Source organism: Sorghum bicolor, chromosome 7 (assembly GCF_000003195.3).
Source record: "Sorghum bicolor cultivar BTx623 chromosome 7, Sorghum_bicolor_NCBIv3, whole genome shotgun sequence".
NCBI classification, from domain to species: Eukaryota; Viridiplantae; Streptophyta; class Magnoliopsida; order Poales; family Poaceae; genus Sorghum; species Sorghum bicolor.
The window spans coordinates 52,211,707-52,283,795 of NC_012876.2; the positions used below are offsets into that span (position 1 = coordinate 52,211,707).

At 44.7% G+C, this 72,089-nt stretch overlaps 3 protein-coding genes across 3 annotated transcripts; 2 read left to right on the forward strand and 1 right to left on the reverse strand.

Moving 5' to 3' along the window:
- LOC8070038 lies at positions 30,568 to 33,771 on the forward strand. Its single transcript, XM_002444256.2, has 2 exons — positions 30,568 to 30,637; positions 30,792 to 33,771. The coding sequence occupies exon 2, from the start codon at positions 30,827 to 30,829 to the stop codon at positions 33,218 to 33,220; it is 2,394 nt and encodes a 797-aa protein (XP_002444301.1). The 5' UTR covers positions 30,568 to 30,637; positions 30,792 to 30,826; the 3' UTR covers positions 33,221 to 33,771.
- On the reverse strand, positions 33,882 to 35,970 carry LOC8070039 (pre-mRNA cleavage factor Im 25 kDa subunit 1). Its single transcript, XM_002445413.2, has 7 exons — positions 35,487 to 35,970; positions 35,300 to 35,345; positions 35,056 to 35,149; positions 34,851 to 34,942; positions 34,628 to 34,714; positions 34,408 to 34,518; positions 33,882 to 34,313 (listed from the first exon to the last, which is right to left on the reverse strand). The coding sequence occupies exons 1-7, from the start codon at positions 35,684 to 35,686 to the stop codon at positions 34,242 to 34,244; spliced, it is 702 nt and encodes a 233-aa protein (XP_002445458.1). The 5' UTR covers positions 35,687 to 35,970; the 3' UTR covers positions 33,882 to 34,241.
- On the forward strand, positions 44,166 to 47,310 carry LOC8073524. The gene is made up of 3 exons (XM_021465668.1): positions 44,166 to 44,244; positions 44,313 to 47,099; positions 47,237 to 47,310. Exons 1-3 carry the CDS (start codon positions 44,166 to 44,168, stop codon positions 47,242 to 47,244), a joined length of 2,874 nt encoding a protein of 957 aa, XP_021321343.1. The 3' UTR covers positions 47,245 to 47,310.

Here is a 72,089-nt window from a genome sequence, read left to right on the forward strand (position 1 = left end):
CCAATCCTTTTCATTGTAACTCCTTTAACTAGGCTACACCCCTTATGAAAAGTCAACTAGGGGACACAATAAAGGTAGCTTGCATGTTTTCCAGACAAGTTAACATTGAGAACTTCTGACATCCTAAGGAACTTATGTGCAAGAGAAGAACAAATATCCTGAAATTTTCTCGTGATATGAAAACACCAGCGTAGTAGAATAGACATAACTCTTATTCTGTTAATCCAATAGAGTTGTAGCTTAAACCGTTAGAAACCTTATGAAATTCTCTACAACTTTCATGTATAAGACCTTCTTAGATTCTGTCTTTAAGCTTAGGTAAAATAGCCAAACATATTATCCATCCTGACAATATCTCAGCAAAGGTGCAGTAACTTCCAAAAGTTATATCTCGAGCTTCTTAATTCATCTGGAGATGATCCTTACATTTTTGAAAAGCTTAGTAAATCCTATACAACTTTCGTATACAACTTTTTCCCAGATTCTGAATTTAACTTGGCTGAAAATAAGGAATACCAAAACTGTTCAGACTTTGATACAGAACAGAAACATCCAATTGTAAATATCCTATCTCAGGTTCTACTTATCCAAATAAGTTCCAGCTTATACTGTTGGAAAGCTTAGAAAATTGTCTACAACTTTTCTATAGAATACGTTTCCAAATTCTATAGTTATATATGTCTAAAACAGTAAGCAACCGAAACTGGTACAGATTCTTGACAGAGCAGCTGCATCAGCTTGTGATTTTCATAACTCCAATTCCAAAATAGATATGGGGGTCATTCTTGAGGTAAAAGAAAGATCTTGGAGTCTAGTTGTTCCCAGAAAAAGGTGATAAATTTTGCACGATCAGAACTTGAGATATACCAATATTATTGCTAACTGCTCCAGAAGTCAGCAAGGGACAGAAACAGGATATCACCAAACCCAACTACTTATGTCATTACTCCTTATGCCTTAGTTCTATGAACTAAATGAAATTGTGAAGAACTCACAAAATCATTACAGTTATTATAAAGATCCAAATCAAACATAAACATAATAACAAGCAATTAAGCATTAAAGGTTCACACTTCACTCAACTTGCGATACTATCGTTCTCTTCATAGTAAGGGTAAAGATCCTAAAACTTATATTTCAAAGACGCGAGAAGGTGGTAAGAAAAGGTTCTAATAGCATACCAAATCAAGGAGTGAAGGTGAGAACAAGTATTTTTAAAATAAGCAACAAGGTAGAGACAAATAGCAAGGATAGGGATATAGTATGGATAAAAATATCAAGGTTTATAGAGCAAGGATTTTATGACAATTCCAAAACCTTAAGACGACCAATCTCTAACTAGGCTTGCGTCCTACAATCAGCATTGCTTTGATACCACTTTGTAATACCCGATTTTAAGGACAAAACCAGATATGCACCATATGTGAGTTAGAGAGACCAAATCTCACATATAGCTACAAATAAGGGGTGATATCAAAAGACAATGCATAAATATATAACGTACTTAGTATAAAAGAGATAACCTTTGATAGCAAACAGCGGATAGACAACTCCAACCTTCGGGTATTAACTTCTCTCTATAGGATCCAACTGCCTGGTTGATCACAAGCCCAAAACTTCTCCTGAGGTGTGGGGGAAATTGCAAGAGTGAGCACATATCGTACTCAACAAGTATAACCGGGGGTTCATGAGGCTCAATAAGCTGACTCTGGTTTGACTGCATTTAGCTTTTATACGTGAATAGCATATTTAATCATTGGATAGCAATATCAAGGTAGCATATTAAATCCCATAACCACATGATCAATGTATACAAGAATCAAGAATAACACATATAATAAACAACATAATAAACCATCATTTATCATCATTAGTTATGTTCATCAGTGTCCATCTATTCCGTTAGTTTTCCGGGCCGCTCGTATCCGTGGGCACGGCTAGTATACCAGATTTAACACTATGCAGAGGTTGTACATCTTTACCCATGAGTCATGATTTACGCTTTCGCCCGAGGCCCGTCGACCTCTTAGCTCACTTCCAAGGAAAGCCGGCAGGGTTCACTATGAAGTCTTTCAAAGATTCGTCTAACAAGTTAGGGCCGCAAGGTTTTCTTTACGCGCAGATATAGATACCCCCTTCCGAATGTCACAATGACGCGCAGCCTATACACATAAGGACAGAGGCTCGCACTATACCCAAAACGGTTCAGCCCCTCCGCCCTTTCGGGTAACCTCTAACAAGCTAGAAAAGCTTACTCATACTTGACTAAAGCCAGAGCCATATGGCCCTCATGGTTGTACGAGTTGTCCCAGCTTTTGCCAAGGGATAAGTCCTTATGGAGGGTCAAGATCAATCCAGCAAAAGCTAGAGTTCTTTCCACCCTTTATATTCAAGTTGCTAGAAAGCTTATTTTATTGTTTATTGTATATTCAAATATTCATGTTACAAGATCATGGATTAATAATCAAGCACTAGCAAGAACTACCCAAATGCATATCCAAAATAGTTAACAAGGAATTCAGGATAACAATCATCTATGATTTTGCTAAGGTCATCAAGATGGACACATGCATATGATAAATATTATATTAATTGTGTATAGGTAACAAGGATAATACCAGGTTATACTTGCCTTGATCAAAGTTCTCCTGAGCCTACTGCTGGTCGTCAAAAGCTTGATCTTGCTCACCAACGTACGGCTCACCGTCTATTCCCAAACATCAATCACAACACGCAATCCAATGTAGGCAATCATACATGGAGCAAACAAGCTATAATTAGAACAATACACCAAACAGTGGTAAAGCAAATATAAAAGTTTATGAAAATATTCTACGCAGCGCTACGATCACACAAACGTAAAGATCACGAAAATCGGAATTAAAACGGAGAAGTTATGAATTTTTTAAGATTTCATATAGAAAATAATTAATTAAATAATATCACGAAAATAACAAGTTTCAAACTGGTGAATTAAGTTTACTAACATGTAGAGCTCATTGATACGAATCCAACGCAATTTGAATGGACAAAAACGGAGTTAAAATGAATATTTTATGGCCAAAACAAATTCGGTGGCAAACTTGTAATTACAGAAAGCGTATTTTCAGAGTCAACCGGCGCTTTTACGTTTTCTGAAGGAGAAAGCGTATTTTTGAAATCTGCTTTGGACTGCGGGTTAATTCATAAATAACTTTGGGGACTCTAGCAAAGTTCACGGCCGAAGCGGTACGCTTCAATATGAACCGTTGATCGGCGATCCGACGGTGGGGATGGGTTCCATGGAGCCCGCGGTGGCCGGCGGTGCTCCTCACGGCGGCGCGCCAGGGCCAGGAGCTCGGAGCTCGCCGGAGTTCTCGGTTTGAGCAATTCCGGGCATGGTTTGAGGAACGAAAAGCATGGGAAGATAGAGGAGAGCAAGGGGATCTCAACTGGGTACTTTTCGTGAACGGGGTCGGCTCAGGGAATGCGGGCGACACGACGAGGCGGAACTCGGTCCCCGGCTCGTGTTCGGCGATGATTGGGACTCCGTAGAGGCCGGTAGAGAGCAAAGCGGCGGCCTCTGCAGCTTCGCAGGAGCGACTCGAGGTTCGGCCACAACTCAGGTTCGGCTTTATGGGCAAGGAAGACGAATTCCACTGCGGCGGCCGTTGTCGCTCCTCGGCGAGATCCAGAGCCACGGCTGAGCAGCGGATAGGGCCTCACGACTCCATTAGATGGGAAGGAGGGGCCGCACAGGGAAGGGCTAGGGGTTTATAGCGGTTCGGTGCGTGCACGGGTAAGAAATCCCGGGAGTATCGGGATTTTTAGAAACCGGAGTAGAGTCCTGCTCACTTACTGTTGCTGATACGCCTCCTTGCTGCATTGTTTCTACAACCTCCAAAGAATCAGATTGAATCATAATTCGATTGCATCCCATCGCCTGTGCCAACACAAGCCCTTCCTTGAGTGCCATCGCTTCAGCCGTAGCAGCATCAGCCATGTGTTCAAAGTAACATACCCTGGCACTTATGAATGATCCAAATGAGTCTCTAATGATTGCTCCTGTGCCGCCCGTTCCTGATTCAGGTTTATAGCTTGCATCCACATTCAGCATTAGTTTACCTTCTGGAGGTTTTTTCCATTTCCCTACTTTATTTTCTATCTTCTTCATAGCTCTCTAATAGTTTATCGTCAGCGTCGCTATTGCCAGACTTGCTCTTGTCGGATTTTGGACAGGCTCTCCATGCATCACTTTACGGCGTTCCCACCAGATGTACCAACCACCTGTTAAGATCAATTCTACCAAGCCAACCTAATTCAGCATATCCATTTGTCTTTGTGCTGTGATCATCTCGGCCACTACTACTGATCCAGATCGATGAATCGCCAAAACAGGGTTGATTTCATCAGATATTCCTAGGATGCGCCAGATTTCCTTTGCCCTTCGGCATGTAAATAGCAAATGCTTTATGTCTTCACAGCCTTCGTGACAGGCAGGGCAGCTGCTGTTGTTCTCAATATGCCGATTAGCAAGGATCCCTTTGCAAGGGATCAGGCCGTGTAGAACCCTCCATCCGAAAATCTTTATTTTTGCTGGCACATTTAAATTCCATAGTTTCGACCATACCTGATCATCGCCCACTCCACCTGCTTGATAATGTGCCAAATTATTCCCGAATTTGTGGGTCCATTGTAGATGGTATGCAGAACCCACAGAGAAATAGCCATTCTTATTATAATGCCATGCCACAAGATCCTCCCTTCCCTGTCTGAGAGGGATCTCTAGAATTCTGCTCACATCAATATCCCAGAACAGTGCTTTTATTAAATCTTCATCCCATTTTCCTGTTATTGGATTGATCAGCTCGTCTACCTTGGTAACCAGATTGTTCCCCCTTGGAGTCTAGATTTTCATATTATGACTGGAAGGGATCCAATGGTCATCCCAAATATTTATTTGTGATCCATCTCCCACACGCCATATATAGCCCTTTTTGAAGCAATCCAATCCTGCCAATATACTTTGCCATGTAAAAGAGCTGCCACTTTTCATCTTTGCATTCAGAAGCTTACCATCCGGGTAGTATCTTGCTCTTAGTACTCTGGCACATAATGAGTTTGGTTCTAACAGCAATCTCCCTGTTAAAAGTTTCAATGTCTCTGAATCCCATACCACCCTTAATTTTTGGAATGCAGAGTTTCCACCAAGCTTTCCAGTGCATCCTTCTGTGATCCTCCTCATCGCCCCACCAGAATTGGGATATGGCATCAGTAATCCCTTTGCAAATGTTTTTCGGGATCTTAAACACCATCATCGCAAAGACAGGCACGGCTTGAGCCACGGATTTTATTAGGACTTCTTTACCTCCCATACTTAGCAACTTCTCCTTCCATCCTTTCGTCTTCCCTCGGACCCTATCCACCAAGTACTGAAAGCAATCGCATCGATCAGCACCTACTAAAGCAGGTAGTCCAAGGTACTTGTCACTTATTGATTCAGTCATAATATTTAGGGCCTCACATACTTCAGCTTTGGTTTCGACCTCTGTATTAGCACTGAAAAATATGCTGGATTTTGCATCACTAATCTTTTGTCCCGAGTTCAGACAATATCTATCAAGAAGACTCTTCAGGGTGTCTGCATTTTCCTTATCTACTTCCATCAGTATCAGAGAATCATCTGCAAACAACAAATGTGAAACAGCTGGTGCTTCCCTGCACACTCGAATTCCTCTTAAAGAGCCTCTGCTTTCTGCTCCCCTTAATAGACTCGACAGTCCTTCTGCCACCAGTAAAAACAAGTAGGGGGACAACGGATCCCCCTGCCTTAATCCCCTTGTTGGACAAAAGATTTCTGTGTCCATTTTATTCACTCTAACCTTGTACTTTACAGATTTGACACAGGTCATTATCAATTTAACCCAACTTCTATCAAAACCCATTTTCATCATGATCTTCTCCAAGAAACCCCACTCAACTCTATCATAAGCCTTATGCAAATCCAATTTCACTGCACACAGCCCCTTCTTCCCTTTCTTTTTTTGATAGTATGAATGCTTTCATATGCTAAAAGAATATTATCAGTTATAAGCCTCCCTGGCACAAAAGCACTCTGGTGGTCACTGATAATATCTGATAGAATCATCCACAACCGATTTGCTAACATTTTTGAGATGACCTTATATACCACATTGCATAAGTTTATTGGACTAAATTGGGAAACCATTGTAGGGTTGTTTACCTTGGGAATAAGAACAATTGTCGTATCATTCCATCCCTCTGGTATTTTTGCTAAATTCACCGCTTCCAGTACCTCCTTCACCAGATCATCTCCCAAAACATCCCAGAATCTTTTATAAAATACTGCATGCATACCATCTGGTCCCGGTGCTTTGAAATCACCTATTTGGAACAAAGCTTTCTTGACTTCCTCGGGGGAAAATGGTACCATCAGCCCATCCTTCATGTCCTGGGTAACCGAACTTTGGACATCTGATAACACACTAGGCTCAGGATCCCCCACCTCTGATGTGAATAAGTTCTCAAAATAATTTTGAACAATGTTACACATTACCTCCCCATCTTCTTGTCTCACGCCATTTGTATCCATCGAACTCTTGATTGTATTTTTCTTTCTCCTTTTTGAAGCAAGATTATGGAAAAAAAATTGTATTTCGATCACCTTGCTTGAGCCAATTTGCTCTAGCTCTTTGGAACCAGTGAATTTCCTCCTGCTCCAACATAAGTTCAAGGCGAACCATGATCTCCTTCTGGGCTTCTGTGTTGGCATCAGTCATGGGTCCCCTTTTCAGCCTTTCTAATTCTCTCTTCAGATCAGAAATCCTTTTTGTCGGCGCTTTTAGGACCTCCTTATCCCATTTATGAAGCTCCTCATGAACGTCATTCACCTTATCTGAAAACGATGGTGCCTCACCTCGGGCTTTTGCCCTTGCCCAAGCCGCTTTAATCATCTCCTCGACTGTATCTTCCTGCAACCATCTCGCTTCAAAACGTTTCTTGCCCAACCCACCGTGCATTGGGGCAAGATAATGAGTATCCATAACAATCGGTCTATGGTCCGATCGCATACCCTCACTGTTTATTAGGGTGGACTGAGGGAATTTGTCTGACCACTGCACATTAGCAACCGATCTATCCAATCTCTCTCTTATAATGCCCCTTCTCCAAGTGTACAAATCACCAGTGAATCCCATATCATTGAAGCCACATTCGGACAAAACATCATGGAAAGCTTGAAGCTGTCATTGTGACCTTGGTCTTCCTCCTTCTTTCTCTGAATTATATAATATTTCATTAAAATCACCCATGAGTAGCCTTGGTACAGTTACATCTCCTTTAATCGCTCGGATTGTTGCCCACGACAGTTCCTTCCTGCGCCAATCTGGTTCACCATAGAAGCCTGTGAACCTCCAACCCCCTTCTTCCTCTATGATGACATCAATATAGTTTTTTGTCACCCCTTGCACTCTGATGCTCGTTTCCTCATTCCACAATAACAGCAAACCTCCGCTCCTCCCATCACTCTCGTGTACAGCCATATGATCAAACCCAGCACGCCTTTTGACCTTTTCTGCCTTAGCAAAATCTAGATGTGTTTCAGACAGAAACAACACATCAGGGTTTATTCGCCTCCGGACATCCAGAAGCGCACGAACTGCCCGGGAGCTCGAAAGCCCCTGGCAGTTCCAAGCTAACAGTTTCATTGCACCCGGTCACTCTCCTCGAAGGAGAGCGCCGATCTTAGATTAGGGTTTGCTAATTCCACTCTCTCCTCTTAGCCTGATGTGCATGGCCTTTTCTTATCCTGTTCAGCTAAAGGGCTAATATTAGCCGTAGCTGTAATCACCGGAGCTGCTTCAATTGCTAGTGCTCCCCTCATGGGCATGTCCCCATCCTGATCTTCTCCAGTCTCATTTTTTGTAGGTATTTCCATACCATAGGCTTCATCATTCATCCCATCTCCCCGTCCTGCACCTCTACCTCGTCCTCTTCCTCTCCCACGACCTCTCCCTCCTCTGTCATCTTTGCCAATCACCTGGGCCACAAAGGGAACTCGTAACCAGTCCCCCCACTCGCAACTTTCTCTAGGGTGGACACCATCCCCGCATGCAGCAGCTTCATGACCCAGACAGCCATAGAAAAAACAAAAGCTGGGTATCTTCTCGTATTGGACCAAATATTTCATCCTCTCTTTTAGCATAATCGGTACCATGCGCACCAAAGGTTTATAGAGATTCAACCAAACTCTAATCCTAAGAAAAGGAGTAGAGTTTATCTTACCATCCGTCACCACCACAGTGATTACATCTCCAACTTTTTTTATGACCTTCTCTGCCAGTTCCCTTTTCTTCATCAAACCCTCTGGCATGCCTTGGATTCGAGCCCATACAGGGATCCTATCCACCTTGATCGTATTAACATTAGAGAATCCATCATATTCTTCCATCACCACGGCAGCACCTCAGAACAGCCAAGGTCTCCCCTCCATCACCCTTTGCCAGTCGCCTAAGCAATTGAATTGGACCACAAACAGGTTTGATTCTCTTGCTTTGAAAATTACTTCCTTTGCTGGAGCCCAGGCGTTCCTCATGGCACTGAATAGAGCCGCATGACTAAACAGCTTGGTTGTGAAAACCCTAAACAGGGCTAGCCAACGTGACTCCTTCACGAGCTCCTCGAGTTCTCCTGAGAGATTGAGGTCCTCTTCTTCCTCCCCTTGCAGTTTCATATCCTCCAAGTGCTTTTCCAGGTCTGCAACATCCTCCTCCCGCTCCCATTGAGCCTCTTTACCCTTCATCTTCTCTTGACTCGCCATGCACGCCTCACCCAGGGGGCGCCGGGTTAAGCAGTGATGGAGTCGTGGATTCTATCGAGGATCACATCAAGGTTTACGTGAGACGATGTAGACTCTGGCGGCGGTGCCAGAGGATACGAAACCCTAGATTAGGGGACTTCCAGAAGCAACTTCTTATCAGGCCACTGTTGTAACAGAACCGCCCAAATTACAAGAGATCAACTACGAAAAACTCCCGCCAAAGCAGTTGCTTTACCGTAATCGAACTCTCATAAACCCGGTAGTCCGTGAAATCACAAGGGATTTCAAACCAACCAACATACCAGCCAAGATCGTAGTGATTCAACATAACAAGTCACATGTTACATCCATTTCACAAATAGTTTGACATACATCTGAGTTCAATATAGTTATTACAACTTAAGTTGAAAAGTAGCGGAAGCAAAGTAATTTGAAACTAATATTGCCCTCATTTCAAATACATGCCAGTATCCAGGTCAACTCCAGCAAAAGCAACATAGATGAGGTAACTAAGAAGGATCATGCCCATGATCTTACTCCTCTAATATGGTAGGAGTCATCCAACTCTTGCAGTAGCCATGATACATCACAACCTGCAACAAGTGGGAATAAACCCTGAGTACGAGAAGGTACTCAGCTAGACTTACCCGTCATAAACCAGAAATAATATGACACCAAGGAGTATGCAAGGCTTTATTGGTGGGGCTAGCTTGACAACACTTTTTGCATAAAAAGCTTAAGTTGCAACTAAGTAACCTTTCAGGTATTTAGCTCAAGTTGATAATCATTACCTGTCATCTATATTAGCACCTGTACTAGAGCAATCACTTGATTAAGATACAACAGTAGTACCCATATTTGATGTGGCATTTCTAACATCATCATACCATAACCATCCAAGTGTTCCATAAACATTACTACGATGACGAAGCTCAAGTCAAGTGCTCACTGTCCAGGAGCGATGGCGATTCGAATCGATTTCTAACCAGCTGGCGAGTTTATTCCCCACACAAACCACACTCACCGGCCAAAGTGAGCTACAGGTCACCATATTGCACTATCCAGGACCAATTCGCGGGTTCGGCAGGCACCGCCAGTACCCGAGGACCGTTCCGGCGACCGAGGTATCCAAGGTATACCAAGGTTGCGCGCCGCGCCCTCGTCGTTCTCCTCAACCATCACCAATACAGCGCATGGCGGCTCGACTCCCGGCCCGGATAGTGTTCAGGCTTCGCGGTCGGAACGACTTATCCTTCCAGCTAAGTGTGGGGCATGCGTTCAACATGACAAGAGGGCCGTCAACGATCGGTCCTTAATCGACACAGGCGGGGATAGATAGGCACCCAAGACCTCCATGTCTTGTTACTTCTCTACCATCGTCCCGCCCGGTCTCCAATTATTCATCCTCATCACTTGGTTATTTCCATGATAGCATATATAGCCAACCTTTTCAGGTATCCACCTATCTCGCTCAGGTGATAGGACATCACCTGGCTTCTACCGGTCTAAGCATGACTAAGCATTTAGATTCGATCCTGAATCTACATAGGGTTATAGGTATATTTGCTGGACAAGGAGTGTTATATGCAGCAAGGGTTTCACCCAACTCCTATACTTAATGCAACAATACATATATAACATATATTCTCAACTGCATTCAAAAGTAGTGGGAGACTTATAATGCTCCGGGGCTTGCCTGGGATCAACACTGAGTCAGTTCAGTTAGTTGCTCCGTCTTGGTGACATCTAAGGTCACAACGCTTGCTTAGTCCTTCCACCTTCGGGGTGGGTCCATCCAACACCGTCTTCGAGTTTGTTCCCACACCAAGACCTTCACGTGATTCATCTAGCGCACCTAGATGAGATGCAAGATGCAAGTGCATGAATATAAAGAATAATAACACAACATGCATGACATAAAAGTATGCAAGACACAGGCATCTAAAGTTATTTAGCTAACATCACACAACCAATTATATAGAGCAAATATATCAATCATGACACAAGTTTAACAAGTTTACAAGTGTATTACTTAAATCACCATTAAAGACATGAATCATACTTAGATCACACAAAGTAAAGCAATCAAGCATTCATGTATTTCAGCAATTCTGGACATACATGCAACAACTCAGTAATTAAATCACAACTGGAGTTACACAACTCCAAAAACTATGCAATAGGACATTCTGGAAATAATATAAAATTATCTACAATTCATATTTAATCATCTCAGTATGATTAACAAGTTAACCAAGTCAAACATGCATAACCATAGAATCTGGTCCCGGAATTTCCAGAGAACAAGCATTTCAAAGGATGAACTTCATACTACTGTAACTCATAAACCACTTAGCCAAATGATATGAAACTTTACCACAATATATACTAGTAAATTATCTACATCTTTTCTATATACAAGTTTCACAGCAAACATCATTTATATCATGGAATTAGTTGCATAAATAAAACTGCTCATGCTGTCCAAACAGTAGAGGTACATTTACAAACAGAAAACTGATAGACAATTCAAAGCAGCATAACTGGAGTTGTAGACCTCCAGAAAACATAATTCTTATATTTGTGGAAAGATTATAAAGTTTCCTACAACTTTCTTATTATCATCTAAATATGATTCCACAGTTATCAAGGTCAATTAATCCCATGAAGGCATCTCTGTCCAAAACATAGACAGAATCTGCCATGCTACATTAAACAGCTATAACTTGAAGTTCATATGTCCATAATTTATGATTGTGTACTTTCTAGAAAGCTTACGAAATTTTGAACAACTTTGTTATAAACATCTAGAGCTAAATATACCACTAACAAGGTCTTACATTACAAACAATGCAATTCTGTCTGGGTTTAGACAGAAACTGGAACAGTACTTTAAACCACTATAACTCAACATGTGCTCAACCAAAAATTGTGCTATTTATCTTTTTGGAAAGCTCATGAAAAGTACTAAAACTTATATATTTTCATTAAGGCATGATTCACAACTGAACTGAGCCAAACAATACAAACATGCAGATCCACTCAGAATAGGAGCAAAGCAACACAGGGAATTTGATATTTTTATAACTGTTAATCTGTCATTCCTAAATTCATGTAAATTTTACGAGACATCAAATATTATATGTAAAGCATGCCACAATATTTTTACATTTATTTGAGCAGTAATACAGTGGTTATGAAAAAGACAAATATAACAAGCAATTAAAACCAATCTGCACAGATCTATTTTTACCGTTAAAACATCAAACACAAACATGTCATATTATAGATCTACTGCATAGAGAATTTCACAAGGATTCCAAAAAGTCCACATTTGCTATTTTACGACTTTTCTACGAATTTCTATGCATTTACAAAGTTCATCCATGAAATCTGCAAAAACAAAGGAAAAGGAAAACAGATCTTTCACCGGGGACCCTGGAGTTTCCAAGAATCACGCAACAGCCCACAAACACTATTCATATGAGTCTTGGCTTCGCATCTGGAACCCTGGGTTGTTTCTTATTCGAACACGAGGCCCTTTTCCTTTCTCTGTTCGAACAGAGGACGGAGGAGGATCGCCGGCTTTGCGCTTTCTGGCCAATGATGGCCACGCCGGTGGTGAGGGAGGGGTGGGGGAGCACCAGGAGACTTCCCCGCATCCATAAGACCACTCAGATTGGCGCGAGGAGGCTCGTGGTGGCTTGGCCACGCTCACCCCTGAGGCATGGCGGCCGGCCATGGTGGCCCTGCTCTGGAGTGGCCATAGGGCGAGGGAGAGAGCGAGCCGGGGGTGGAGATGGATGAGGAAGGCGCTGGGGTGCTTCTCCACTTCGACAACCGGGCGTGGGGGCGCCAGGGCGAGTAGCAGAGGAGGAGGGGCGCGCTCGGGCATGGATGCCACGTCCGGGACGCGTGTTGTCCGTTGAGGCATTTTATCGAGCACGTGTCGGGCAATGAAGTGGCTCAGGTGGGACGCGTTTTTGGACTCCTTACGGGCCGATTTGGACATTGGGCCAAAAAGGAAGTTTTCTCACGTCGGCCTGCTCTCCAACTTTGATTAAGGGTGCTCAGTCATTAGACCAACAGATTAGGAGATAACTTAATGCCAAGTCACGAGTGTCAACTTATTGACGGTGATTAGCAAAACCAAGAATTGATGGTCCAAACCATGTCAAACATGATGCAACTTTTTACATGACCTTCTCCAAGTAATTGTCCACCACTTTTATTCTTGGACCAACTTGAGTTGCTTAACAAAAACACGAGAACGCGGCATGCCAACGGGTCGACGTCCGTTTAGCGATAAATTAATCTTTTGCTATTTTGTGAGCTATTTTTGAACATCCAAATGAACTCCAAATTTGATGATACTTAACCCATTGCTTTCATCAAGAAGAGTACTCCAACTCATATTAAGGAATATAATTGAGTTACCATATGAATTTGCATAATAAAACGTCACGAAGGAGCTAACTCACTGCTGTCCTTCTAGGGACTTAGAACTATTTCTCAGGGCTGAAAAACAGCAGCTGATTCGAACTTCGAGCCTCTGTTTGAACTATTTGCCAGCTGATTTGGTTCTTGACCTTTGAATAAAGTTTCTTCTACAGAAGCAAAACCACAACTTTCATTTAGGGTCAAACCTCATAACTGCAACCGAAGTCAATCTTTCACCTTGGTCAAAGTAGTAACCCGATAAAGCTCCAAATAGGATTTTAGGCCAATTGAAGCATTTTCTTGACATAAGCTCAACATGAACCCTTCATGACTTTTATTGTATAATTCATCTAGAGTCATATGAACATGTTTTCAAGGGTTGTTTGATGACCCATGATTCTATTTCCTTAATAGAGCCATTCCGGCAAGGATATAACTTATCATTTCATGTGACTTCTTGATTCCAAACTTCACCAAACTTTTCCATAGACCAACATAGATTGGGATGGATATAAGGCACATGGAAAAGGTTCCATTAGCATCATCAAAGCATACCTTTTAAAAAGGCATATATGCAAGCAAGGTTGCATCCACCAAGCCCAAGTTGGGGTTTACTTTCATAGATTGACTTTGACCTCTATATTACCATTGAACTTGTCATGTTTGAGCTCAAACCTAGTACTTAGCAAGTGACAAACACCTGGGGTGTTACAACTGTGGGGGTATAAACCCTATACCCTTATGGCTAGACTTGGGCCAGGAGGCTTGGCCCATCACGAAGACAGTCCGAAGCTTGATCCAACTGCTCGGAGTTTCGCGTAAGGAAACAAGACGTGGAGATCAAGCCAGATTCTAGTCGGTTAGAATAGGAATTGATATTGTGCTATCTATGGCAATTGTAACTGACTAGGATTAGTTTCTAGATCTGTAACCCTGCCCTTCAGACTATATAAGGAGGGGCAAGGGACCCCCTAGGACAGATAATCTCAAGTCAACACAATGCACAACAATACAATCAGACGCAGGGCGTAGGTATTACTCCCGCACGGCGGCCGAACCTGGATAAAAACCTTGTCCGTGTCTTGCGTCATCATCAAGTTCGTAGCTTGCGCATCGTCTACCGATAAACTACTACCATGGGTATACCCCAAGGTAGATTGCCGACTAGCTTTCGTCGACAGTGGCGCGCCAGGTAGGGGGTGTGCGTACCGCTCTCCCGACGAACAAGATGGTCATCGTTCCAGCTTCCGCGGTCGTGGCTGAAGGCCTCACGTTCACCATCGGCTAGATCACGTGGACAACTCATGGCGGCGGCCTCGCGACCACGACTTTGGAAGAAACCCAGATCCAATCTGAGACAGCAGAGGCGTCGACTCCAATCACGCCGACTCCGAGCACCCAACCTCCACTCCCTCGTTACAGGGCAAAAAAGGTCGACAACTCGGATCTTCTTCGAGCTCTTGATCACGCCAACCTCGGGCTCCTCGAAGCTTCCAAACTGGTAGATTTTATCTCGTGCAAATCTGATCAGGCGGCATCGACAAACCCTTTCGACTCCCACCGGCCAACTCATGTCACCACGCACGAACAGCCGGAGACGTCCCTAACGATAACGTCGACCCCCACGGGACGATCTGCCAAGCTCAAGACAGCTCAAGACCAGAATTGCCCTTATGGTCTAAACAACTCGGCCGACCAGTATTCAAGACATACCCGGTCTCTTTTCAGCAGGGCGGGCTTGTCGCCGGGACAGAGCAGCCGAGCAGCTCGCCACTACGTCAACATGGTATCCATCCAAGTACTACCGGATGATAAGGCTACTAGTACGAACTCCAGCACAGGGTCTGTCCCTACCGAGGTTCTAAACTCCGAGGATGAAGACTACGACCTGGATTTACTACCATACCCTCTGGGTTTTTCTCGTTTCCCAGTGTTTCCACCTCGGCGAGGAGATCTTATCTTTAATGTCAGCAACGATGAACCGGTTGTCGACGGAGAAACAGACGAGCAGAAGCAGCTCCGCGAGCAGCGCAATGCCGATCGTGCTCGGCGGCGCGCGGATGAGGAACGACAACTTGCGCCACATAACCTCAGCAATGCTTTCGACATGGTCAGAGATCAGCCAGTCTACAAGGCGCCAAGCGCTAACGTGGCTGTTGCTATGGCAAACCTGGACCGACTCCCTGATACTCCTGAGTGCCAGGGCGTCCGATCTAGTATACGAGCACATCTGATCGCCGCGATGGGACAGACAGCCACCTTACTCAGAAGGGTCCAAGCCGTCTTCGACACAGAGGTTTCTTCCGACCAGACTCATCGCAGCCAGACTTCACCACGACCCAGCGAGCGCCATCATAGCCGCTCCCCCAACGACCGTAGGAAGGACATGGGACGCGACATCCGTGGTCGGGACACCGACGGTTACCACGAGCAGAAGCGGGGGCGTGGTCAGGAAGTAAACCAGGACAGGGATCTACGATACAACATCCCTCCCAAGGACGCCCACGACCGCATCAACAGGCGTGCTACGGAAAGAGCGGTACACGAAAACTTGCGATGCATTGAGTACGATGCCGCACACGGCCCTCCCGGCCTAACACCTTCGCCAAGTCGTATGGCCCCGCATCTTTAAGCTCGAGAAGCTTAAAAAATATGACGGCAAGGAAAACCCTGAAAACTGGATCACTCTCTACGAGATCACAGTTCGATCAGCAGCAGGAGACGAGCACGTCATGGCAAATTACTTCGTAGTCGTCCTTGACCAGGCTGTCCATCACTGGCTCCTCAGTCTGCCCGAGGACTCCTTTGACTCTTGGGAAGAACTGCGCTAGGCATTTATTGACAATTTCATCGCTACCTGCGAGCAGCCTGGGAACAAATACGATCTCGAGAGAATAAGGGACAGGAAGAACGAGCCTTTGCGCGATTATATCCGACGGTTCTCAGATATGCGCCTTAAGATCCCAAAAATTTCTCACGACGAGGCCATATCAGCCTTCATCAAAGGGCTACGCTTCCACGAAGCACTAAGGAATAAGCTACTGTGCAAAAGGCCGACCACGGTTGCTGAGCTCCTCGCCACGGCAAAAAACTATGCTGACGCCGATAACGCAGAAAAGCTCATCCGAGAAGATGCGAGAGGCGCCGACCAGCCTCCTCGACGAGACGACAGTCGTGGACGCTTCGACAACCGGAACCCTTGCCGCGGTGACAACCGCGACCACCGAGAAGGTTGGGACAGGCGACGTGACAACCGCGACGATTTCAGGGGCAAGCGACCTCGTGACCACGACCACGAGATGAACACAGTCAAGCGCCCCAATGGGCGACGAGACTACCAGGAAGACTACAACAAGACGGTGAAAGGGTCATGCCAACTCTATCCCAAGTCCTATCACACGATGGAAGAATATCATGTTCTCAAAAGCATCTACACACAGTGAGCTGCTCAAGGGGATTCCGCCAAGAAAAAAAGGAAATAGGACGGACATGGTCACGAAGACGAAGACGACGACTAGGACAGGGACCCACGACACCAGTATGTCAGTCCCACTGATGTGGTGCACTCTATCTTCGGAGTCAAAGTTTCCATCGAGTCTAAACGAGAGAGAAAGCTTCTGAAGAGAGCCTGTCTCAATGTGGACAGCGCAGACGGCCTCGTCGCCGACCCGAAGTTTCCTCCCTGGTCGCACAGGGAGATCTCCTTCAACAGGAAGGGCCAATGGGCCGCCATCCCAGAACCAGGACGCTTCCCTCTAATCCTGGACCCTTGCATCAACAGTGTCAGATTCGAGCGCGTGCTCGTTGACGGGGGCAGCTCCATTGACATCCTTTTCTGCAACAGCTTGCCTGCCCTCAGGCTAACCCCGGCGCAACTAAAGCCGTACGATGCTCAGTTTTGGGGCATCCTACCAGGCCAAAGTTCAGTACCCCTCGGTCAGGTAACGCTACCTGTTCAGTTTGGAACACCGGACCACTTCCGCACAGAGTTTGTCAACTTTGTGGTCGCCGATTTCGACGGCACCTATCACGCAATTCTAGGCCAACCGTCGCTCACCAAGTTCATGGTAGTTCCGCACTACTCATACCTGGTCCTCAAGATGTCAACAGAGAATGGTGTCCTAACCATTAGAGGCAACATCTACACCGCGTACACTTGCGAGGAGGAAAGCTTCAAGATCACTGAGGCAATCGATCTCTCGATTCGCATGGCAGAAACTGTAGAGTTCCACTTGACCAGCTCTAGCTACCCGAGCAGGAGACTCCGAGGAAAAACTCAAAGTCCAAAGAACACAAGGAGGTACAGCTGGTTGACGGCAGCCCCGACAAGACGGCTCTCATCGGGGCCAACCTGGACCCTAAATAGGAAGACGCGCTCGTCAGGTTTCTAAGGGACAACATAAGCGTTTTCGCATGGAAACCCGCGGACATGTCAGGTGTCCCACGAAACTTGATCGAGCACTCCTTAAACATCTCGAAGACCGTAAGACCTATCAAGCAGAAGCTACGACGGTTCGCTCGCGACAAAAAGGAGGCTATTAGGACAGAAATAACACGGCTTCTAGCAGTCAGATTCATTAAAGAAGTGTATCATCCCGATTGGCTCGCCAATCCGGTTCTTGTAAGGAAAAAGAATAATGAATGGAGAATGTGCGTTGATTACACTGATCTCAATAAACACTATCCTAAAGATCCTTTCGGTCTCCCTCGTATCGCCGAGGTGGTCGACTCAACGGCCGGATGCGAACTCCTCTCTTTTCTAGACTGTTACTCTGGTTACCACCAGATTTTACTAAAGGAAGACGACCAGATCAAAACATCTTTTATTACTCCTTTCGGTGCATATTGCTACACCACCATGTCCTTCGGACTCAAAAACGCTGGGGCCACTTATCAACGAGCCATTCAACAATGCCTCCACGACGAGATCCGTGACGACCTCGTCGAGGCTTACGTCGATGACGTCGTCATCAAAACATGACACGCGAGCACTCTGATCGACAACCTAGACCGAACCTTCAAAGCACTGAATACATACAAGTGGAAGCTTAACCCCAAAAAGTGTATCTTCGGGGTTCCATCTAGTCTACTACACGGCAACATCGTCAGCCGCGACGGCATACGGCCGAATCCTTCAAAAGTTAAGGCGGTGCTCGATATGCGACCACCCAAGAATGTCAATGATATTCAAAAGCTCACCGGATGTATGGCCGCTCTCAGCCATTTCATCTCTAGACTGGGAGAAAAAGGCCTTCCCCTCTTCAAACTTTTAAAGGCGTCGGAAAAATTCTCCTAGACAGAGGAAGCTAACGCCGCGTTCACCCAGCTCAAAACTTTCCTCACCTCACCACCCGTCCTCACAGCACCTCAACCTAATGAGGACCTGCTCCTTTACATAGCAGCAACCGATCGGGTTGTTTCCACGGCAATGGTGGTCGAGCGGGACGAACAAGGCCATGTCTACAAAGTCCAGAGGCCTGTTTACTTCATAAGCGAAGTCCTAAACAAATCAAAGACCAGGTATCCTTAGATACAAAAGTTAATCTACGCCATCTTGATAACCTCAAGGAAGCTGAAGCATTACTTCGACGGCCATCGGGTCTTAGTAACTACCAGTTTTCCTCTGGGGGACATTTTGCGCAACAAGGACGCCAACGGTAGAATTATAAAATGGGCAATGGAACTCGCCTGAGCCGGACCCTCCTCGGCAGTCTCCGCCGCAGTCACTACCGAGGGCTGTTCCTCGGTTTGTTCCTGGGTGGTCTGCTGGGCGATATTTTCGACGACAACCGCCGGCTCAGCCGTTTTCTGGCCAACAACGTTGCCCGGATCAACATCCGACGCCGCAAGACAAAAGAAGATATCATGCTGACGTCACAATGTGAAAAAAACAAAAAGGGGGGGAAGTAAGTGCAGAAAACAAGTTGTGAAACTCACAGGTCGGAGCTCCTGTGCGTCGCTGCAAAGAACCTCCTCCTGGTCCTACCGGTCGCCGCTGCAGCTTCTGCCCCCCTAAGTCGCGTTGGCTCGGCGTGCGGGGCAGGAGGATCACTGGTCCTTGGGCCAGAAGTGATCGGCGCAACGTCAGGCCGACTGTGAGGTCTTCGGACCAAAGATGGTGCAGCCTCCTCCTCATCATCGTCGTCATCGGTGATCCTCACGAGCCGGCGATGCTTTGGAGCCTGGCTGGTCTCCGCCGGCAATGCCTCCGTAGAGGTTCGCTCTGCGGCCATTGGCCTCGTCCCCGCTACCCATTCTTCAGTGGTCAGTGCTCCTCTTCACTGCTGGTGTATTGAGGACACCGAGCAGCATCCTTTTCCGGCGGGTCCATCCCTATGGGATTCTCCATCCCAGGTGCCAGTGACACATACACTGTGCACGGATCGACATCTCTTATCTACAAAGTAAACGGCAAGTCATCAATGCAAAGACTACAGTGTTCACGTAACAATGCAAATCGAAAAAGGAGCTCGTTTACCTTTGGAGCTGGTCGTCCCAGCTTGAAGGCATGCATCCGGTCGTCACTTCGAACGAAGTTATCATCTGACAAGTTGAATAACTCGTTCATCAGTTGCTGGACTTCTGCCTTCTCCAGACCATCCGGGCACATCCTGGTCGGGTCTTGGCTCCCTGCGTACTCGTACGCCGAGTGCATCCTCCTCTGGCAAGGCATCACCCGACGCACAAGGAAGTTCCCGACCACTCCTGGCCCGTCTAAGCAGGACCAGTCGATCAGGCTCATCAGATCTGCCACTTGCCCAGTGAATTCCGGACGGTCTGTCCAGCTTACCCTCTTCTCGGGGATGTAGCCCACGTCGCAAAACGTGGCGCTGCCCAGCTCTTCTCTGATGTAGAACCACCTCTTGTACCATTCGGTGAGGGAAGTGGTCCACGGGCAGCTGAGGTACCGGTTCTTCATCCCATGGCGCTGATTGAGGTACACTCCACCTGCAATCTTGGAGCCTCCAACTGTTCCTTTCTTCCTCAGACAGAAAAGATAGCGGAAGAGATTGAATTGTGGCTCTATTCCAACATAGGCCTCGCACAGATGGATGAATGTGGAGATAAGAAGAATAGAGTTCGGGTGCAAATTGCAAATCCCGATTTCATAGTAGAGGAGAAGGCCTTGGAGAAAAGGGTGAACGGGAATCCCAAAACCCTTTTGAAGATATCCTCGAAGACTACAATCTCACCGGCGCGGGGGTCGGGGTAGCTCTCCCCCTCCGGTGCCCTCCATCCTCCGAGTTCCTGATTGTGCAGGAGCCCCTTTTCGATGAGGTCGTTGAGAGACCTTGTATTGCTCCGGGACTTCTTCCATTCCTTGGCCATCATCTCGGCCCTCTTCTTGGCATCACTCTTCGCCATTTCAAATCTCGCAAAGTCTCGAGCTCGGTTTTGAGGTTTGAAGGTGCTGAGAAAGATGGAGGCTTGGCAATAGTATGCAACTGCTGGGTAAAGAACAAGGATACGACTTTGGGCTTTTATAGCAGCAGCTCCACCTCTACCACTTCCCGTGTTATGGGGAAGTAGGCGGATCTTGCGGCGGCTGCGGCGCTTCGGTTTTCAATACTTATCACAGTTAATATGGTGTCTTTTCTGCATAATTGATGGTCTCTTTTTCTTGGGCCGCGCAAAGAGCGGCTGCACAGTTACTAGGCGCTCCTTTTTACGCAACAGCCTGACAATGCGCCAGGGCGTTCTGTCACATCACATATTAATACGGTGCTATTTTCTTTTCAAAAAAGAGAAGTGGGCCTATTGGTGGAACGGACGTGATATATTCGATTGACTGCACCGACCACCGAGTATCATAAACTCGGGGACTGGTCGACTAGTCTACTCGTTGACATTTCGATGGACTGCACCGACCACCGAGCATCACATGCTTGGGGACTGGTCGACTAGTCTGCACATTTGATATTACGATTGACTGCATCGACCACTAAGCATCACAAGCTCGGGGACTGACCAACTAGCACACTCGTTTACAATCATATGTGTCGATCACCGAGCACGTTTATGTTTCCAACCACGCTTGGGGATCGTTTGGTTAGTCTACATGCTGTGCTCGGAGACTGTACTGACTGCCGATTGTGCTTGGAGATTCATCAATCAATTCTAGTTTCGTTCTTGGAGACTTGCTTTGATTACTCTCCAACCAAAGCTTGGGGATTGGATGAGATAATTTTAATTTTTTAGACCTTGCTACAAGGCTCTTACTTCGCCTTCCAGCAAGCTCGGAGACTACATCGGTACGATGCATCTGGCGATGCATCTCATTTTTAGAACCTCTATAAAGACTTTTTTGACCCTGCCACTACGTGCCTGCGTCACCTACTACCAGGCTCGGGGACTAAGTGGGCACACTTCACCTTGCGGTGAACATGCTTGATTTTTTGAAAGTCTGTACTTTTCAGAAAAAGTAAAGTGGGCACACTTCACCGGAAAAGAAATATTTTTCTTAAGAGCACCATGCATTCTTCGAACAACCGGCTTCTTCGATGTTGATATTGGTCAATTGGTTGTCAAGATTGGTCAAATCGTTCGAGCGACTTTCCTGGTTGTCAAATATGTCAAGTCTTGCTGGTCGAAGAAGTTCAAGATGGCGTGTTGCATCACAATACATGGTGCTTGGGGACTAGCTGTGGGGGTATAAACCCCTATACCCTTACGACTAGACTTGGGCCAGGAGTCTTGACCCATCACGAAGACAGTCCGAAGCTTGATCCAACTGCTCGAAGTTTCGCGTAAGGAAACAAGACGTGGAGATCAAGCCGGATTCTAGTCGGTTAGAATAGGAATTGATATTGTGTTATCTATGGCAATTGTAACTGACTAGGATTAGTTTCCAGATCTGTAACCCTGCCCTCCGGACTATATAAGAAGGGGCAAGGAACCCCCTAGGACAGATAATCTCAACTCAACACAATCCACAGCAATACAATCAGACGCAGGACGTAGGTATTACGCCCGCACGGCGGCCAAACCTGGATAAAAACCTTGTCCGTGTCTTGCGTCACCATCAAGTTCGTAACTTGCGCACCGTCTACCGATAAGTTACTACCGTGGGTATACCCCAAGGTAAACTGCCGACTAGTTTTCGTCGACAGCCACCTATTGTAGTTTGGATTTTATTTGTTTATTTGGCGTAATGCTTTTTAGCAATACAAGTAATTTCTAGAAGCTAAACGAAAAACAACCCTTAATAGCTCATCCGAGCCCTTTTGGCGCTTTTATTTTGTTTGTGACAAACACTTTTAGCGCTCATGAGTGAATTGTGTTTATTTGAACTTATCAGCTATGATCAGTATGGTTTTTTCTTATAATAAATCAGCAAATAGTACTTACTGTCATAGCTTTGGCTGGCCAAATTTGGTAAGGATATTGAAATTTGGCGTATAGGAAAATTGACACATTTAAATTTATGGACAAATCAAAAATTGGCTTGACTATTTAGAGATAGTATCCAAACGCGTCCTAAATATTTCGTAGGAGAAAACATAAAGAAATGTTCCCGGAACAAAAAAGGAACGAGTTGTTGGGTCAGGCTCAGGTCCGTTGCGTCGCGTTGCTCCGAGCGATGAGCCGATGACCCAACGCGAGCTGGTCAGCTGGCGCAGTCCGTGCAAGTGCGAGTCCAACCTGGGCCGTGGCTCTGGCTCGGGCTCGGGCCTGGCTCGGCACGTTCCATTAGACTTAGGCCTTGTTTAGTTCAAAAAATTTAAAGATTCTCCATCACATTGAATCTTGCGGCACATGCATAGAATATTAGACGAAAATAAAAACTAATTATACAGTTTGCCTGTAAATCGCGAGATGAATCTTTTGACCCTAATTAGTATATGATTGGACAATATTTGCCACAAACAAACGAAAATGCAACAGTATCCAAAATCGAAATTTTTTGCCAACTAAACAAGGCCTTAGGTCTTATTTAGTTTCGAATTTTTTTAGTACTGTATCACTTTTGTTTTTATTTAACAAATATTATACGATTATGGACTAACTAGATTTAAAAGATTCATCTCACGATTTACAGGTAAACTGTGTAATTATAAAATATTTTAATTTTAATACATTCATAACTTTATTATACATTTATATATATATATATATATTAAATTTAGATAAATAAGTAAAAGCTATGAATTTAGAAATGTTAAACTAGGTATACCCGGATTTTGGCTAGAATGGTGATGTTTGGACCGTAACCACACGTCCATACCAAAATACTAATGGTGATGTTTGGATTATATTGCAACCACGCACCAAAAAACAAACTGTTAGCTCCGTGTGTAGCACGCAAGGTCCGTATATAGTAAGAATTTATTTATTTATTTATTTTGGGTCAAAGTATATTCAATATGGATCCTCATACGTTGATTTAGTTACAAGCATTAATATGGTATAAACAGATTATAATTAGCAATCACAGCTTAAGAGTTTTCAGTCCAATTAAGGTTTCATTGAATGGTATCGCGGGTAACATGTACTCCCTCTGTCCCGCATTGACTGTCGCTGGGGAGTAGAATTTGAATGTCTAGACTCCTTGTATTTGCCATGCATCTGGACTGCTCCTCTGCCTACATTCAGAGAATCTCTAAGAACCCACCCAGAAGCTACAACGACAGAAATAAAGGGACAAAAGGAGTAGGTGATGAAATGAAACAAGATTCTCATAAATATAGTTTTATGAAATATATTGCATAGTGTTATCGAATGAAATGGTCAAAGTGGAGTTTTACTCAATTTCCAATGTCCGGAGATGAAGCAACCTATTCTAGTGTCTCGATTTCAAGTGCCCCGCTCTCATGCTTCTTCTTTCCTCCTTGTCTTTTGAAACGACCTACATTTTTTCATAAAGGAAAAAATCCACAGATTCAAATTATAATGTGATAATTCAGAAATTGAGCCATCACATTATCATATATCAGCTGTTATCATAGTCATACATCGTGAAAAACAAGATTACAACACATTTACTTTACAACTCTTGGTCAACAAGCCTATTACATCGTTTTTCTAGCGGTAACACGCTCAGGTCTTTATCAGAGTCGATGTAGCGCGTCAGCGGTGAAGGCTCCTCCTTCACGGGCAATCATCAGAGTCGGCGTAGTTTATCAGCGGACGTAGCCTTCATCTCCGAACCAAACTTGAGCGCAGGAACGAGACCACCTAATCCTTCTATTCTCCGTAGTTATCATCATAGACCACGTTCAAAACCTGCTAAACAACTTTCAGTACGATTTGTACTGGTCACTGGCTCCCACCTTATGCTTTTGCGTAAGCTTTGTGGTAAGTGGAATGCAAAGGGTAGATCAAGAGGCCTATATATGGCTGTAGTTTTCCTATGCAAGTTCATCAATATTTAATAATAATAATTCATCAAGTTTTAATCCATCTCATCCACACATCCATCCATCCATCCATCCACCCCATCACACACATCTCACCACACTCTCACTCTCTAGGCGGCAAGTACGACTCCCGCTCGTGCCTTGCCTCAACGGCCATCGCCGGATCCAACACAAACCCAGAGGAAGGTAGAAAGAACTCCTCTCACTAGTCAAGCGAAGCGGAACATAGGAAAGGTCCATGGCCGAGAAGACGGCATATGTATCGATCGATCAACCAAACTCTGCAGAGGTTTACAGTAACCACAAGATCACCATCATCGACGATCCGGCTCGTCTAGGCTGATACCGGGCTGCCTTCCAACTAAATACGATGCCACCCTACCACTCAGGACTGGGGCCATACCGGAGTACCACCGGCATGCTGAGACTGTGAGGCGTAGCACCGGGCCCCCAATGGTCACTACGCTGTCTTAGGAGGGTGTGGGTCCTCATGCTCGTACCTCCCTACACTATCCGCTATCAACCTAGTAGTAGTGGCACCGCACTAGCTGGTCGTACATCCGTCCCGCACCATAATAAGGCGAGTGGCGTGTAAGGCTTCCTACGAACCGGTTCTCAGAACATCTCAGTCCTTAGGGTAACCGAACAGGACATCTTCACGAGGGGCCAACCGATGCCCCGCTCGACGGGACACCCGGCTACCCCGTGCTAAACAGCACCTCCCATCCCGGTGCTTCGTCCCACGAAGACACTCCACCCCGAGACCTCTCCCTGTCACATGTACCCGCCACAGGTATCTCTCATGGAGAACGCCCAGCTAGCGTCCCCCGGCAAGACTTGTCCCAGGACTCGTCGTAAATCCTGCTCGGTCGACTCGACCCTCACCACACACCCAAGACACACGCCAAGATCTCCCCAAATCAATTATCCAATTCTTAACCAGTTATCGGCACCACGTGCCTTATCCACTCACATCCAATCCTCCACAATGCATCACATCACAGATATAATGCGTAGTAGAAGTAGTAGCAAGTAGTATGCAAGCATCTAACCTAACAGCGGGCGTGCGAGGTTTATAGGTTGTAACAAGGCAATGGCTCTCAAGCATTTCTACCATGCATCCTATCTCAGTTCATTTGCATAAAAGTAAAACACTAGCATCTACAATATTGCATGGCTAATAGGATTCTACGAGGTTGGGTGGGACGTGGCACCTGTTGAGTGACATTTCCAAGATCCTCAGTTCACTTGTAGTTGTACTCATCCAAGATCCTTCTTTCCGCATGTCCTTCCTTTAACGGGTCCTGATCCGATCAACGCTAAACCCAAAGCAACTACCTCGTAAGCGACAAACAAGGCAAAACAATCAGACCACTAGACCTAGAAGGACTGCGAAAAGAGGCGATAGAACACTACAGATCAACTATACTAAGAGAGCACTTGAAAGGATAACGTCCTAGCCCTCTCGGCGGATGTCCGATCCCTGGGCTAAAAGAAAAGGGAATGGCTGTTCACTAAGTACAAGTCAGAGTCTTAGCCTAGCCGGTACTTCCCGGGTCAACTGAGTCAACCTGTACGGCTTTAATAAATGGCTTAGACTCTAACTCATTCTAAGCGAACACCATAGCTTACGGTCTTTCGATCCAAGTGTCATAGAGACTGACGTGAACCAAACGGTTGTAAGCACAAGAGATTCTGATCTCTCTCAACCCGTACGCCATTATGATTGACGAGAGTCAAGAGAGGGTGGAACAAAGAGAGAAGAAAAGGGGAGTGGTCTACTCCTTCCAATCCACTTGCCATGGCAAGAGACGGGGTATCAGAAAGAGTGACACACAAGAACACGAGTGCTCAAGCTACTTATAGGGTACCACGACCTAGGTACACTAAATGCACTAAGACATTCCTAGGGTCCATAGCAGTGCGGTTGTCACCGCGAGAACCAAAGAAACGCTACGGTCGAATAGGTACAAGCATACAAGAGTTTAAGTACGAAGAACCAAAAAGGCGGGAAAAGACACGGGATCCACCTTCCTTTGATCCGCTCGCCATAGCAACGGCGGGAATCGCGAGATTGGAAACAAAACATAAAACAAGCAAAAGGGGCTTAATCCACATCTTACTGGATTGACGGGGATTAATAGCACGGGAGAAGAAAAATGAAATCACACTCTTTCAACCAACTCGCCATGGAACAATCGACAGTTGGAGAAATAAACACGACCCCACGAACTACACCAACTCATATCACTTCGCGACCTAGGTGCTTCTGAATCGGCACAAGGTCATTTCTATATTTCCAGGCGATGTGGTTGTCACCGTGGGAACTACGGGAAATGCCCGAGTCTAGGTAGCATAAACATATAAGACAGATAAGATAAACGTACAAGAAAATGGGTTAAGCCCGATGGCCATGGCGAGGCAAACTCGCGTCCATGAGCTCCACCTACGAGTTGGCTTTCAACTGTCCCACGAGAGTTGTCCCCAAGCTCGTCTCTACGGACTAGGTCAAGATAGGCTTGTCACGTGTGGGTAGGAAGCACACTAATATCAAACCTAAGGTGACCACATCTTAGAGCCGTTCGGGAGGACAACAGACATGGCACTACGAAGTCGACTAGAATGAGAGTTCGAGCTACGTACGACATCATAGCCATGGCGGGAAGAATCCCACGACCGAATGTTCAAACGTACCACGATTCCCCGATCGGCTCGAAGGCACGGTCCACAGCGACAAGAACCACACACAAACCGCAAGTACCACAACTTGACAACGATGACAAATTGGAGTTGCACATTTCCATAGCACCAAGAGAATATACATATACAGATAGACCGGCACGAAGGCACGGCACAGGCATAGAATAGATAGATCATGAATCGACGAGTATGCACAAGGATAGATGATAACAAGGTAAAGTTTTTTGTCAACAGAGATTCAAAAAGGTTCGACCTTGCAGTTGACGGCTTTGGGTCACGATCGTGGTGGTTCGGTGATGAACGGCGCGAGGACGACGTAGCAGGGTGACCGTGGTCACCGCGTCCAGCGTCGCATGGTCAGGGTGACGACGTCGCGGTCACCACGCTGTTGCCGGGGTGGTGACCGCGGCGAGCACGTGGCCAAGGGCTCGGGCGACGTCGGGGTGGCGCTCGGTGCTAGGTGGCTGCGCGACGCGCGTGGTCGAGGCGAGGTCGGGGTCGCTGCCCTGCTGCTGCTCGGCGAAGAAGGGATCCGCGGCTCCTGGCGAGGTCCGGGACACGGGCGATGCAGAGCTTGACGGAGTAGGACTCGCCGAAGTCGGCGTCGCCGCGTCGGGGCTTCGAGGTGCTCGGCGTCGGGATCGGCAAGGGGCTCGGCGAAGCTCCTGCTCGGCGTCGCGACGGGTTCCCGGGGTCGAGGGCGAGGGCGCACGGCGTCTTGGGCGCGGCGAAGTCGAGGGCGCGGACGCGTCGGGGCTCGACGTCGCACTCGGCGAGGCTGTAGATGGGGAGGTGCTCGGCGCTCGGGTTCACAGCACCTCTCCATGTCATCGAGGTAGGGGCTCGGAGGCATCCATGGCTTGGAGCAGAGCTTGCCGAGGCTGGAGTTGCTGTGGTGACTCGGACGCGGGGACGGGCGAGCGAGCAAGGTGGCCGGGGATGGAGCAGGGAGAGGCGGCGGCCTAGGAGAGCTGGGCGGTGGCAGCTTGGCTCTTATAGGGCGCGTCTAGGGCTCAGAGGGGGGCAAGGCGTTGTGGACGGCGATCCTCGACTTCCGCACCATGGCTGGGCACGTGGCGAGCATCGACACGGACGTCGAGGGGGAAGGGCAGGCGCGCACGGGCTCCGTCCTTGGTGGCATGGCGGCGGCTCTGCCTGGGGGCGGGTGCGCTAGGGTTGGGGCGCAGGGGGCGCTGCCTCCCTCGTGGGCCACGGCCTGGGCCCTGGCGTCTTGGGCCGTAGGTGAAGGGGGACGAGCGGGCCGAGGTGCTGCGTCATTGGGCTGGTTAGGGAGCTGGGCCGCGCGGGCGGGGAAGGGGAGCGGGCGGGCTGGCTCCTATCTGCGAGCTGGGCCAAGAGAGAGGGAGGCTGGCCCAAATGAAAAGGGTTTCCTATTTATGGATAAAGGAATTTGGGATTAGGTTCAAAGGATTTTTAAAGAGGGGATTGAGAATGGAATTTCGGGAAGAGTTCGGAAAGATTTCAAAGAAGTTGAGAAGGGATCTACTTTGCCTGGGAGATAGGCTCAGCGAAGATTCGAGAAAACTCTGCTACGGACTTGTGCACTCCAAAAGAAACTCAAAACCCTAAACAAGACTAAACTCCAAACTGACTCACGAACAAAAGCACTCGCCCAGAAACAAATCTACATGTATGCCACGATTTGTTAGCGGGTCAGGATCGAATTAGATCTAAAAACTATATGCTTCACACGATTACAACAAAAATTTTAAAAAGCTCGTATTTTTTGTTTTTGTAAAAATCCGGGATGTTACATCTTTCCTCCGCCGCCCCCTCCCCCACCCTCCACCATCAGTGCCTGCGCTCGCGTCAAAGAGGAAGAAAGAGCTAGGTTTCCGTGAGGCAAGCCATCTCTCTCTCTCTCTCTCCTTTTTCCCTAGCTTTGACAGCCTAAAGATAGAAGGACTAGGAAGAGGTAGGGCAGCCAAGCAATGGAGACAGAGGGAGGGTGATGTTAGGGTTCTGATGGCGGTGGAAGCAGCTGAGATGATGGCTAGGGTGACGACGTGAGGGGAGGAGGAGAAGAAGGAGGCCACCACGAGCGCACTAGGCTCTTACTAGCCGCGAAGCTCTACGCGAGACACTATTGCGCTGTGGCAGAGGTGGGGTCGCGCGTTTTGGGAATACAGAGAAGGTGAGACCAGCTTGCTATCTAAAGGATGAAGATGTCTTAGCTGTTGAATGAATATCACATGGATGAGCTTCATCGTGTAATGTTAACCATGAAAACAGATGACTCATATATAGCAGACCTCTTTTTTTTCCATTGCCTCTTAGGCTTGTTTAGTTCCACCAAAAAGCCAAAAAAAATTCAAGATTTTCTGTTACATCAAATCTTGTGGTATATGCATGAGTATTAAATATAGATGAAAAAAGTAACTAATTGCACAATTTATTTGTAATTTGCAAGATAAATTTTTTGAGTCTAATTAGTCCATGGTTAGAAAATAATTGTCAAATATAAAAATAAAAGTGCTAAAGTGTCAAAAAAAACTTTTCACCCCCAACAACTGGCCTTGTTTAGTTCCAAAAAATTTTACAAAATATAAATAGTACCACGAAAAATAAATAGTACCACTTTCGTTTGTATCTGACAAATATTATTCGATCATAGATTAACTAGGCTCAAAAGATTTTTGTCTCGCAAATTACATGTAAATTACGTAATTAGTTATTTTTTATTTATATTTAGTGTTTCATGCATGTGCCGTAAAATTCAATTTGATGATAAATTTAAGAAATTTTATAAAATATTTTGGGAAAAAAAAGAGATGAATGGCTCGTCGAGTCAACCTCCAGCTGAGATCAGCTAGCCGTTGCGTCGCTCCGACTCTCCGAGCGAGGAGCTGGCGCAGTCCGTGCGAGTGCGAGGCCACGGCTAAGGCCTTGTTTAGTTCGCAAAAACTTTTAGTTTGGGTACTGTAGTATTTTCGTTTTTATTTGATAAATATTGTCCAATCATGGAGTAACTAGACTTAAAAGATTCATCTCACGGTTTACATACAAACTGTGTAATTAGTTTTTATTTTCATCTATATTTAGTGTTTCATGCATGTGCCGCAAGATTCGATGTGACGGGAAATCTTGAAAATTTTTGAGTTTTTTTTTAACTGAACAAGGCCTAAGGCCCGGCTCGCCACGTCCCATCAGACTTGACCAGACCAGGCGGTAGCCGAGGCGAGACCTGGACGACCCTGCCTTTTCTCCAGACTGCAGTCCTCTCCTCCCAGGCTCCCACGTGCTCGTCGCCTCGCAGGCCCGCCGGCCGCCACCTCGCCATCGCCGGCTCCGAAGACCAAAGGTCAGTCCTCGCCTCCGTGGTTCCGCGCACCCGTCTCCTGCTCCCGCTTCCATTCTGTCTGTTTTCCCCGCCGTGGCGGGTTTTTGTTTGGAAAAAATAATGGCTGATTAGTGGGGTTTTTGGCTGTGGTTTTGTGCTCGCGTCGCCGTCGCAGGCGGGGGCGATCGACCGATCGATCAGGGGTCCGAGATGGACTCGCAAGCGATGATGCTCGATGCAGCGCGCCACCGGGTGCCGCCTACGAGGGCGCCGACCTCCGCCGCGCAGGGGCAGCCTCGGCCCCAGCAGCTCGGCGTCGGGGACCGCCGCCGCGGCCTTCCTCCTCGCCCTCCTCCGCCTTCAAGAAGAGGCGAGACCCGCAGCGGCGGCGCGGGGAAGGCGGACGAGGTGCGAGGTACTCGGGACACGTGCCGCGGCAGCGGCGTGGCGACGCCGGGGGCCGCGGACGCGGCCGCTGTTTCTGCGGGCGACAGCGGGCCTGGGGTGGCGCCTGATGAGAAGGGAAAGGGAGTCGCCGAGTTGGGCGGCAAGAGGTGTCTCGACTCGGCGGAGGAGAAGGGAGGTGGCGACACGGGGAAGAGGGGCCTGGGCTTGGCCGCGTTCCCGCCGCCGCCCAAGCGGAGGCTTGTGTCGGCCACGCGCCTTTTCCCGCCCGGCTACGGGAGGGACGCCGCCGCTCCGCTCGCTGCCGGGGACGACGATTCGAGCCTCATGGGTGCACGCGCCGAGGGTGCTTCTGATGCGCCGCAGAAGACGGCACTTCCTCTTTCGGTCGGCAAGGCTGGTTCGAGCGTCATGCAGCAGGTGGAATCGTCTGCTGATTTTGTTTCCGCTCCAATTGCTGACAATGGTCATCACGGTCTGGAGGCTGAGCTGCAGAGATCATCTGAGACTTTATGCAGGAGCGGTGTGCCTAATGCAGATGATTTGCTTGACACCGATGCACAGGGTGATGCTGGGAGTGTTGGATTTGTGAGGAAGGAGTCGGTGCCAGCCACACGGCGTTTGCTACCCAAGCCAAGGATGGTTTCTGCCGTTCGCCGCTTCCCGCCTGGTTGCGGGAGGCCCAAAGCGTCTCTAGTTGCTGGAGGAGGCAGCACTGAAGTGCGTTTGCCATTGCAGGAGAAGGTGGTGGCTACAGATTGCTCTACTTTTGCAGCAGACAAACAGGCCATGCAGATTGCAGCTGTTCCATGCAATGCAACTATTACTAATCGGGCAGCACAGAAGGAGGAATTCGTAGGAGGCGAAATTGCTGCACCCAAGGTACAGCAGCCTCAAGGATCTGAAAGTTGTACCAATGTTACTCTGCATGAATCTTCAGCTTGTAGAGATGGGCCTTCTCTTCCGGCAATCAGTTTGCCAAGACAGGAGAAGATACCATCGCGTGTGGTTGCGAAAGGTATCAAGGTGGTGATCAAATCTGCTGGGAGTTCCTCCAATGCTCTTGCTGAATCATTGTCTGAAGGTCCTTCCAAAGAACATATGGTCAGTACTAAGATGCGCAGAGCATTTTCTGGTGTTGCACCAAGAGCATCTGGCCAAGGTGCTATGAGGAGAGATAAGGTCATGTCAGCAGCTCAAAAAAAAGTTAGGCCTGCCAAAATGATTCAGAAATTTGCTCAGCCTAGACCATTTTCCAAGATCAAGGTGAAAGAGACTGAGCATAGAAAGTGTGTGACCACGAATGTATCTGAGGACACTGCTGGGTTTGCCAAACATCAAGTTGTGCAGGCTCCCACAGCTAGGAAGAAGTGCCTCCGGACAGATACAGAGGCTGCTGCCACAAGTAGGAACTCCTTTGGTCCCAAGAAGAAGGGAGATGTAAAACAGAAATCTATGCTGCCATCTGATGTGGAAAATGACATTCTGAAGGCACTAGCTGCTCATGAAGAAAAATATGGTGCTCAGAATGTGGATGCTAGGAGCAAGGTCAAGATGATGCGTGGGAGGTTCGAGTTTATACGCAGGGCTATAATACGAGCTGTGAAACAACAATCATTGAAGTTACCTAGAATTGACCTTGCAGCTGCTGATCTAATCAAGAAAACGCGAGGATTTACCCAGCAAGGGCCTATTGTTGGAAACGTGCTTGGAATTGAAGTTGGTGATGAGTTTCTCTACAGAGTTGAGCTGAACATTGTTGGTCTCCACCGCCCATACCAGGGAGGCATAGACACCACAAGAGATAAATATAATGTGCTTATCGCAATTAGTGTCGTTGCTTCTGGAGGTTATCCTGATCAGCTATCGAGGTCTGGTGAATTGGTATACACCGGTTCTGGAGGAAAGATTTCTGGTAAGAATGGTGTGGGGGATCAAAAGCTTGAGAAGGGTAACCTAGCCTTGAAGAATTGCATCCGAACGAAAACTCCTGTCCGAGTGATTCACAGATTTAATGGTCTGAACGGAGAAACCCCAATGTTCACATATGATGGGCTATATAATGTTGTGGATTGCTGGAGAGAAGGCCAACCAGGCTCCAAGGTGTTTAAGTACAAGTTACAGAGGATTCATGGGCAAGCCGAACTGCACTACGGTAGTGAAACTTCCCACAGAAATAAAACTGGGATCACGGGTTGAATGTTTGGCCATCGAGCTCACTCATACCACTATTCAAACTTCATCGTGACTCCGTTAGTTTCACAGATACACTGGACACCATGTTATCTTGGCATTTCATCCTACCCTGTAAATAAGCTAGCAGTAGTGTTATCGTGTTATACACGTCTATTCTGCATGATCAGTTCACCTTGCAAGAAAAAAACTGCTAAAGTACTCCCGAGTCCAATGTTAGTCGTTAAACCTGCTGAAGTTTGTCCAAGTTCTTTGTCAATCGGATCTAGTCGTTGTTTCTGGGTGCACTGAAGCAGAGGGGCCTTGAGGTGGTGTCGTTCAGCTCAAGAGAACCAGCCTAAACTTGGTCAGATAGTGAACGAGCTTCAGCAGCACAAAGGTCGTCGTGCTACAGATAGTGTGATTATCTGTAGATGAGTACTGCACGTATGTTGTTCTGCTCAGCGGGTGGTTCTTGTGTTACTTATGGTGGTGGTATATCTTGTAACTGACCTGTGTTGTGAAAAAGAACTAGAGAAGCCTTGACGTTTGTTTCAACTTTCAGTGAGTTGTGTGCTGTACTGCCATGTCCAGATTGTAAGACACAGTAATAATACAACTATTGTACGTAAGTGATTAACCTCTATATGGCACGTAATTGATTAACCTCTATATGACAAAAAGGGAAAAAGAAACAGTAGAAACACTGTACAATACATATCAATGTACAAGGCTTACAAGCCATACAAATTTTAGAAAGGTATACACAACATAAGGGACAAGCGGTCGGCGAGCAGCATAACTACTTGAGATATTGTACAGAACCGAATCATCCTCTCACGGTCGAACACATGTCGCAAGAAATACACACAGTACATCTCAATGTATCAGCGAGGGGGTGGGGGGATACGCTATACAAACACACAGTACGGATAAGCTACTTCTCAATCGATACATGCTTCCATCGGTATCGCATACTGCTCTATGACTACGATTAGCCAAATATGCACGTCTGTCTACTAAACCCTCAGATTCCGGTTCCCATATTTCAGTCACTGATGACGTTGAAGGAGAACTTGGACAGTAGATTCGGAATGCCAGATATAATTGGACCGTAAACCTGCAGATGGCGATCATTTGGTCGTTACAGAGGAAGTTTGGCCCAGAAGCATATGTAAAACCTTTTGACCGTGGCGCAGAATTCCTATACATACCTGAGCATTGCCATGAACCTGGGACAAAGGCACGGCCAGGAGCTTCATGTTCCTGGGCACGATGAACTGCCGAGACATCGGCAGCCTGACCAGGAACAGCTTGATGCATTCCTTCAGGGCAAAGCAGGACTCACACACTCAGGTCCGCAAAATGCTTACGAAATTAGAATTAACTAGTAGATTAGATATTTCTAGTTCTAAATGTGCCAAAATTTTATACCTTCGGTGCACGGAAGCTTGGAGGCATGTATGGAAATGGGATGGCCTCAAATTCAGATCTCCACCACATCCCGATGCACTCTCCAATCTAGTCAACCATGCATCAACGTGTCAAAAGGGTTGTAACATTTCAACCATCCTAACTTGGCATAAGATCCATAGCAGTAGTTGATATATCACTGAACAATTGGTAGCATTTCTGTACGTACAGCATGGTTACCTACCTGCCAGTCATCCTCTTCTTCAATGGTCTGATCATCATCTGCATCGACAAAGGAGAGCTTGCTGGAGAGTTTGCGCTTGAGGCCTTGGACCTCTGAAACACAATCAGCATAGGAACAATAGCAAACCTGTCAGCCTCCAGTGCAAGAAATTCCAGGGTACAGTAGACAAATTATTAAAAATTGCAACTGTATGAACGACGCCTACCTTCCTCGCCAGGCCTGAGGCGGCCTCCGGGGAGCAGAAAGGAGGAGTTCCGGACCTGCAGCAGCAGCAGGTGCGGGTGATCGAACAGCTCCACCTGCAACAAAACCAACAGCCAAAATTCAGAACAATGGGCGGGTCCTGTTGTTGCGGGTGTACGGCCAGGATCAAGATCATGCGAACGATCGAGGCCTGTGTGAAACTGCTTAGAGCTAGTCAGAGTTGCAGAGGCAGAGATTGGAGGTACCAGGAGGACGCCATGGACGCTGGTGCGGAGCCCGCGCGCCGCGAAGCTGCATGAGCAGCGAGGGTTATAATCTTTTTCAGTAATTAGTTATGATCACTTGTCAGCGGTCACTCGATTCAGCGAAATCCAATTGCGTTGCGAAGACAGAGAGCGGGCGAGGCGAGGCGAGGCGAGGCGGGGCACTCACTTTGCCTTGAGCCGTAGCGCGCGGTCAGCGGCGGTCTCCAGGCCGCGGGGCACGGCGGCGGCGGCGTCCCTGGCGCCGAAGTAGTAGCGTGTGAGCGGGTAAATATCCACATCCACCCCCGGCTCCCTCGCCGCCGCCGCAGGCACAACAGCCGTCGTAGGAGCAGCAGCCTCAGACATGACCTCCATCTCGAGCCCCATCGACTTGGGTCGAATCTCACCGGAGCCGGCGGGTTATATAATATACCGGGCCGGGAGTGCGCCCTGCGCAAAGGCAAAGCGCGGCGAGGCGAGGCGAGGCGCGGGGAACCGGCTGGAGAGAGGTGGGAGGCGCGAGAGGGGAGGGGGGCAGAGGAGAGGAGAGGATTTGGGAAGCTTCTGCAGTCGTGCCGCCGCCGGGACCGGGGGGTTCGGGGTTGGTGAGTGGTGTTGGGGGGTTGAGGGGAGAGCGAGGTGGAGAAGCGTCGGGAGCAGCGGGAGGTCGGCGGTCGGCGCGGCAACGTGGCCACCGGAGCGACGTGGCGTGGCGCGGAGGGAGCCAGGGAGGTGGAGGTGGCGGGTCCCGCCCTGGCGCTTCGCTTTCGGACGGTCTGGCCCCACTCGGCACTCGCTAGTTTGTTTTTTTTTTTTCAAACGGCACTCGCTAGTCTTCCCTGACGAGTTCGACGTCTCCGTTCGCGGTTTCTTTTGTCCAACCATGTGGGCCTTAGTTCTGAATTTTTTTATTTGATATTGTAATATTTTTATTTATATTTGATAATTATTATTTAATTATAGATTACGCAGGCTCAAAAGATTCGTCTTGTAAGGTACAGACAAATTATACAACTAGTTTTTGTTTATATTTAGTGTTCTATACATGTGCCACAAGATTCGGTGTGATGGGAAATCTTGAAAAAGTTTTTAAATTTTGCGTAATCTAACCTTGAACCGTTGACTCCACACGTCCACGAATATTGAAGTCTCAATCAAAGGTGTTACACTCAAAATTCAAAAAATAAAATAAAATTCTTTATCATATCAAATTTTATAGTACATGCATGAAGCATTAAATATAGATAAAAAACTAATTATATAGTTTACTTATAATTTACGAGATGGATATTTTAAATCCTAGTAAATTTACTAAATACAAACGAAAATGCTACGGTAAAAAAAAACTTTTGAACTAAACAAGGCCAAAATAAAACTTTTAAACTAAACAAGGCCAAAATCATAGGCACCCGCGCTCGCATAGCATCGTGCCTTTGGTTTGGATGCCCTCACGTTCACTGCAATTTATACGTGTTAGAGTGCAGTAAAGTAGAATTTAATTTAATTTCTAACTCATTACAGTTGTATCAAACAAGCATACTATGCTTGGTAACTATGTTGTGTTTCTTGTGAATGACTTCAGCGAGTACAGGACATGATTATTATCGTAAAAAAAAGAAAGTTATATTGTACACATATGAACCTCCAAATTTAAACACCATGCACCTACATACATCTCAAAACAAGTCCAACAGTCAGAAATTTAGGTGCCGTTAGGGGAAAAAAGCACTCGAACATAATATAGCGGAAGTATAACTTTTTATTAAACATTATTTAATTCGATTCATTCTGCAATAAAAAGAAATAGTATTTTTCGTGGGTAAAAAAAATAGTATTTTAAGCATTATGTTGCTCACGAACATTATTACATGCCTTGTTCGTAAAAAAAAGAACATTATTACATGCCTTGCAACTACAATGAAATTGTATTTGTTTGTATAGCAGAGAACAGTGCTTTCTTTTCTTTTAGATATTTGGTGTGTCAGTATTATTCCTTTATGCAGAAAAGAATGCAATCTAGCGTAATACTAAGTCAAAACATTTGTGCTTGACAAATTTGTATACAAAAGTATTGATATTTATGGCACCAAATAGTATTTATTTTTTTAATTAAATGTATCTTTTATAGTACATTTATTTAATGACAGAAATATTAAATTATTTATAAATTTGGTTGAACTTTAATGGATAAATTTTTCTTTTCTCTTTTCCATAGTGCTACTGCAGTCGCTGTGGCTGCTACTATACCTGCCGTTGCACACGGTGTGGATACATCCGCGTTATCCAATCTTTACAACCCCCCCGCCCCCCCCCCCCCCCCCCCCAAACTTCTTTACTTGTCTCCAAAATCTAAAAACTTTTCAAGGCCTTATCAAAATCCATCTTTCCATAATCATTGGATAATGGGAATGATCTGGATAATCGTGTTTGGTTGACATTGTTAAACTTTAACTCGTATAAAATCAAATGTTTAAACACATGTATAAAGTATTAAATATTGATTATTTAAAAATTAAAAACTCAACTAGAGAATAATCTGTGAAATGAATATTTTGAGTCTAATTAGTCTATAATTAAACGTAATTCAAATAAAAATAAAAATACTATGATACCCGTTAAAGGTAATGGGGATGATCTGGGTAGTCGTGTTTAGTTGGTGTTGTTAAACTTTAACTTGCAGCAAATCAAATGTTTAGACACATACATAAAGTATTAAATATTGATTATTTATAAAACTAAAAATATAACTAGAAAATAATTTGCGAGATGAGTCTTTTGAACCTAATTAGTCACCTCCAACAGTTTGCTAAACCTCACTTGGCAAATCTATAGTTTTGCCAAGTCTCAAAATCAAATGTCAAGTGAAAAAAGAAGTCTTCTTCAATAGTTTGCTATTTGGGTTCGGCAAAAGAACTTGACATCCTAGGATTTTTGCCAAAATCATAAAATTGAGCCTCTAACAAGTTGGCAAAATGGAATACACGTGATGCCAAGCGATGGAGGACTTGGCATATTTGCCAAGTGAAGGGGAATTTTACCAAGCTCATAAAATTGCTAAGTAGTTTTGACAACTTGTTGGAGGCTGTTTTTTGTAGTTTTAGCAAAAATTCTAGGATGCAAAGTACTTTTAGCAAACTGTTGGTGTTGATCTAATTAAACACTAATTTAAATAAAATAAAAATACTATAATACCCATTAAACTTTGACACCTCGAGCAGGCTGCCCTCTACCATCCATCCTCTCTCTTGCTAGCTTTCGTTGCTTCTATCTCAGGCCTTGTTTGGAACCCAATTTTTTTTGGATTTTAAGACTTTAGTATTTTCATTTGTATTTGACTAATTATGGACTAACTAGGCTCAAAAGTTTTATCTTGCAAATAGCTAAATATGTGCCGTAAGATTTGATATGATAGAGAATCTTGAGATTTTTTTAGATTTTGTGATAAACAAAGCCTCATTTGATTCCGTTTTGTCCAAGGGAAGAAGAAAGGGAGACCATGGTAGGACCTGCACATAAATGGATAACGCGGATGAGTGGAGCAACTTCAACAGTTCGCTAAAACTCACTTGCCCCAAATCTTGTGATTTGGCAAATTGTTAAAATATACGGCAAGTGAGATTTTTTTCTATCTCCAACGGTTTGCTAATTAGACTTAATAAACTTAAAAAGAAGGCCCATAAACAACATGCGCGGAAGAAAAAACAGCTAGTGCATGTACTAAGGCCCTGTTTAGATTGGAGATGAAAATTTTTTGGGTGTCACATCGGATATGTCGGAAGGATGTCGGGAGAGGTTTTTAGATACTAATAAAAAACAAATTACATAGCTCGTCAGAAAACTGCAAGACAAATCTATTAAGCATAATTAATCTGTCATTAGCACATGTGGGTTACTGTAGCACTTAAGGCTAATCATGGAGTAACTAGGCTTAAAAGATTCGTCTCGTGATTTTCAACCAAACTGTGTAATTACTTTATTTTTTATGTACATTTAATGTTTCATGCATGTGTCCAAAGATTCGATGGGATGGATGAAAAAATTTTGGGTAGAAAACTAAACAGGGCCTAAACAGCTACATGCGCACGTGATGTCAAGTCACTCGGCTGTGCACAAATATGTGTGCGTGGTGCTGCTCGATGACAAATTGTCAAAAGATGGCAACTCATTTGTTAAACTGTTGGAGTTTCTATTTTCTAATTTTGCCAAATAAATAAAGAATAAAAAAATTATTTAGAAAAATGTTAGAAATGCTACCCTTATCCAAATTTAATTGGACAAAATATTTTTACTGCTTGGAGGCAGCCAAAAAGTGGTCCAGTGCTCCGATTTTTTCCAGAGGCGACAGGATTAGGTGGAGGCAGTCCAATTAATTACGATGATAATAACATCTTAGTCTTTTAGGCCTTGTTTAGTTCACCCAAAAACTAAAAAATTTTCAAGATTCTCGGTCACATCGAATCTTTCGGCATATGCATGAAGCATTAAATATGGACGAAAACAAAAACTAATTGCACAGTTTACCTGTAAGCGAGACGAATCTTTTGATCCTAGTTAGTCCATAATTAGACAATATTTACCACAAACAAGCGAAAGTGCTATAGTAGCGAAATCCAAAAATTTTTCACATCTAGACAAGGTCTTAGTTGTAGAGATAATACATTTGTTTCAGTAGTACAATATTTTGAACTGTCATTCTGATGCATGGTCTGTAAAAGTGCAACATAGAAAATACGAGTGTAATTAATGATTTTATCATTAAAAGTAATTATTTAGTTTAAGTAGCCTCGGCTTTTAGGATGTTCGCAATGGTAATTTACAAATAACTAGCTAGACTAAATATAGAAATAAAAAAAATAAATATTGCAGTGGAGAGTTATGTGACCTGTCAGAAAAGTGTTTGTGATCATACTGGACTAGCTATTTGAAAGTCACTAGCTATTTGGGCCGTGTTTAGTTCCCAAAAAATTTTGGAAAATTTTTCACATTCCCCGTCACATCGAATCTTTAGACGCATGCATTGAGTATTAAATATAGACAAAAATAAAAATTAATTGTATAGTTTGGTCGGAATTGATGGGACGGATCTTTTAAGCCTAGTTAATCCATGATTGGACAATATTTTTCACAAACAAACGAAAGTGCTACAGTACCTGTTTTGCAAAATTTTTTGGAACTAAACAAGGCCTTGATCTTTCTCTTTGATAGTCAATAAAGTTCTTTTTAGCCATTAGATGCCCTTATCATCCTCTGTGGTTAATTTATTGACTCGGCCAATTTAGTGGCCACCTAATGATTGGTTAGAGCATGTTTAGTTTTTTATTTAGACCGAATTTTTTTGAGTTTTTGTTCAATTATTCTATAGAATAAAACTACACACCATCCAATTTTTTTGACAAAATAGTTGCCATTTTAGATTCTAGATTTTGGCCTCAAAAATCCAAAAAAAAACTCAAAAGAGCAGCTTCGTATATTTTAAACCTTGAAATTTTTGGTATTTTAGATGAAACTAAATACACTCATAAAAAATTAGCATTTTGTATTTCACCATTCCAAAGTACTCCATCTGTCTCAAATTATAAGTCATTCCAATAATCTTAAATAGTCAAAGTTTTTCAAGTTTGACTAAATTTATATAACAAAATAATAACATTTTTGATACCAACCAAGTATCATTAGATTCTTTGTTAGTTATAATTTCATAGTGTACCTATTTTATGACATAAATCTTTATATTTCTTTCTATATTTTTTGTTAAACTTAAAAATGCTTTGACTCTCAAAGATTCTTGAAATGACTTTTAATTTAGAACGGAGGAGTACTTGGCATTTTATATTTTGTATTCCACGAAGAACTAAACACACCCTTAATCTGGCTATTTACACGGGGTATTTAATTATGGGACGTTGGTTTCATTTGTCAGCGGCAACGGTAACGGAGTACTGCCAGAGAGCTAGATTTTCGTGAGAAGAGCAACGAGATCGTGGCCTTGCGCGCCGTGTGCGTGACGCTCTCACGTCGCACCAGTCCGCCGGTCTCGTGGGGCGAGCCAGGGCCTGGCCTGGCCCCACGACCCCACGTCCCCGCGGCCCCACCTGCTCCTCAGTCCTCATCCTCCTTGCTTGCTCCTTCTCAAGCACGCGTTCGCTTCGCCGGTTCGCCCCCAACTTCAAAACTCGAGATAAAAGAAAAGGGGCTATTGTGTTTATACCCTTCCTGAGATAGCTAATTGTGATTCTATCCTCGTTTTTCGCGATCTTGTGTTTTTACCCTTGTTTTGTAAAAACGAAGCTCCAGTTTACCCCTACTCTGTTATCAGGCAGTAACGGTGTTAACTTTGCCTTTTTAGGACAACTTTGCCCTTGCAAAAATACCCCTACTTTTCTTGTATGCATTGTGATTTTACCCCTGTTTTTTTTAAAAAAAAAATTTGGCAGCAACATTACACAACTTGTTATATATAATTCCACACAACAAGCAAATATAGATAGATATGAGTACCAAATATATCCATATAACACAGTCATCTACCATCCAATATAAATCCAACAAAAGCTACCCATCATCCAACATAAGTCCAACAAAAGGCTTCTATCATCATAAGTCCAACAAAAGCACTAATAGTGAGATATTACAAGTTAATTGTCACACTATTCCTAACAATGCAGCCAGCCTCCCTCCTCTTCCTCGTGTTCCAGCCCCTTGTACTCCACTTCTAGGTCGTCCACTTGCACTTCTTCCTCTTCCTCTTCCTCTTGTTGCAGCCCCTTCTATTCCACTCTCACTCTCAGGTGCTGCACTTGCACTTCTTCCTCTTCCTCTTCCTCTTGTTGCAGCCCCTTCTATTTCACTCTCACTCTCAGGTGCTGCACTTGCACTTCTTCCTCTTCCCCTTCCCCTTCCCCTTCCCCTTGCACTTCACATGAATGGAGAAAAAAGCTTCAGTAAACAAGAATAATGAATAGAAAAGAAACAGAAATCAGCATGACTCACATTGATGCTTGTGAAGATGATTCATTCTGAGAAGATGCACGGTTCCTCTTTTGACTAGCAGTTAGGCCTCTTTGGCAGTACTTGGCTATATGGCCTAGTTCTCCACATTCAGAACATGGTTTCCTTTTCTTACTAGTGGCAGCCTCATCAAAGGACTTGACTCTAGAGGTTCTTGGTCTTCCTGGCTTCCTTCTTAGTTTTGGCTTATTGATTTTATAAGGCAAATTAACATGTGGCCAATTGTCTTTGGATGTCATTGGATTGAAAGAACATTCATATGCCTTTTTAAACCGATCAACAGAGAAGTATTCATGCACAAAGTCCTCCATTCGTACCTCTCTACTAATCTTAGAAATGTAAGCTAAAGCATGGGTGCATGGCTGTCCACTTACTTGCCAAGCCTTACAAGAACATGTTTTTTGGCCTAAGTTGACTGCGTACTTGAATTTGTCTTCCATGAAGGTCTTGGCTGCTGCCCACATATTCTTACCATAGAGCTCATCACCATACCCATTCTTTTTCATGTTCTTCCACAAGTGCCTCATAGAGCTCATCACCATACAGATAGTGCTTAGCTATGAAATCAATTAGTTGCAAAAGGTTGAAGCTATGCATGTCAACAGATACAGTAGGCAAGGTTCTGCCCATTTGGTGTGATTTTGGTCCCTCATCAGGCAAACTCAAAAAAGACATAACCCTAACAACCAGATCCAAATTCATCTGACTTTGCCTACGAATTAGAGTAATTGAAACCAAAATTAGTGCCATTGCCTGAAGCCCAACATCAATTCGTCGGATTCAGAGGTCCAAAGAGGCTACCTGCTTGCCTTGGCTGAACCACCGTCGGTAGGAGGCTCCATGGCACCTGAACCACCGTCGGGAGGAGGCTCCATGGCCACCGCCTGCTTCACGTGTGGGGGTGCCGCGTCCGCGGGGAGGCCGCTGCCTGCTGGATTGCCTGCTCGCGCGCCAGGAGCCGCGCGCCTGCCCCGACCCTGCCGCGACCCCGCCTGGAGCCGCGCGCCTGCTGCTGCGCCCGCGCACGGCCGCCGGCTGACCGCCGCTCGCGCCCGCCGGGAGTCCGCCGCTCGCGTCGGGAGTCCGCCCGCCGCCGGCTGACCGCCGCTAGCGCCCTGCTCTTCCCTCTCGTCGCTCGACGGTGCCTAGGGTTACGGCGGCGCCGTGCGGGACTCAGCGCGTCCGCGTGACGGGTTTATTTCTGGTGTGTCCAAGGGGCCAAGGGCATTTCCGTCCATTCGGCTTTTTCAATAGTGGCAGCCTCATTTTCTCATTTATTTTAAATCAAAGTAACTAACGGAATGGAAAGCAGGGGTAAACTGAGGCTTTGATGTAACAGAGCGAGGGTAAAAACACAAGATCGTGAAAAACGAGGGTAGAATTACAATTAGCTATCTCAGGAAGGGTATAAACACAATACCTCCCAAAAAAAACTCTAAAACCCAAAATCCCAACCGCCTCTCTGCCCCTCCTCCCAACTCCACCTGGTGTCCTCGTCGTCGGCGGGCTCCTCCATTGTCCGCCTCCTCCACATCGTCAACGCCGCCGTTGGTCGACGGCCCAGAGGTGAGCGAGCCCGCCCGTGTGCTTCATTCCTCCCTCCGTGTGGCGTCTCGCCTCCGGCTTCGTTTTCCTTTCCCTTTTCTGCGGTGCTTGCTGCCCTGTGAATGGCGATTGATGATCTCGTGCGCTTTCGTTTCATGCTTGTGCCAGGTCATGCCCGAAGCGCCGCGGCCTCCGGGGACCGGGGGCAACGTCCACCGCGCGTGGGCCCCACAGCGCGGCGACCGCCGCGTCCGCGTCTTTCCGCCTCGCCCGCCGCCTTCGCCTCGGCGTCCTCTTCGTGCCGCCGCCGATAATGGTCGTCGAGGCGAGGGAGGCAGCAGCGGCGGCGGCGCGGGAGCGCGTTGGAACACGGGAGAGGAGGCGGGCGGGCGGTACGCGAGGCGCGGCGGCGTGGCGGACCGCGTGGTGGCGGGCGGTGCCAGCGCGGACCCTGCGGGAGCGGGACGGAATGCTGCGACCGTCGCCGCGGGTGGTGAGGCGTCACCGCCACGGGCGCGGGAGGAGAGTGGCGGTGGCGGGCGAGGTGGTGGTGTGGGGAGCAAGCGCCCGTCTGCTCCGCTCGCGCAGCTCCCACCGTCCAAGCGGAGCGCGGTCTCCGCGAGTCGGCAGTTCCTCCCACCCGCCTCCAGGTGGACCGCGCCTGCTCCTGCTCCGCTCGCTGGTGCAGACGCCGACGCAGGTTCCCGGACACGGTACGAAGGGGACCGCGAGAACAGAGGTTCTGATGCATTGAAGAAGCCGCCAGTTGCTCGTCCGCTCGTGGCCCGCAAGGATGGTGTTGGTGTGCTGTCGAGAGCGGTGCCCCCCAATGCTGCTGGTACGAGGGTTCTGAAGAAGCCATATGCCAGGGATGGTGCTGCTCCAGGTCGTCATGGTCCAAGGGCTGGGATGGTGAAATCGTCTGCTGCACAGGACAAGGGAAGGGGAGCAGGGAATGAAGAACTGTGGGGAAAGAAGGTGCCGGTGACAGCCACACGATTGCCACCAAAGCCAGATGTCATATCGGACACACGCACCTCGCAACCTAGCCGTGGAAAGGATGGCCGATTCAGTAGCAAGGTGCATCGACCATTGGAATCTGGGCGTGTTCATGGAGGTTTGGCTGTGGCAAAGGAGATGTTGGCCATAGATGATGATAGTTCTTTGGCTGATGGACGTGCTGTGCAAATTGCGGTTGCTGCGCGCACTGGTACTAGTGTTGGAGCTGTACAAAAAGATGGCAAATTAGAGAAGGGAGAGGCTCCCTCCAAGGCGTCTTGGGGATCTCAGGTTTCTTCCGATGCTGTTCATCTTGATCCTGCAGCTTATAGGGATGTTTCTGCAAGGGATTCCTCTGGTTTAAGTCGGAACTTTGGGAGGAAGACGCCATCATGGGCAGTAGCAAAAGATGTCAATGTGACGAACAAATATGGTGAGAGTTCCTCCACATACAACACTGTTGCTGCATCTTTTGCTAAGGATCCTTCCAAAAAAACCCTGATGTGTAAGATAGTATTTGAAAGTGGTAGGATGAACAGGAGGACATCTTCTGATGTTGCAGGAGTGTCTGCTGAAGGCAATGTGTTGAGAAGTAAGGACATGTTTACAAATCAAAATGCAGTCAAGCCAGCCAAAGTGGTTCAGAAATCTGTATGTGGAAGGCGCGTAACTACAAATGGGATTCAGGACTCTATTGAGCTCACTAAGGATCGAGTTATGCAAGCTCCCATGTCTCCAGACATGTGCCCCACAATACACAAAAAGAAGGCCGCCACAAATAGGGATTTTTTTGGTCACAAGAAAATGGTGAAGCCAAAAGCTGTAGATCATCAGCAGAGGAAGATTGCCTCGACATCTGTATCGGGTAGTAAGGGCAAACTGGATGATGAGGTGGCTTCCAACTTGAAATTTCATGACATATTTAGGGACATAGTTGTTCATGAAAGAAAGCTTGAACTTTATCTCAACAGCTCATCAGGTCTTCCTTTTGTGAGGTGTCAAAGGCAATATAGACACAGGAATGCAGATGCTAGGAGCAGATTTAAAAAGTTGTGCAGGATATTTGAGTTTGTATGCCGGACTCTAGTACAAATTACGGAGCAGCGTTCATTGAAGATGAGAATTGACTTTCTAGCTGCTGAAGTAATGAAGGCATTACCAGATTTTACCAAACATGGTCCTATTGTGGGACAAGTTCCTGGAGTTGAAGTTGGTGATGAGTTTCTATACAGATCTCAGCTTGCAATTGCTGGTCTACATCATCATTACCGGAAAGGCATTGACACCACCACATATAGAAATGGCATGCTTATTGCAATAAGCATTGTTGCTTCTGGAGGTTATCCTGATGAATTGGGTTGCTCAGGTGAACTGCTATACACTGGTTCTGGTGGGAAGCCTGCTGGTAAGAAGAAAGATGAGGATCAAAAGCTTAAGTGTGGAAACCTTGCACTAAAGAATTGCATCAAAACAGAGACTCCCGTAAGAGTGATTCATGGATTTAAGTGTCGGAATACCGAGAGAGGCAGTCATTTGGGGGCCAAACTAGTCTCAAGATACACTTATGATGGATTGTATTTAGTGGTGGATTTCTGGATGGATGGTCAACCAGGTTCAAGGGTGTTTAAGTACAAGTTAAAAAAGATTCCTGGGCAACCAGAGCTTCCTATGCACGTAGCTAAAAGATTGAAGAGCTACAAAAGCCGTCCAGGCCTGTTCATGAATGATATATCTCAAGGGAAGGAAGCAACTCCCATCTGTGTCATTAATACGGTAGATGATGTGCGACCTGCACCTTTCCAATACACCACTAGAATTAGATATCCATTTAGGCTTGCAGAAAAACATCAGGGTTGTGACTGCACCAATGGTTGCTCAGACTCTGTGAGCTGTGCCTGTGCTGTGAAGAATGGAGGGGAAATCCCATTTGACTTAAATGGAAAAATTCTCAATGAGAAGTCCGTGATATTTGAGTGTGGTCCATCTTGTAAATGTCCTCCTTCATGCCACAACAGGGTCAGTCAGCATGATATGAAAATACCACTGGAAGTATTCAGGACAACCAAGACTGGTTGGGGCGTAAGATCTCTAAGGTCCATTCCTTCTGGCAGCTTCATATGTGAGTATATTGGTGAGCTGCTGCATCAAAAGGAGGCTTACAAGAGAAGGAACAACAGTTACTTGTTTGATACAGGCCTTAACTATGATGATGAGAATATTAGCAGTGGGTTGCCATCAAATGTTTCAGGTTTGAACTCTTCTAGCTCTTGCTCCCAGACCAAGGAAGATGTGCACTTCACTATAGATGCATCTGAGTATGGAAATATTGGAAGGTTCATCAACCACAGCTGTTCACCTAATCTTCAAGCACAAAATGTTCTTCAGGACCATGATGACAAAAGGATGCCGCATATTATGTTCTTTGCTGCAGAGACGATTCCACCACTACAGGAGCTGACTTGTGACTATAATAACTCTGAAATAGATCGTGTCCGAGGTGTCAATAGAAGAATGAAATCCAAAGTTTGTCATTGTGGTTCTTCACAGTGTCATCGGAGGTTCTACTAAGGCATGGCCACTTGATAGTCGTATAGTAGTTTCTTGAAAAAAAATATCCTACGGAATGCTGTCACTTGTATTTTCATTTACCAGTTGATGACACTCAGATAATATGAGATGTTACTGCTAGTAAAGTTTCGATCCTAGTTGATGTCATGTAGATAATAACACGAGCTACTGCTGCTATTAAAGAGTATTAGTTGTACTCAACCTATTGTCTTCCTACTTCAAAATGCAGTGCATTTTCAATTTTCATCTTGTTATATGTAAATCTGGCCCCTGGATCATTGTTTTTGTGGTTGAATATACATGTCGAATGAAGTTGACATGATATGTGAATATTGCCATGTATTACTGTGGTGGAGATGGGCATCTGTCTGTCCTGATCATTGACCAAAGTTTTGTTCTTATGAGTAGTGATCTTTTTTGTATCATTTATGCTAAAAACGAACCATATTACAATCAGGCGTGCAAGATTTGTGCCATACATCTATCTAGAAGAGGGAGGTCCTTCTTTGGAGCCTGGATCTTCTTTGTAATTAGTGCAAGTGTTCAGACAATCTGCTAGATGTGCAATTGTTTCTGTCGGCGACTACTTTGCTGAGCCAAGGTAGCATTTGTCTCCTAGGAGATTGACTTCAAATACCTGTCCCTGCTATGGATAATTCCTACTTAAGCTACACATGTGTTGTTTAATTTGCAATTGACTGAATCGATTGCTCTGAATATTTCCAAGTGAAACAGAGTAACATCTGAGTTGAAATAATGACCAAATAGATCTTCGACTATATATTGTTCATCGTATATATGTTTACCATTTGAACATGACCTTTATTTAGCGCTCGTGTGCTGTTTTTGGTTTCCACTGCATGGTTTCTATTTGACTCCTCCAACAAATTGAACTTTCCTTTAGCTCCAGATTGTACTCCCTCAAGGACAATAATCACAACTTCTGAATGTTGAGCATTGGTATGTTGGCTGTAAGTGTTGTCTGGAGCACATGCATCTTAAATGTCAGTAGCATACTGTCACACATCCTTCATCATAAGATCAAGGGTTCCCAGAAGTTGTTTTGAGCTGCTCAGAGCAATGGCAAATTAAAGAAGGCACAGTGCTACCACAATTAGGCCTTGTTTAGTTACACCGAAATTCAAAACCTTTTCAAGATTCTCCGTCACGTCGAATTTTGCGACACATGAATGAAGCATTAAATATAGATTAGAAAATAACTAATTGTACAGTTTGCCTGTAATTTGCGAAACGAATATTCTGAGCCTAGTTAGTCCATGGTTAATTAATATTGCCAAATACAAACGAAATGCTACAGTACCTGAAACTTTTTACCCACATAAAACAAGGCCTTAAAATGAAGTCATTCCACTTTGGTTCCAGAAGAATTGAAGTTTTCCTAAAAAGTACATGCATGGAGTATTAAATATATAGACGAAAACAAAAACTAATTACACAGTTTGCCTGTAAATCGTGAGATGAATCTTTTGAGCCTAGTTAGTCTATAATTGGATAATAATTGCTAAATAAAAATGAAAATGCTACAGTGTCAGAAATGCTACAAGTTTGGAAACTAAACAAGGCCTGAGTCTCAATATTAGTTCAGAGCCTGCCAGAGGTTGCTACTACTAGAATTTTATTTTAGGCCTTGTTTAGTTCTGAAAAAATTTCGGATTTCGCTACTGTAGCATTTTCGTTTTTATTTGACAAATATTATCCAATCATAAACTAACTAGGATCAAAAGATTCGTCTCGCGATTTACAGACAAACTGTGTAATTAGTTTTTGTTTTCGTATATATTTAATGCTTCATGCATGTGCCGCAAGATTCGATGTGACGAGAAATCTTGAAAACTTTTTGGATTTCGGGGTGAACTAAACAAGGCCTTAGACTTCATCAATCTAAAAAGGAAAAGTTTAATTAAGGCCGTGTTTACTTCCTCAACCAAAACATTTCGTTACACTGTAGCTTTTTTCGTTTGTTTGTGGTAATTATTGTCCAACCATGGACTAACTAGGCTCAAAAGATTCGTCTTGTCAATTTCGACCAAACTGTGTAATTAGTCTTTATTTTCATCTATATTGAATACTCCATACATACGTCTAAAGATTCGATGTGACGGGAAATCTTGAAAATTTTTGGGTTTTTGGGAGGAAGTAAACAAGGCCTAAGGTGCCCAAGAATTAATGGAAACTCCCCATGTTACTACTACTAGCTCCATGCCAATCTTTTGAACCACCTTTAAGTCTGACGATCATGACACAAACAGTAGGGTTAATATCCGGAGATCAGGACTCCTGAATGGTTTGCTGATTACTGAAGGGCTTGTGGAGGTATCTAATTTCTGCTAGACACTCGTTTGCAGCAGCCTTCTTTGATAATCATGAATTACTGAAGGGATTGTACAGCAGCAAACTGTGGTTTTATTTCTGTAGTTACTCGTACTTCACAATAGTAGTATTAATATTTGTAATAAAGTAGTATTAAAATCTATGCTTTAGTTTATCATAAGGCTGATAAAGTAGAACAGGACCACAGAAATGCTAACCAAGCCTCTTTCTTTCATCGGAGAAGAAGCGGAGATCATCATGAATTGAACACTGGATAGTTTTTAATCTGCTCCATTCAGGCCTTGTACTACACAATGAATTGAACCACATCATTTTTAAGGCCTAAAATTTTACGACGACAAACAGAGAAACTAAAATAAAAGTACGATCGCTGATAAAAAGCAATGAACCTAGGCTTGTTTAGATCAATTTTTTTTTGGATTTTGACCCTATAGCATTTTTATTTTTATTTGACAAACATTGTCTAACCATAGAGTAACTATGCTTAAAAGATTCGTCTCGCGATTTACAGTTAAATTGTGCAATTAGTTTTTGTTTTCATCTATATTTAATGCTCCATGCATGTGTCATAAGATTTGATATAACGGTGATCTTGAAAAAATTTTGGTTTTAGGGTGAACCAAAAAAGGCCCTAGGCTTTAGTTTGTATCATGATGCATGGATCATCCAGGAACTAACCATCAACGCTGCATGCGCGCTTTCAGGGCTTGTTTAGGGCCTGTTTAGATTGGGAACGAAAATTTTTTAGGTGTCACATCAGATGTGTCGGAAGGATGTCGGGAGGGGTTTTTAGAAACTAATAAAAAAACAAATTACATAGCTCGTCAGAAAACTGCAAGACAAATTTATTAAGCATAATTAATCTATCATTAGCATATGTAGGTTACTGTAGCACTTAAGGCTAATCATGGAGTAACTAGGCTTAAAAGATTCGTCTCGCGATTCTCAACTAAACTGTGTAATTAGTTTATTTTTTTATCTACATTTAATGTTTCATGCATGTGTCCAAAGATTCGATGGGATGGGTGAAAAATTTTTGGGTGGGGAACTAAACAGGGCCTTAGATGCAAAAAGTTTTTGGATTTTGACACTGTAGCACTTTTGTTTTTATTTGACAAACATTGTTCAATTATGGAGTAACTAGGCATAAAAGATTCGTCTCGCGATTTACAGACAAACTGTGTAATTAGTTTTTATTTTTATTTTTATTTAATACTTTATGCATGTACCACAAGATTCGATGTGATGAGGAATCTTGTAAAGTTTTGAGTTTTGGGGTGCATCTAAACAAGGCCTCGGTCCGACAAGCGCATTCAGTCACCGTAATTCCTCTTGCAGCGGCACACACTTGCAGCTAGATGCGGCCTCTTGTGCTGCAAAAAGTAAACCCGGGTCAACTCTTGATTAATTCCCAAAAGTTTTTTGGATTTGACTATTACTATATTTTTTTATTTGGTAATTAGTATTCCATTATAGGCCTTGTTTAGTTTCAAAATATTTTGCAAAATCGACACTGTAGCTATTTCGTTTGTATTTGACAAATATTGTCCAATCATGGACTAACTAGGCTCAAAAGATTCATATCGTCAATTTCGACCAAACTGTGCAATTAGTTTTTATTTTTGTCTATATTTAATACTTCATGCATGTGTCTAAAGATTCGATGTGACGGGGAATCTGAAAAATTTTGCAAAATTTTTTAGGAACTAAACAAGGCCATAGACTAATTAGATTTAAAAGTTTTGTCAGTTCGTAAACTGTATAATTAATTTTTATTTTTATTTATATTTAATGCTCTATACATATATCTAAAGATTTGATGTAATAGGTGAATTTTTTTTAGACAACGTATGCGTGCAACTGGAGGAACTCATTTTTTGGCCTGTAGATGCTGAGCGGCTTCTAATCTGGCCGTTGAACCGTCCTCAGGATATATGCACTCATCTGACATCAGTACTCTACATTATTGTTTTTTTATTTGCTATACGTATGCTGTTCTGAACATAAACTGTACCACTTTAATGTGCATTTCCGAAAATGTTGTACGAGAGCATCAAATACTATCAAAGCTTAAAGAAAAATATTGATTAATATTTTGTCTCAGGAGCTGGACAAGAGAAGTTGATTGCATACTTACTTAGCAAAAGGAAATCAATAAAAAAAGGTGTTGCAAATCATTGGAAATAGTAATTTTGAAAATATATAATAGGTGAAATAAATGAATGAACGTAGAAAAAAAAGGAAATGTAAATAAATAAAGATTAATAAAAGTGGATGAACGTAGAATAAAACAAGTAAGTCGAATGGAAAAAATTAAAAATAGAATAAAAGATAGTTTGGAAAATATAATAAAGATGTGACGCTAGATATAAATATTAGCTACAACAGTTGAAAAGAAAGAGAAGCGATGGGATGCTATGAGCAGTGTGCAGGATGGGATGCTGCCCACATGTGGGTAAGCCCTACACATAGCAGTGTTATTGAAAAAAGAGAATACAGGATGAATACGATTGAAAAATAAAGATCACCACAAGTTTATCCGAAATCCAAAAAGTTTTCAAGATTCCTCGTCACATCGAATCTTGCGGCACATGCATGAAGCATTAAATATAGACAAAAACAAAAACTAATTACATAGTTTGTCTGTAAATCGTGAGACGAATCTTTTGATCCTAGTTAGTTTATAATTAGATAATATTTGTCAAATAAAAATGAAAATACTAGAGTAGCAAAATCCAAAATTTTTTCGGAACTAAACAAAGCCCCGAAGAGAATACGATGGAGAGAAGGTAGTCACGGATCTCGAGAAACAGTGATGATAGTGGGTGCTAGAGCTTACCCTATGCATACGACAAGACATTTTCGCAACCGGAGAGAGGCCAGAGCTGGGGCATCATATTCGTTGGATTGGATCCCCCACTGGCCACTGAGCTCTCATCTCCGCGTCCTCATGTATCCATGGCTGTTTATTTTTATGCGGACTTTGTTAGGACACTCTCAATGCAAAATTCTATCATAGAGTTCAAGACAATTAATTACATATTATTTATGATATTTTGCTAATGTGGCACTATATTTATTGAAGAAAGAGGTAGAAAAAATAAGACTCCAAGTCTTATTTAGACTCCAAATCCACATTTTTCGAGGTAATAAATAACTTTAGACTCCATGATAGAGTCTGTATTGTGAGTGCCCTTAGGGCAGTCCCAATGGAGAATTAATTGTAGTTTCTATCTCTATTTAATGACTTGCCACCTAAGCAAAATGCTGATATGGCAATCTAATTAATGAGGAAAGAGAGTAAAAAATGATGAAACCGTTTCTTCCAGAGCAAACGAAGTCTTCTCTTGCACGGAGACGCAAGGAAACGGCACCAGCAGTTTCTATCGCCCATGATGGCCCGCAGTCCCGTGTGCTCGCCTGCGCTGCCGCTACGTGAGCTCGCCGGCCGCCGCATGAGCTGACTCGCCCCATCGCTGCGCACGCTCGTTCTGCAGCTCCGCTGGCCGCGCGCTCGCCGAACGTCGTGTTCGCTCGTTCACGCCGCCACTACGCGTGCTCGCCAGCCACTACGCCGCACTCACCCATGAGAACCCTGCTCGGTGCTTTTGCGCTGGCCCGTGCGCCGCCGCAGGAGCCTGTTCGCTTGTGGCATGCCTCTGCATTGGCTGTGCCATCCTCACAGGCTACAGCTAGGCTCCAAGATGAGAACAAGGACGAGCTAATGTCTGGTGATGAGGCCAGACTCGCCGATGACGAGGGAGGCCTTGCGAAGGCCGGATTGACCAACCCCTTGCTAGCCTTGGTGGGGTACGACGGCCTCCCCTCCACTAGACCTCTCTCCTCTAGCCTGCCGGACATAGTATACAGCTACTTGCCTTGTATATATCTGTCAGATCGCTTTCGTTGTTCGAAATCGTCTTTGGCTCGCCCGCTGTGTAGAGTACTCCCTCCGTCCCAAAAAGAGTGTCGTTTTAGAATTTCAGACATCTTATTTGACCATTCGTCTTATTCAAAATTTTTACATAAATATTATATATTTTGTTAAGACTTATTTTATCATTAGAGATACTTTGCTCATGATTAATTTATTTTGTAATTTACATACAATTTTTGAATAAAACGAACGGTCAAACACGATATCTCAAAGTCAAAAACGTCACTCTTTTTGGAACGGAGGGAGTAGTATGCAGTAATATCACCATTGCTATTTGTAGCAATGTTTTGCTGCTGTGTGCGCGCTCTATATTTCCACAACCACTTTAATGCCCGAGTGCACCCTCACGTACTAGTGCCAGCTGTGTCGCGCACATGTTGTGTTTGGTTGCATTGCTGCATTGCTGCTTGTCCTCGATATAGTCCAAAGTGACTACATGTCGTTCCTGAGAGAAAGAGAGAGGAGGGAGGAGGGGGCTGGTGCTTGCATGCTAAAGCTCTATTGTGTGACGTATCAAACTTTATATGCTCCGCTACACATGTGCTCGATGTGTACACGGCTATATATAAGGCCAGTCTCAGTGATCTACAAATTCATAGAAGTTTTATAAGCATTAAATAATAAGCTTATAATATTATACATGGTATAGATGAAGAAAGATGATAAAAAGTTTTATAGGATCAAAATATATTTCTTTTTTTTATGAAAACGCGAGAGCGCTGCATTTTATTGTATTAGAGAGAGAGAGAGAAAAAAAAGAGGGTCCTCATACAAATCCTTTCTCTCATATGGAGACCAGATATGAGAGTCAGGGACCAAACTAAAAAATAGCCTTAAAATAGGAAACACCTAGACTTGACAACGCCTAAGGAATTAGGCGTGATCAAAATAAGTTTTAAGGTGATAAAACTCGTCGATACGGTTTCTAACACATGACAATTTTGAAAAACTAGGATATAAACCAAGATCGGCCTCAGTGAAAGTTTCATGATAGTTTTACTTGCATTTAATAGCATGCCGCGTAAGTATATTTGATCACTTGGTAATGTTTTAACGAAGAGAGAGAAGAAGTGAGTTTCATGGTGATGAAATACTCTTGGCGCTATTATCAACTCTTTATGAGTCATATAATTAAATGTCTATAAAATAATAGAATAAAACTATGCATTAAGAGTGGGTGTTACGGTTTGTGTTTCATTTCATTCTATTATGAGCTTGAAAACAACGTCATAAAACTCACAATTGACAATGACGTAACTTTGAAAGATTGCCCATTAATTACTACTACATGTAAGTCAGTCTCGTTGAGAGTTTCAATGTTAGTTTCATGAGCATTAAGTAAGATTCATGATATGATACTATAGATGAAAAAGAGAGTTTCATATATAGGATGAAACAAATTTGTCTAAAATTGCATTGTTCGAATATAGATGATACTATAGATGAAAAAGAGAGTTTCATATACTATAGATGAAAATTTGTCTATATTACACTGTTCCAATATATGATAATATTGAAAATTGAGACATTGGACACATATGAGACTCATCTAAAACAAGCCGTAGTTGGTGACAGTTGTAGTTATTATATACTCAATTACTTGTTGTTTAATGCATAAGATTTACTAACTTTTACAATCAAGTGACAGTGGCCACTTATAAATGCCAGACAACTCAAAGGCAGTGTGCGCACACGCGACACGTATGATCCAACGGCCCCAAGGCTAGCTATGGAGTACGTAACAAACAAAATACAGACCTCGTGATTGAGAAATATTCTGTATAAAGAAGTCTCTCATACCTACCGATGGTTTAATGCATCAGATTTCACTTTTACGTGGCAATCATGTAACAGTGCCCACTAGCTGGTACGGCCGGTGTTTGAAATGCGGCAAATGCCGGTTAAATCAAGGTAGCGTGCCCACACTTTGCTTCTACAACGCGGTCACACATGTTGCTGTTTCTCGTATTTGGCTATGGCTCTGTTTAGAACTGATTTATCTAATAATTGATTTTAATCTGATCAGGATCTTTTAATAAGTTACGGTCTGAAGAATCTGTAGTATAAAATTCTAGTATAGAAGTTCAAGTTTAACAATCCTGATTATACACGCAGATTCTCTATCCTGAGTGTAAATGACATGTACGTATGTATCTGAGAGTTAGCTACGTAACAGAGCCAGCCGTAGGATAGGTTGGCAAAGGACAACAAGATCGAGAGGTTTTCAAGTACCTTTTCTGCAAAGTGTGTTCGTCTTTTTCTCTGAAGACTTTGCGTAGTCGACTGGTGCGCATTCTCTTATCCCGTCGCCTCTGAAGCCCGGGCCTTGGGGGGATGCATGGAAAATGGGCTCGCAGTGGAAAAAACACAGAGCAAAAGCTCGCGATATAGGATTCTTATGCGATGGCAATGCAACGGGCGATTTCTTTCTCCGTAATGAAAACAATTGGGGTGGGATTATCGATTATTTTCAGTTTTTTCAATGAGAGACACAGCCAGGCATAACCCATGTGCCATGCATCTTCTTTCATGCAAGGAAAAGGTAATTTAAAAAAGAAATAAAGAAAATGCTTCCTCAAATAGAAAATATAAGTTCCTTCTAACATTGACAACAATTTGGTGGTAAACACATTATTTTAAAATTAAATAGTTATAGTTATAGTGAAATTATACATACTATGTAAAATTAGTGGTTCATGATTACCACGAGAAGTTGCTTAATAATTACATTACAGGCTTTAACGATCGCTGTATGTAAAAGGTGCTCGCAGTTGAGTCCTACACCATATCCATACTAAGAGCAACTTCAATAACTTCTCTAAATCTTTCTATAGTAAAAACCATTTTGGTGTTTTATAAGAAAGAAACGCCTCCAATATCCGATTCCCCGCTATCCCTCGCTTGCCATCCTAGCTTCTTACCGTTCTGTTGACACTGTTTTTGGACACGTACCCAGGGACCAGTAGAGTATAGATCGGTAGGTGGAGCAACGGTAACTAGTCTGCAGAAGAATTGCCGATGAAGAGACGAATGAATATGACTAAGTCCAGAGGTAGTGACGTGTTCTTGCCGATGATCAATATTGGTGTTTGCCGATGGCCATAACAGGAAGACTGCCGATGACTCTGAAGGAAAGCGTGGAGGTTGTCGATTGATCTGTAGCGGTGTCCGGGCCGGTTACAAGGGGGTAGTTTTATATTTTCCTTAGTTATTTAAATTTGTTTTGTATACGGATTCTGTTTAATTTGGAATTCGAGTTCTAGTCGTGTCTGATTGTAGCTCTTTGAGCAGGGTATTAATGTAAACCCTAGGGCCTTGTAATGAAAAATCGATCAATCAATCAAACACAAGTTTTTACTCATATTCCCACATCTACTTTTTCGACGACTTCGTCATATTTTCTTTTTATTATTACGAGTTCTTAGGAATTCGTCGACTTAAGCTCGGCGTGTTCTCAAGTTCCGCGTGATCACCTCTTGGCCGTGACATCCGGGCGCATCGCTGTTGTCGGGACCAAAGTGGTCGAGTTATCACCTTTGCCGATAGTAAGGTCAAATCGGCTAGCACGCTTTAACGTTTGAATCGGGTATTAGCTCTTTGTGTTTGCAGATCAGTTTTGCATCAACATATCTTTTGGCACGCCCGGTGGGACAAAATCAAGATGAAGATCGACATGGCGACTTCTGAGTTCGACTTGGAGAACGTCATCCCCGTGACGGAAGCCAATCTCAGAGATGAGCAAAAGCAGGCTATTGCAAAAGCCATGGAGGACTACAAGCAGCAATGTTTGAAATCCTTCAGCATCAACAGGAGTGGTGAGGTGATCCAGAAGGAAACGCTGCCGGCACCTCGGCAGGTTACTTTTGAAGCCAATCCTGGTAAACTTCAAGACATGGTTGATAGTGCTATTAACCGTGCCTTGATCAATCAAGCTGGTGTGCTGTCCAATACGATTTTCAATGCCGTGGCTAGAACTTTTAAAGAAGGACAATTGCCACCAAATTATGTGGGCCCTGTCTATCATCAACCAGGATCACCAGTCGTTATAGCTCCATCGGCTGCTACGGCCGCTGCGGGCACAGAAACTACCGTTCCTCCAAGCACGTTAGGAGTCACTAATGCACAATCCACACCAATGCCGACCAACCCATCAACATCAGATGAGTCAATCAAGCTTGCCACAGATCTATTGGCGTCGGCAATGTCGGGATCTGTTCCTCCTAATTGGTGGGGTTACGGCATGCCCCCGGAGATGATGTTGAAGACTCCTGGAACATCTCAGACGGCTGATACGAGAGGCAAGGCTCCTATGGCATCGGCACCTCCCAATCTGCCGATGAATCAGAGTCCCCAATATACTACAACTACTACTGCAAGACCTTACACTGGGAATTCTCAAGCTCCAACGTTCCAGATGCCTAACGCATCGGCAGATTCAATGCCGACGCAACAGAGGTTTATGACTCAGCCAGGGTATGTCAACTCAATGATGATGCCCAATTTCCAGTCATCGGCAGGGTTTATACCGATGAATGCCAACAATGGATGGACAGGGCAGCCAGTCTTTCCACAGATGCCTCAACAGAATCATTAGGCTACAGGGTTTCAACAAGGTCAGATCCAACTTGGGTTCTAGAATCAAGGGTTGGCCAACCAGCCGATGAATCTTGGTCAACAGTTTGGTGGTCAGACGATCAACCCCATGTTCCATGCAGATCGTGCGCCTCAGCGACACGTGGAAGTTTATCAGCAGGCGCTAGATCCACAACCACCCCATCGGCAAGATGCCGATGCTTATTGGGCCGATAAGATTGCTGAAGTAATGAGAGACCAGTTTGGGATAAAACCCAAAGTCAATACTTACTCTTATCGGACACTGTATCCTCCTGCTTATGATTTAATCCCACTTCCAAATCGGTACAAGGTACCCGATTTTACTAAGTTTTCTGGATAGGATGATACGTCAACTACGGAGCATGTCAACAGGTTCATCATCCAATGTGGCGAGGCTGCCAAGAGAGACGAATTGAGGGTTCGCTTGTTCTCGTCATCCTTGTCTGGATCGGCTTTCAACTGGTTTATTTCATTGCCTCCTAACTCAGTGATTACTTGGACCGATCTAGAGAAGCAATTCCATAAATACTTCTTTTTTGGAGTCCATGAGAAGAAGATCACTGATTTAGTCAAGTTGAAGCAACGCAATGATGAATCGGTTGAAAGTTTTGTGCAAAGATTGCGGGAGGTCAAGAACAAATGCTATAGTCTAGTTTTGGACGATCGGCAGCTAGCCGATTTGGCTTTCCAAGGTTTGTTGCCACACGTCAGGGACAAGTATGCCTCTCAAGAGTTCAAAAGCTTAAGTCACTTGGTGCAGAGAATTTCTGATTAGGATATCAAACCTTTTGAGCCCAAGAGAGCATGGAACAAAAAGGTGTCCTTTGTCGATGAAGCAGCAAGCTCGGATTCTGATGAAGAGCCAGTCATCGGCTTAGTAGAGTGGGTAAAGAACAAGAAGCCGATGCCTTGCCCTTTCGGGCATAAAGAGCCGGAGAAGTTCGCATTTGATATTACTAAAGCCGATAGAATATTTGACTTTCTACTTCAGGAAGGCCAGATCAAGTTGTCACCAAATCATGTGATTCCATCGGCTGAAGAGTTGAAGAAGATGAAATATTGCAAGTGGCACAATGTGACTTCTCACAGCACCAATGAGTACAAAGTTTTCAGGCAACAGCTGCAATCGGCTATAGAATCTGGGAGAATAAAGTTTGATAGTTCTAAAGCTCAGAAGCCGATGAAGATTGATCAACATCCTTTCCCAACAAATATGTTGGATGCTAAGGGAAAGATCAAGGTTTTGACGTCGAAAGCAGCTGAAAAGAGTGCATTGGTAGATCCTCAGCATCAAATTACTGCTGCCGATGCCAAAGGAAAGAGTCTGATCCAGGAAGGAAATAGCTCAGGGAGGCCTCCCCGATCCGGTATTGTGATAACTCATAGAAGGCCTCGGGAAACTTGGCAGCAACATGAAGATCGGTATCGGCGCCAGCAAGAAGACTATCATCGGGAAGAAGAAAGACGCCGACAAGAGTGGAATCGGCACAGGGATCACTGGAACTGCCCGTTCTTTATCCATTGCTGGGAGCAGAATATTAAATTACCCAGTGTTAGAGATTGCCCTGAATGCAATGGTTATGATCGGTATGACAGACCCGATCGGCGCTATCATGATGATGATCGGTAGTTTATTGGGCCGATTAGGGGGAGAGCGTCAGTTCATGATCGGCTGGGGGGCAGACTCAGTGTACACGATAGGCTTGGCGATCGTGTTCAATATTTTCCCAGGAATCAAGAAGAGCTTGAAGAGATGGCAAATGCTCGGGTTCCCGATGAGTTCATATTTTGCAGGGATGCTAATACCTATCATGTCAAGTCAAGGGAACATCGCCGTCCATCGGCAAGGCAGTCACCACTTCCCCCGTGGTGTCCAGAGGGGTTAACTAAGACACAAAAAAGGAGACTGCAGCGCGAAAGACGAGAGGAGCTCAGCAAGGGCGAGAACTCTGGTCAGTCTGGGGATCAGCAGCAGCCAGATCCAAAGGGAAAGGGACCATCGACAGATGTCAACATGGTATTCATGTTGCCGATGGAGTTCCTTGTGCCATCCAGTGATGACGAGGAGTTGGATTTTTCCGAGCAGATAGCTCAGTTGGCTCTGGATCCGATGACAGCTATCTTTGAAAATTCTATCGATAATAAAAGGCAACATCTTAAAGCCCTATTTGTCAAAGGGAGAGTTGATGGGCAGCCGATGACCAAGATATTAGTTGATGGAGAGGCTGCTATTAACATGATGCCATATGCAGTCTATCGGAAACTTGAGAAAGGAGATCAAGATCTGACCAAGACTGATATGATGTGAAAGAGCATCTAGGCCCCTAGTGATTTCAGTGATTAATGACAATGTTGATTACTATGACTAACGTGTGTTTTGCAGAGGCAAAGTCATAGGTAAGGTCATGGTAATATGTTCTCGATGAACAGGGACGTGAATGCCTACTTAAAAGTGGAAAACGGTTCAATTTTCAAAGGATGGATGGACATCGTCAAAACTAGACTAGGTCTAAGTGCCATATGGTGAAGAAGGGCACTTAGAGTAGTTTAGGACTTTGTTTTCCTTTGACCGTACTATTAAGAGGGGCTTTGATCTAGTAGCTTGACTTAGACAAGGCTTTAGGTTTAGGTGTGGTGCACACTTGGTAAACCTAGCACTAGGTAGCTCAGAGATAGTCCTTAGATCGAGAGGAACCAACTTCGTTTTGGAGCGATCGCGTTTCGACGAAGTTAGGGTGCCCAAGGGGGCACCGGACGCGGCACTGGACGCTCGGTGAGTGCGTCTGGTGAGGTCCTTAGCCGTTGGAACAGTGTGGTGCTTAGGGTTAAGCACCGGACGCTGGCACCGGTCGCACCGGGCAGCGTCCGATCCCAAACCTAGGGAGGTTGTAAACTTCCCTGAGCACTGGACGCTAGCACCGGACGCACCGGGTAGCGTCCGGTCCCATACGCAGGGAGTATGTAAAACTCCCCGAAGCACCGGACGGTGCCACCGGACGCTGAAAGTTAGCGTGAAAGTTAGCGTCCGGTGACCTGTCAGACGCAGGTACAGTTAGCCATTATGAAGCACCGGTCGCTCGGTGCAGAGCGTCCGGTGCAACATAAAGAGCGTCCGGTGACCCCGTTTTCAGTGGAAAACGGTTGGCTGACCTTTGGACTTCGTGGGTAGTATTTATACTCCTCCACCTCGTCCATGAGAGGCCTCTTGCCCATTTGAACATTTGAGAAACTTGTTGTGGAGCAAGACAGTAGCAAGAGCCTAGAGAGGATTGAGATTTGAGTGATTTCTTGAGAGAATCCTTCTCTAGTGAATTCCAAGAGTCAAGTGTGCATCCACCACTCTCTAGAGCCTTGTTTGGGTCAAGTGAGAGTTCTTTGCTTGTTACTCTTGGTGATCGCCATCACCTAGACGGTTCGGTGGTGATTGGAGGCACGAAGACCGCCCGAAGTTGTTGTGGGCGGCTCGTGTCAAGCTTGTGAGCGGTTTTGGGCGATTCACCGTGACGGAGTGTCGAAGAATCAGCCCGTAGAGAGCACTTGGTCCTTGCGCGGACCAAGGAGGAGCAAGACCTTTGCGCGGGTGCTCCAACGAGGACTAGTGGAGGGTGGCGACTTTCCGATACCTCGGCAAAACATCGCCGAGCACTTTCTTCCACTACTCCTTTACATTCTAGCATTTACTTTGTGTTTTTACATTCTTAGAATTGCCTTGCTAGAATAGGATTGGAACTAGGTTGCAAAACTTTTATCCGGTAGCTCTCTAGGTCACACTAGGCACAAGGGGTTGAATTGGAGCTTATAGGTTGCTTAAATTTTTAGAGAAGCCCAATTCACCCCCCCCCCCTCTTGGGCATCTTGATCCTTTCATGATGCTAAAAGACTTTGAGGGAAATATATCTCCGGTTAAGGGAGCAATCTGTGTCGAGTTGACCATCGGCAGCAAAACCTTGCCGACAACTTTCTTTGTGATCAGTGGAAAAGGTGCTTATAATCTGCTGCTAGGGAGAGACTGGATTCATGCCAATTGTTGCATTCCATCAACAATGCACCAATGCTTGGTCCAGTGGGTAGGTGACAAATTTGAGATTGTCCCGGTCGATTCTTCCTATGTTATTGCATCGGCAAAGGCGGACACTTATGAAAGGACTAGGTGTATCTCGGAAGAAATTTGGGAGAAGGATTTCCTCAAAGTTGCCGATTATGAAATTCCACCAATCCAAGCAGTCAGTTCTGATGAGGAGTTTTAATGGATAGGTTCGCCGATGATGGAAAATTAGGCCAGGAATTCACATCGGCCGATGATTTAGTAGAAGTAGATATAGGTAGTGGTGATAAACCTAGACCTACTTTTATTAGTGCTAAGTTAAATTCTGAGTGTAAGCAGCAGTTAACCAATTTGTTAAAGGAATGTAAAGATTGCTTTGCTTGGGATTATACTGAGATGCCTGGTTTAGACCGATCAATTGTTGAACATCGGTTACCCATCAAGTCTGGATTTCGGCCACATCAGCAGCTAGCTCGCCGATGTAATCCTAATATCCTTCCTGATATTAAGGCCGAGATAACCAAACTTATCGAAGCTAAATTTATTCGGCAATGTCGGTATGCCGAGTGGATTTCCAATGTTGTTCCAGTTTACAAGAAAAATGGGAAGCTTTGGGTTTGCATTGATTTCAGGAATCTTAATAAAGCTACACCGATGGATGGTTACCCAATGTCAGTTGCCGATCTACTAGTTGATGCTGTGGCTGGGCATCGGATCATCAGCTTTATGGATGGCAATGCAGGGTACAATCAGATATTCATGGCTGAAGAAGATATTCCAAAAACTACATTTCGATGTCCTGGTCATGTTGGGTTGTTTGAATGGATAGTCATGACCTTTGGCTTGAAAAATGCTGGTGCTACTTATGAGAGGGCCATGAATTTTATCTTTCATGAGTTCATCGGCAAGCTGGTGGAAATTTATATTGATGATGTGGTGGTTAAGTCTGGAGATTTCACAAAACATCTTGTAGATTTGCGAAAGGTGTTGGAATGCACAAGGAAGCATGGTTTAAAGATGAACCCTAACAAATGTGCATTTAGTGTATCGGCAGGACAATTCCTTGGTTTCATGGTGCATCAAAGGGGGATTGAAATTAGTAGGAGATCCATTGATGCCATCAATAAAATAGTCGCTCCTACCAACAAAACTGAGCTCCCACTACAAGAATTCTGGGCTTCTGTGATAATCAGATTATGACGATAATAGCCTGTTTCCTGTCACTGTCTGCCTACGGTGACGGAGTGACTGTCGTCACAGAAGGTGGGTCACTAACCAGCTTCTATGACAACCAGAGGACTTTGTCATTGATACAGTGACGATAGTTTTCTTGTCATTGATGCAATGACGAGACTAAACTGTCATAACAAATTAAACAAAATAACACCACATGTACGATGACATGAAAGATGACAAGGCAGATGATGTGGCAAATGACATGGCAATTCACATTTGGCCCATATATCATGGGGTTTTTCTTTTTTTTCCAATTATAGTTGGCCCAAATGTTTTTTTGGCCCAACTACAATATCACATCTTTTTCCCATTCAGGCCCAACATTAGTCCAAACCGATATTATGGGCTAGCCCATTTAAAAATCATGACATATGATTAACCACATAACTAATTTCATTAATTATAATAACCATCCATAAATAATCCTCGTTCATAATAAATAATGCTTTTGTACAAAAAAATGCAAGTCCAAGCTAAAGCTATAACCCGTTACAACTCATACATAAACCACGGTGCTTTGATTGGCTGCATAGAGCAGTCTGCAGCAAACTTCTTCAATCTCTCTAGACCTTGTCTCATCACCAATGAGAGTAGAGCCAGCTGCAGGTTTCTGAGTCCTAAATGAGCAAATAATGAAATGCAAGTATCAAGATGCGCTGCACAAAGGAGTACAAATGCAGAAATGCAAACTACAGGGAAAAAATATGCCCATGGCACTACCACAAATTATTTAAAAGTGACGATCTTATCACTGGTTCCTATCGAGATCAACAGCAGATGAATATTTGTTCTTCAGGGGAAGTAACACAGCTCATAAGTCATTCGTGTTTTCAGTATCAGTTTGGACAACACACATTTAACCAAAACGAATACTAAATAAAAATCAAACAGTGTAGGGTATAATAGAGGATACAAAATGAATAGTATTTCCATAGCTGTAGCTATCTACAAGGCTTCCACGTGAGACTATTTGATGTTTGATATGAAAACATAATATTTTACATTGGTAAAGCATTTGTCGGGTTCAAACAAGTGCAGATTGATATATTCAAGTATTTATCGGTTTCAAGCAGCAAGCAGACACATGTCATAATAGGAAGTCAGTCACTCACATGTTGTTTAATGTCACATGTTGCTTATTGTCCTCCTCAAGTTGAGACATCTGAAACAACACAATTAGTGTTATGCAAAGGCACATTAAAGATTTTAAAACTACTGCAGACAATCTTAATAGCTATAAAATCATTCTGAAACAAGCATTGCCATTCAGTGCGCATGTATTCTAAATGCCAGGAGATCAACTATAATCAATGTAACAAGGAAATCATGCCAGCAGTTCATCAAATGCTCAAGTAATTTTGCATTTAACTTAAATTGGCAAAACCAGTTCATTATAACTGAACTGCTGACGATATAGTTATCGCCTTTGGACAGTACCCTGTATTCTAGCTATCTAATCATGGGCACAGATGGACTTGCTAGCAGATGAAAGAATCAAAGCGTTACTGATAGACCCACTAGCAATTGAAAGAATCAAAGCATTACACTGATGGACCTGCTAATTTACTACGCCCATAACTCAAAAGATTGAATATAATATGAACTAATGCTAAAATGGTTGAAGGGCAACAAATATTAAACAATAGAACTGCAGTTCAACACATGAAGCAGGTAACCCATTCCGTTTGGCAAATAAAACAAGTGAGGCAGAATCTAAGCACATCTTCATCGACTGTTCCCAACATAATCCTCTATTAATTTGCATTCAGCACTAGGAGAGGCTCAGCCTAGTCCTTGCCTTGCAGACTTGCAAGGCAGCAGGCAGGGGCCAGCGGCAGTCCCTCCAAGCGCTAGTACCCCATAGCCTGCAACCTGCATGAATCGTGGCCACGTCCATGGCTCTGAGGGTCGCTGCCCCCTAGCGCACGCTTAAAAAAGTAACTGGAAAAAAATCCCTCAAAGCACAAATTCGTACCTACAACTGTAGAGTGATAGAGTGCCAGAACAGTGCCCACATCCGGCAGCCCGACATTATGTGCTCATCGCTAGCGCTACTCGCTAGAAGCCCCAACCGACCAGGCCCGCGTGCTCAACGACGCCCCGGCTCTGCGCACTTGACATCGTGCCGCCCCGTGCCCGCGCTCTCGAGGCCAGCCATGGCGCGGCCACGAGCGGCGCGTGCTCCGCTCCATGCCCTGCCCGACCTTGCACAGTGCGCGCTCGAGTCTCGAAGCCACGACCTTGATCGGCAAGGTAAATTTTATCAGGAGGTTTATATCTAACTTGTCTGGTAAAATTCGTGCTTTCAGTCCTTTACTTAAGTTGAAAGCCGATCAAGAATTTATATGGGGGAAAGAGAAACAGTTGGCTTTAGATGAAATCAAGAATTATTTGGTAAATCCTCCAGTTCTGATCCCACCTCAGCAAGGAAAGCCCTTCAGATTATATTTATCTACCGATGGGATGGTCATCGGTTCAGCTTTGATTTAAGAATTTGAAGGGAAGGAGCGTGTAATTTACTATTTAAGCAGAAGGTTGATTGATGCTGAGACCAGGTATTCGGCCATTGAAAAGTTATGTTTGTGTCTATATTTCTCATGTATTAAGTTGAGGCACTATTTGTTATCGGCTGAATGCATTGTTATATGCAAAGATGACGTGGTCCGATATATGCTGTCTATGCCGATTATGAGTGGCAGGATCGGTAAGTGGATTTTGTCACTGTCGGAATTCGATCTGCGTTACGAATCGGCTAAAGCGGTCAAAGGATAGATTATGGCCGATTTTGTGACTCAGCATTGTGGTGCAGTGGAGACTTTGGAAATTGTACCTTGGACGCTCTTCTTTGATGGATCCACATGTGACCGGGGGGCAGGAATCGGCATAGTGTTAATTTCCCCTCGGGGAAGGAAATATGAGTTCTCCTTGCCGATTGTTGCCACGTCAACGAATAATCAAGCCGAATATCAAGCTTTGATAAAGGGGTTGGAATTGTTAAGAGAAGTCCATGCTGACGCTGTTGAAGTCTTCGGAGATTCTATGCTGGTTATAAATCAATTGGCTGGAAGCTATGAATGCCGAAGCGAAGTCTTGATAGCTTACTATGAAAAAAGTATGCGACTATTAAAGGAATTCAAAGAGTTCCAATTAGAGCATGTTCCTCGGTTACATAATGAGGAGGCTAATCGGTTGGCTCAGCATGCTTTAGGGTATCAACCTATGGTTAACACGTTATCGGCAATCGGTGCCGATGATTGGAGGAAAGAGATCGTTGATTATTTAAAGGATCCGTCCAAGAAAGTTGGAAGGCGTGTTCGGTTTCAAGCCACCAAGTATGTGCTCCTCGAGGATGAATTATATTATTGAACAATTGATGGAATTCTTATCAAATGCTTGGGTGAGGATGAGGCTAAAAGTTTAATGGGAGAAATCCATGAAGGAGTATGTGAAGCACATCAGTCCGCATTTAAGATGAAGTGGATGATCAGGAGAAACGGGTATTATTAGCCGACTATACTTGAGGATTGTTTTAAGTATTTCAAAGGGTGTCAAGGATGTTAGAAATTTGGCAATGTTCAAAGAGCACCCGCATCGGCCATGAATCCTGTTATTAAACCCTGGCCGTTCCGGGGATGGGCTATTGACTTAATCGGCCAGATTTATCCACCATCTAGCAAAGGACATAAGTTTATCTTGGTTGCCACCGATTATTTCACCAAGTGGGTTGAAGCTATTCCTTTGAAGAAGGTCACATCGGCCAACATGATTGATTTTGTGAAAGAGCATATTATTTACCGATTTGGTATTCCTCAAACAATTACTACCGATCAGGGTACTATGTTTACGTCGGGGGAGTTTGATGAGTTTGCAATCGGTATGGGAATTAAAGTGTTGAATTCTTCTCCTTATTATGCTCAAGCTAATGGACAGGCCGAAGCATCTGACAAAGGAATTATCAAACTTATTAAACGGAAGATTGAAGAAAATCCTAGGAGGTGGCATACGTTGTTGAATGAAGCTTTATGGTCATATCGGATGGCTTGTCATAGGTCGACCAAAGTTTCACCTTATCAGTTGGTGTATGGACATGATGCGGTGCTACCTTGGGAAATTAAAACTGGGTCTAGGCGACTATCTTTTCAAGATCAATTGGCTGCCGATGATTATACTACTTTGATGACAGACGAGTTGGATGATCTAGCAGGGCATCGGCTAAGGGCTTTGATAAGTATAGAAGAAAATAAGAAGAGAGTTGCCAGATGGTATGATAAGAAGGTAAAGGCTAAGGAGTTTGCCGATGGAGACTTAGTATGGAAACTAATCTTACCGATCGGGACTAAAAGTTTAAAGTTTGGCAAGTGGTCTCCCAATTGGGAAGGTCCCTATCGGATAAATCGATCTGCTCCTGGCAACGCCTATATCTTAGAAACTCTCGAAGGAGTTGAATTTTCCAAAGCATTGAACAACAAATATTTAAAGAGATATTACCCCAGCATATGGCTTGATGCATGAAAATTTAAGTGTCGATAACATTCCTATCGGCTGAATTAAAAGTGTATCTGCGGCCGGACTTAATGTTTTGAAAGGATGTCGATAACAGTCCTATCGGCTGGACCAAAATGATTAGAAGAAAGAGGCAAAGCACGCCGCCGATGAAGAGTTTACATGTTTAACAGAGCCTGGGTCGTCGATATGGCGCGCAGACAGATCCGGTTGGCTTGTTCTATCTCCTTCACGTCATCATCGGCAGAACCTTCCACTGGCTTCAGTTTCTTCTTCATCTGCAGTGCTTTACGGGCCTGGAGGTTTCGCTCTTGTTCAAGAATCTTGATTGCTTCAGGCAGCTGGCTTTCTTCCTGTTGGGCTTGGGACAGAGATTCTTCCACTTGTCTGAGTTCAGCCAATAGAGCTTCCCTTCTCGCCGATAGATCAGAGATCTTTTGCTTCAGTGCATCTCCTGAGGATTTCAGAGTGCCGATGCTCTTATGCTTCTCATCGGCAAGGAGCTTCACTTTCATCATCTCCTCTGAGAGCTGGGCGTGAGCAGCTCTATCGGCAAGACGTTGGGCAGCCTTTTGATACTGCAGCTGACGACTCTCTAAATGTACAGCTTGAAAAAGAACCTCCTCGGCATCGGCAGGGATTTGACCTCTGAGAGCCTTGAACAGAACTTTGGCTGGATCAGAGTCATCGACCAATTGCGCTGTGTCTTGATGAAGAAGGGCTGACAGATCCGCCAGCTTTGCTCTAATCTCTGCCGATGAGATTCCAACTGCTCGAGAAGAACTTGCTACCTCGCCTTCATCCTTAGAGATCTCGATGGCGAAGGAGAACAGGCTGTCGGGAGAATCCTGTTCCTGAAAAAGCAGACAGAATAAGTTATTTTGTGATCGAGTACTGATAACAATAAAGATGAAGATCGAGTAACTTACTTGCTTCAGAGCTATCTCTCGCCTCTGACTTGTTGAAGCCGATGGAATCACAGGCTGATCGGCTGGGATTACCGATGAGACTATGTCAGCTGAAAGATTAACAAAGGTAATTACAAATTGGAAAAAGTGGGTTCATCGGCAATAAATAGAAAGTATGATACCTTGAGGAGGTGCAGTACTAGTCTGAATCGAGGAAACTACCGATGCTATGATTAAGCTTGCTGGATCGGCAGTCTGCTCGTGTACATCAGCCGATGTTTCTTCTGGCTGAGGCTCTTCTGGCTGAGGTTCTTCTGGTTGGAGTTCTTCTGTTTGGGTTTCTTCTTGTGGTTGAAGATGAGACGGTGCTGGTTGTATCTGGGCTTCAGGAGGAGAAGGGGATGATTCTACTGGATCGGAGATACTGGAGGAGGAGAAGGCGTTGCTGTTCTCTGGCGCTTTGCTTGCAATCTGGTACTCTTGGAACCTTTTCTCTTCGGTTGACTGGACTGGGGGGCATCGGTAGTCGTACTTCTGGTCTTTGCCGATGTACCGGTGTGCTGATACAACAGTGAGAAGTTTATGAATACAAGTGTAATAAGTATAAGAATGGAATCAGTATAAGTTGAAGCACTTGAGAATTTACCTTGAAGGCTTGTGCCAGGGCAGTGGCAGCTACCGATGGGGATGTTCTCGTTCGTTTGGTAGTGACTTTCTTGAGGCGTACACCTCGATGCATTATAGCAGCCAGGGTTGGAGCGTTGTTGCCGATCAAAGAAATTGGGCCTGATGGAAGGAGCTCAATCGGCTTACCACTCCTGCTGACCAATGGTGCTATGCCATCGACCTGTATGTAACAAGGAAAGTAAGTTACCGATGAAAAATAAAAGTGAAGGGATCGAAGCATCGGTATTAAAATACTTACAGTATTATCGGAGACTTTATACTGGGGATCGATCATGCCACGGTATGTGAGAGCCGATCTGCAGAACAGGTGTTCTTTCCATTCTTCCCACCACTGTTTGTATGCCTGAGTGATGAAGAGAGCCGGGATCCAAGCCGATAGATCGACATCTGTATCGGCGTTTGGTGGAAGTTGGGCTACCCTGATCCATTCCAGATTGTTGGCAATGATCTCCCTCGGCTTTATCACATTAGCGTAGCAGAGTGCAATCGGCAGTTGGCCGAAAGCCAGTTGGCGAGCTAGTACCGATGGGTTATAAAACACATAGGTTAGATTGGAGGCTTTCCCACTACCAAAGAAGTTCACTTGTATGGCTCTTAGGGTGATAATTGCCATCATCACGTCGTGATCCTTGTTGAGAGCATCATTGAAGGGGTGGAAGATCAAAGGAAATCTAGTGTCTGGATCTTCATAAGGCATCCATGCTCGCTGTTCTCTGGTCAGGCCCTCGTACAGAGTCTGAAAGAATCGGCTAACCTGGTCTGCGTTACCACCTGTGCCAGGCAAAACTATGGCAGCTTCACCAAAGTTCAGAGGGGAACGAGTTGCCGATTCTTCTTCATCCAGTTCATAATCCTCGGCTATATCCCTGGGGAAGCGCTGTGCGAATAGGTCGAACTCAAGGCGCTTGTGCATGTGGAGACTAAGCCACATATTGATAAACCACCAGGGACCCCCTAAGTTGCCGATGGGTTGGCCGAGCAAGAGTTTCCTGGCTACTTGGTGGAGGAGGTGATAAGCCGAGCCAAGCAAGTATCGGCCAAGGGGAAATCGGCCACCATTAGCTAATCTTTCTGCTGCTGATAGGTAGACAAAAGTTGGTCCTACCGATCGACCACAGAATACAAATTTATCCAGCCACATGTTCAGAAAAGTGGTCTGTTCCTTTGCATTGACAGGACATGTTCTTCGGTACTTTTGAATGTACCCTGACCAACCGCCGATAGCACGAGTTTCCACCTTAGCGCTGGGTTTGGTGTCGAACAGGTGGGTGTTATCGGCAGTGGCTATATCTAAGCCAGTAAGCATTAGGACATCGGCAAGAGTAGGGGAAGCAGGGCCATGGCCAAACACAAAAGCATTGAGTGTGTCTGACCAAAAGTATGAAGCAGCGATCAGCAGTGACTCATTTCTCTCCATATCGGCAAGAGACAATCTAATGCACTGATCTAATTTCCGTTCACCCCATTGGACCTCATTTGAGTTACTGACTCTTAGGAACCAATCCTTTCATCCCTTGGTAGGACTGGGCCAGGAACAGAAGGCGTCTTTCCATAGATCTAGAGAAAAATTCTCAGCTCTAAAGGGGATTCTATTTGTCTCTGCGTTTATAAGATCGGTGGGATCTAAGTTTCCTAATGGACCAAGGCATTGGAGATGAGGTTGATCGGTAGGGATTACGATCTTGTCGGCCAAATCCTAAAGATTTTAAACGAAAAGAAGAACAAAAAGAAAAAGGATTCGGTAAGACAGATTGCGAATAAATAAAAGTACAGCAAGAGTACGAAAAAGAAGGAGGGTAAGCTAACCTCAGGGACGACGAAGTTGACGTCCATTGCCCCACAGAGAAGAAGATCGAAAACTTGGGGGTTGTTGGAGGAAGTTCTTGCTGGAGTTCTTGGAGCTCTCGAACAGTGCCGCCGCTAGGAAAGCAGAGTTGGGGCTGTAGAATGATGCGATGGAGGAGTACCCGATAAGGGAGTATTTATAGAACAAAACGGGCAAGGGCAAATTTGACTAATCTCTTTGCCGTATCCGTGAAATCCGAGGGTACTCAGGTGGATATGGTAACTGTTCGCACGGTAATCAAGGGATTGCGCAGGTGATTTGACACGAAGCGGTCATGATCTGGAGATATTGCACTGTGCGGGATTTCTTGGTCGGTCCATCGGCAGTTCCCTCTAACGGTAATATTGCCGATGGGCGCATAAAGTGGAGAGATCCGGTTCGGAAGGTTGAGGAATTCGAGGAACCTGCAGAAGAATCGGGTCAAGGTTGTTCAGATTTAAACGGTCGGTCACCAAATGGGGAGAATTAATTGCGGAAAGGCATCATTACTGCAGAGAATTTCGGAGCATTAATGATTTTATACTCCGAAATTGGGGGGCATG

Excerpts from the sequence above, each read along its gene's own strand:
- LOC8070038 (XM_002444256.2), top strand. The coding sequence starts at position 30,827 with ATGGACTCGCAAGCGATGATGCTCGATGCAGCGCGCCACCGGGTGCCG.
- LOC8070039 (XM_002445413.2), bottom strand. The coding sequence starts at position 35,686 with ATGGGGCTCGAGATGGAGGTCATGTCTGAGGCTGCTGCTCCTACGACG. Across the intron at positions 35,346-35,486 it reads GCGCTACGGCTCAAGGCAAA|CTTCGCGGCGCGCGGGCTCC; the intron begins GTGAGTGCCCCG and ends CTGCTCATGCAG. Across the intron at positions 34,715-34,850 it reads AAGAAGAGGATGACTGGCAG|ATTGGAGAGTGCATCGGGAT; the intron begins GTAGGTAACCAT and ends ATGGTTGACTAG.
- LOC8073524 (XM_021465668.1), top strand. The coding sequence starts at position 44,166 with ATGGTCGTCGAGGCGAGGGAGGCAGCAGCGGCGGCGGCGCGGGAGCGC. Across the intron at positions 44,245-44,312 it reads GGAGAGGAGGCGGGCGGGCG|CGGGACGGAATGCTGCGACC; the intron begins GTACGCGAGGCG and ends ACCCTGCGGGAG.